Raw genomic sequence first — 72,089 nt, 5'->3', positions numbered from 1 at the left:
TAATTCTGAATCCAAGTAACTAATTTTTAAAGTTCTTCAGTTGACAGGGAAGGCCTGTCAAGGAAACTATATTTAGGCCTGTGTTAGGTTTTAATCTCTTTTAGTTCTTAGAAATACTTACAGTTCTAGAAAAAAAAGAGTAGAATTCATATCTGGTTCTTTATAGAAAAGTGATACTTTTTGTGTTGTACTTTGCCTGAGATTTTAGAAATCTGCTTATTAACTGTAGTTAATAAGGTAGCAAAGGTGTGGGTGACTAGTCATGTGCTTTCAAAATATGTAAATGTTCCCACCAAAGATGATGTTCCTACTCCTGGATTCTGTTCCTCCTATATCCATCATTTGGATGCTGCCAGAAGATGAATTCTCTTTGATTTCTTTCTTTTAATCCCAGGAGATTGATAGTTAATTGAGCATAGCTCAATCTATAATAGCTCAAAATTGCCTTAAAAAGCCTGTGTCTCTGGCATCTGCAGCTGTTTTCAATAGAGGACTTACTGAGCACTAATCAGAGCTTTTCAGGATGTATATTCTACATCCAAACTTTCAACGTGCACACTGCAGTTACCATTCAGCCTTTTTATCCAGTGATAAAAAGGTTAAATGGATAAAAAGGATAAATGCAGATGATGTACAGGTCTCTAGGTCAGAGCATGACTCTGTCTTTAGTTCTTCTCCATCAACCCAGAGAAAAAGACTAGTAAGAACAAGACAAGTCTTTCAGGTAAAAACCTTTTGCCTAAACATGAAACCTGTATCCATACCAAGAGATAATGATCCAAAATGCCAGATATTCCAAATCTTTGTAAGTTGTGAGAAAGCCTTCCAGAGCAGGAGGATTTAGGGTGCTGTTATACCCTGCAAAGCCCAGGTTCTGAGGTCAGTCCTTGGCTGACCTATATGCATTGTATTATTTATTTATATAGCATGACATTTCTTTATAGAGTCAGGCTTGTATACACATTTCACTTACAGCTTAAATGGCCCCATGTCTTGTGCTTATGAGCACTACATATAAGCTTTAAGAAGGATTTCAACTCTGTTTAATCTAAAGAAAATTCAGTTACTCCTAGAACGCCTTCTTTTTTAAACCTTTGTTACCTGAATAATACCTCCATTTATGTAAATGCTAAACTAAAAACAACATGATAATTGTATAATCATCAATAGTATTTTGAATCTTACAGGACAAAGAGTCATATAACTCTGTGTTATTTTTGGACAGCTAAATTATTTTGCTTATCTTGCTCATCTTTTTGACACAGCTGTCTCTTTTTCATTCCCTCTTGTTTAAAAGTAAACTGAATGTCCTTGCGAGCCACTGTTTGGTTTGCTGTCAGGCAGACTAAAAATAAAATTAACAACAAATTGACCAAAGCAGTACGTAAATAGCTGTGTGTTTTAATGACATTAGAATTCTATGTTTGTCTCTTTTGGATTGATTCAACACTCCCTCAAACAATGAGATCTCACAAAAATCTGTTGCAGAAATTCCCCTTTCCTCAGCCACTTCTACTGAGTGGCTCTTCAAGATTCAGCTATAGCTATACTCAAATCACTAACTGGAGGTCAGCGAAGGAAAATGCTTTGCCTACTTTTTCCAGATCACCTCAGCTGAATTCAGCAATTTCTATTATTTATGACACTTCAATAAAACAAAATTATTTATTGCATAGTTAGTTCTTCAACTTTTTTTATTATTATTATTATTTTTTATTATTTTTATTGGCACCTGTGGTAATGTGACCTTGAGAAAACAAGTTTCTCCTCTTCATCCTTCACATTGCAGTACTAGGGTGCCTATTACAGCCCTGTCAGAGACCACGTTCCTCCTGAAAACCAGTATCTCAATTTACATCAGTTCTGGGTCATTTTCTTCCAAAATGCAAATTTTGGTATCCTTGTGTCTAAAGGTGGAAGTAAAGCAATGCAAACCTATCTGCTCTCTTATCTCAGAAGAACTGACTGAAGCCAGCTAAAAGCTCCAAGTCTAAATGGAGTCACTTGGGAAGGAGATTGAGCTCTATCCCACAAGAGATGTGAGGATTCCTGTGGTATACTTAAATAGAAAAGTTAATAGAACTCTCTGCCTATAACCACAGTTCTGTGGTCTCAAACCTTCCTCCAGGATTTCTATTTTGATTTACTGTCTTTCTGGAAATAGTGGGTTTCCCACTAAATTTTCCACAAACCTACTCCAACACTCAGAGACCAGGATCAACTCATTTTTTCTTGCCCTCCCCCCCTTTTTTTTTCTTATACATAGGACTTCTGTGAGGATGCTAACTATGCAGTAGCTGCTTGCCTAAGCAGGGTTACTCTGATATTGGTTGTAAGGGTCTACAGACGTTTTCCTTCTTCCCTCTCCTTGTGTGTCTCAGAGTCTGCTAGAGTAGAGTAAGGCCAGTCTGGAACTGGAACAATATGTTTAAATCTGCCATTACCAAGAGATAATCTTAATTATTTTTAATAGGAACCTAGAAATTAATGCTATTTCCTCATGATTTCACTCACTTTCAGTAACTTTCAGATAGTTAAATTATTTTAAGCAAAATAAAAGTTGAAAATATAAAAGCAGCATTGTTTCATAGAACTGCAGCCCTCACAGGCTAGAATGCTTAGTCTGAGCTTCACTCCACTAGATTTAGCCCAGTTACTTCTCTACTGAAACCACGGATTTATTTCTTTTGACTGAAATCAGGAGGAGACGAAATAATTGTGTGACACAGGGTACAGAGTAGAAGCAAAAGAAATGTTGCCAATGCCTCCAAGGGCAAGTGATTGCTAGGTCAAAGGCATCAAGATGTCCTATGCTGCAGGATAGGAAGAGAAATGCCCTTGAAAACTTTTATCTGCTGAGCTGCAGCCTCAAGCCTGACAATCACTTTAAAGCTGATTTCATGAACAAGGTACAGCTGGCTAATTCCTGCTATTCCTTCAGACTACAGGTGCATTCCAAAAACTAAATCCCAGTGGCAAATTTATATTGCCTCAAAGGAATTCAGAGAAAAAGGAAAAAATAGAATACAGCTGACTAATATGTGCATCAGGGAGAAGTTCTTTTATGACCTCTAAAGGACACAATTTGATTACAGTCATCTTAAAACAGAACTATCCATATTAGTTGTAAGAAAATATTCTTTTAAGTTGAAATGAATTGAAAAATTGTTAAGCTAACAAATTTCAAAGTGGAATTGAACAGCTTAAGCCTTATTTGCTTTGAATGTGAATTAAAGTCCCAGACCAGTGGTATTTCCTTTTGTGTTAAGCTGTTCCAAAACTTATTTACAATAAATTGCATTTTACAGCAGTCACATGGGCTTTTTAATTTTCTCTTCAGAAAATTCATAATTTTAATTCCTTAATCCTGGATAAATCTCGTTGTTACTACCTCAAAACATTTTTGTGGCTCCCCCATAAAATATCAGAACTCCAAAATGTTTCTTGAACAAAATGCAGAATATTCTGAGGAGACCTGATGGGATGCCTGATACCTGATACCATGCTCATGTCCCTGCTTCCACTCACTGCTTCCCATTCTGTTCATTGCAGGATCACATCAACCTTCTTTCCCAGACCATTTACTTTAAGTCCATTTTTGTCTTTTGAATGTTTTATTTATTTATTTATTCATTCCATTTGAAAATGAAATTTTCTATTCTGCTTTCTGAAGTCCCAATTGTTGTATCTTACACTTGGCTAAACACAAACGTAGTGGTTAACTTAAATTGTTAAAGCAGACTACCCAGCTTGCTCTGAAATAGCAACCTGGTTGACCTTGTTCTTTTTTCATGTCATCTATAAACTTTACCACCAAAAACATTACAGCATTGTTTATATAACTGACAAAAGTACTAAATAAACCAAATCAAGAACTTATTCATAGGGGGATCCTTCCTAGAAATACCACTTAATTACATCTTCTCATTACTAATATTTAAAATTTATCAGTCCAGGCTTAGCACACATAATATATTCTCTATTATTTTCAAATAAAGTAAGTGCTTAACAAGGTAATACTTAGAGCCTTAAAACAACAACAACAACTATCCTTCTACATTTTCCTGTTTAAACACATCTATGATCTAGTCAAAAAATAATAATTTGACAAGATTTATCTTTATGTTGATTACTGTAGTTACAGCTTTAGCCTCTAAACATTTTTTCTTGCTCAAGTCCAAAATTCTTCAGTATTTTACCTAGAATTGATGTGCATGTAACTAATCAATAGTTCTTTCAAATGTAATTTTTAAAATGTATAAATTTGGAGTAAGATTGGTGATCCTGCATTGGTAGTTCCAAATTTCACAGTTACTGGGGCTTGCTATAATTAATGAATAATAATATTGTTCTTCAAGCCTTCAGTGCTTAATCTTCTTTATTTCAGCTTTTGATATACAGTCATAAAATGGAGTCCATACCTGATATGTCAACATTCAGCGTCCAGAATACCAAAGATAAAATTATTTAATATTGCTCTCCTTTTCTTCTCATTTGTGTTAAGGATGTGTTGCTTAACTGCATTCTGCTATTCCGGTAAAATGTAATCTGCCCGTAACATTCACAAGGATTACTGTTAGTGTACACTTACTTTTGAACCACACTGAAAATGCTCACAAATGTCTTTGGGAATCACAGACTTTATTTTTGGTATCATTTGGGCACATATCTATAGAGGAAACCTTCTGTGAGTCACAGGAGTGCTCACTGAATGCCACCCCATTTGGAATAGCATAATTGCCTTTAGTGAAACATGTCAGTTTCTTAAAATGTCAATAGTAGGAAAGCATTTTCTGTATTTTTAGCAATCTTTTAATTGAGATCTGAAAATGAAAACAAGGAGAAGCAGCAGGCCTACGCAAGTCAGACACGACTGAGATGTGACTCCTGACTTTGGAGCTGAAGGATCCTCTACTCTCCAAATTGTATTAATGATTCTGTTAAAGTTTCAAATCTTTTAAAATTTTAATTGCAAAGATTTTTTTTTTTTTTGAATTGAAAAGTTCTCTTCTGGTTTTACTTTCATAAAAACTATGCAAATATATTTTTCTGGTCCTATTATAAACCCTTGAAAGCTAATGTTCTGGACATTGCCATCATAAGCAGCAGATGAAGTGTCTGAAAGAAAATTCATTTTTGTGATTTGCTTTTCAATGCAATAAAATTATAAATGAAATGAGGGGTGGGTTGGTTGGTTTTGGTGCCTCCCAGGAGATGCAGAACAGCAGCATTTTTTGAATCTCTTCACATCCAAAACACAACCAGAGGGCGCCACAAAGATGCCTGAAACTCATGAAACAACTCAAGAGCGGTATGAAAAATGGTCTTTCCTAAATGGCATCACACTGAAAAGTACAGTTCCAGCTATTTAGGATGCATTGGTAATGCTTACATTAATTCAAATGCTTGTCTATCTTGCTTTTCATACTTTATATCCAACAGAATCCTGAAGTCTTAGAATCACGATTTTCTTTGACTAGGAATAGTCACTAGAATACATTAAACTTAAGGAACATTTCCAAGATTCCATCATCATTTTCCCCAGAATATAACCTTCCTATTTCCATATATCTTTGCAGTCTACCTGCTATGAATATATCAGTATTAGGGAAAGATTAATCACAGAATCTCAGGATAAATGGAGAATAAAGCATTTTCTGCATTTTTTGTGGTGATAAGAATTCATTGTTTATATAGGTTGAGATTTCTTGCCTGCAGAGCTATTGCAGGCCAAGAGCTATTGATCTTAGCTTCTTATTGAAAAGAAACAAGAGGGAATTGAAATAAATATAGACATATAATGTGACAGTCTCCCAAGGGATCTTAAGCTTGTAATAACAACAAGAAAAATAATTACTAAAGCTGACTCAGATAATTTTGACCAAAATCCTGCAAGTATATTGTTAAACAAATGATTAATTTTGTGAAAGAAAACTAATGATTTTTTTAAAAAAGATAATAAAACCTTTCATCTAGAACATTATCTTGCTCATTGAAACACTTTCAGATGGGGGGAATTAGTTTTCCTCCCTAAATAATAATAATAATAAATAAAATAGAATAGTTTAATAAAATGCAATATATAATACAGTACGAAAACATGATTTTGTTTTTATTGATATACAAACCTTAGAATTTTATTGGTTTTGGTAAACTAAGATTCCCAAGCTTACTATTGAAAAAAAAAATGCATAATACTATGTACGAATTTTTCCTCTATTGCTGTGGCTCAGTTTTCATCTGTGGTTCAAAGTTTTTGCTACTGAAATGTTAACTGCTTCTTAAGGTATTCATAGTATGCACCCATGTGAAGCTGTCTACTTCACTGCTTTTACTGCTGAAATTAGATTGCATTTACATCCTAAAATATAAAGTGATTGCAATCACAATTTTTTAAAATTATTTTTTTTCAATTTGGCAGAGAAAGCAAAATGAAATATGCTTCTTTGCTTACATTAACAATTTTTTTTAACCAGTAGAGATGGACACCTACCACAAGCAGAAATTTCAAACTGGACAAATTATACTGGAAAACAAAACAAAACAAAACAAACAAACAAAACAAACAAACAAACAAAACAAAAACAGGCATTTCTCTGTTGTATGCTTACATGCTGTAGTTCAACCTTGCAAGGCCTGGCTTCCCTGCAGATGCTGTAGGGTAGCAACACAAGAACAGTAAAAGCATTTCTACCAGCTTATCCCTTGCTGCTTGTACCCAAATGATATGGAGATAAAACCAGTCTAAGCCATATCTGGATAAGCCAGCATAGCAGATATGCTGGGAATGGCAACTTGTTTGATCACGAGAAATAAGAACTGATCAGAGACAGAAATTTTGTGCATGTATAGAGACTCTTCTGTATAGAAGAGTCTCTAATGGAAAGTATATATGCATGATATGCTGTTTTGTAATAATAACCTCTTATTTTTTCAAATGTGCCTAGTATCTAATATTTCTATTTTCAGGAAGATTGAAGCATTGTATATCCCTGTAATATGAATATCCAAACAAATGAAGTTTCAGAAGATTTTAGACTATTGTTACTTAAAATCTCAGTCAGCAAATACAAAGTAATTTGTTGGTAGAGCATCATGCCCAAAGTTATTTTCTCCAACCATTTTGCAACATAAATATCTGTGGAAATTAAAAAACAAAACAAAACAAAAAACATTTTTGTTTGTTGGAACTAAGCCTGGGCCTAATTTTACATATTGTCACCTTCTAAAGAATTCAAAACTTTTTTTTTTGGCCAGCATTCTTTAGCTGTTGATTGCCTTTCAGTGCTCTGTCTAAATGTTTAGAACTAAAGATTAATTCCCCTTGCTCTCCATTTATTGTGCTCAGATGCTATCCAGAATACTTAATTTCAGAATTGACCACGTAGTCAAGAGCTTCAAACACAAAGAATACTTTCAATTATCTCTGTTTGTGTCATTACATTGAAGCTGTCTTTAGTGTCTAAGTTAGTTTTGCTTGAATTTACTGATAAGTGTCTGAAATATTGATCCTCAACCTGTTATTTGCTTCTGTGGCCTGTTCTAATGCACTTTCAGAGTTCAGTTGGCCTTTTTCATCTGTTGATCACCTCCCATTATCCACATTTTGAGAGAAGCTATACAAGATCAGCTTGGTAGTCTTCTCAGCCTGTTGTTTAAAACAAATATGAGTTTGTCAAGATCCCTTTGGGCCACACTTATTGCAAAGTATATGTTGATATTTGTGATGGTTTTAGATTATTTAGAATAGACTACTGATATTGAATACTGACGTGAATACCTCTATTTAAAAGGTTCTTGATTTTATGGATGGGTTGTAATGTTAATAAGGAGTGTCTGGTTGTATCCTAACCTAAAAAGTGATAGCGAGCTATCCCACCAATTTTTCTGAATTCTTATTACTTTTTTTCCAGTTAAGACTGGCACCTACAGATCCTCTAGTTGGAAATTTCATGAGTGGACGATGACCAGACTGTCATCAAATCAGATGACTCTGATTTAACAGAAACAATCAGGTACCAACAGGGAAAATATTCAGAACAGTCTATATAGAGTATCTGTTTAGCTAACACTTACTAACTGAAGATGCCCTAGGTTTCTATATATTGAACAGGAAATTGAATAGCTGCAAACACCTACCACCCCTCTTAAAAGACGGTCTACCACTGCAGGCAGTGCTCCTGTAGTCCTAACGAGTTCCAGGCACTAGCTTTGGTGGGACAGCTTTAAACAGCTGAGCCAGGAGTCCACTCACTCATCTGTTCTGACCTGGTACCTTAACAGTCCTCCAGTCCGAAGCCCACAGAATAACTGCTTTCAATTCCCACTTTTTTTTTCCCCCCATTATAACTGCTTGTCCAATTAAAGCAACCAACTCATTCATAGACCAGTGCAATAAAAGTAGAGCACATAGAATACAGAAAATATTACAGAGATGCTTTATGTTTGTCATGATTGAATCACATTTTTTCTTCTACCTCTCTTTTTTTTCCTGAATATTTTTATTAATCTCTTTTATGCATGCTTCAGGTCACCCTTTTCCTACCTCCTGTAATTTGTTCCCATTTAGTCCTTTCATTTCAGTTACAAAATTCCCTCTCATCGGTCCACACATTAACATTTAGCACTTTGTTACTAGTTGTGAAGCCTTCCAAAAATTGGTCACTAATTTTGTGACTCTGAAATAAATGGGACTGAGCAAACATAACTGTAGGCACAAAATACCAAATATGTCTTGTACCCTTAATACAGAGAAGAATTTATAAAAATAAAATCATATGCATTCTAGTTTCAAAATACAGCATATATAGGGCAGCGTACATACTTCTGTTTTTTCAAGTAAATGCCACCTTTGCTTAACCTATTAATTCCTTTTTATTTATTTATTTATTTTTATTCCCAGGAAAATCACAAAACCTTTTCCCTTACGGAGAAGGGAACACACACAAGTCAGAGACTTACAGATAGTATCATGCCTCTTCCGCTATTCAGTATCTGATGACTCTGGCTTGTCTTCCCATCCAGAGATTTGTTCTTTCTCTTAACATGTAATTTGAGTTTAACATGTAATTTGATAGCTTTCAAAAATGGTTTGAAACCTTGAATAAGAAATGAGAGTAGCTGGGACTAATTGTAAAGAACAGTGAAACCTGTCACAATGCACATAGCCAAGTATGGTCTGATAGTTTTGTTTTGTTTTTTCTCTGAGCTGGTAATCTGAAAGTCAGTAAAGCAATGTTATATAACCTGCTTTGAAGCCCATATTATCAAAGTTTTAGAGAATTTCAACAAAACAGAAAGAAAACAGTATTTGTTGCACAGAAGAAGAATGAGTTGGTTTTGCTCATCTTCTAAAGTAAGCTGCTCAGGGTAAGACTGTATATTTCTACTTTTCACAGTATCAAGTGTGGTCGAAGCACTTAACAATTAATAATAAATCGTAAGTAAATTCAAAGCTTGTGAGAAGTGCCAGACTGACATCTCTGGAGAATTTTCCTGTCTATTTATACAAAGAACACGCAGAGTGGCTACACAGGCTTGTTTACGTTGCATTTCACGTAGGGTGCTGAACAGCCATCAAATGGTAACTGCTCACAGTCACTAAAATCCTAGAGAGATCTAGACTGCTGTCTTCATATCGTAAAGCAGAAACAGGGCTTGTATCTTATTATCAACCACCAGAATTAAGTGTTTTTTGTTTTGTTTTGTTTTGTTTTTTCCCCATTGGAATGACACTACTCCAATAAACACAGGTTGTTTTTTTTAGTGGATAATTTTGGTGGTTAATAATAAAACCCAAAATACTGCAAAATTAAATTTTAACATTAGAGGAAGCACTATTTGCCAGACATCTGTTTATGTACCATAATGTTTTCTTAATATATGAGTTAAAAGTAAGTTATTTGCATTTTAGCCCCACAATTTTTAGTTAGGATGTCTTGCCATTTTCTGAAATGCTGAGACACAGTGTTATACTATAAGTGGTAGAGAATTGGCAACATTTTTAGGTAATATCTAATTATTCTTCTTGAACTTCACATTAAAAATACTGGTACTTGATGCTTTATAAAGACATCCTGAACAAAGCAGAAGGCAATTTCATTCAGTATTGTACTTACCAGTAATTCTTTGCTGGACCTAGGGAACGTTAGGAGTTTCTTCATGATGTGTAGAAGAAAACAAAAAGAAATTTCATGAACAACAGGTTTTCCTCTGCATCAGTTACTTTGCAATTAGTTCAGCAGCAGCAAATCAGGCTCATCTCCATTACACCTGCCAAAATCAAAGTCTTTCTCTGTATCCAAATAATGGAGAAGAAAACAAAACAAAACACCACACACACCAAAAAAAAAAAAAAAAACAAACCAAACAGAATGAAACAAAAACCAGGGGTAGGAGGATACCAGTCTGTGAAGGCACTCATCTGCTTTTGCTTTGAGAACAAATGGCACAGGGCTGATATTGAGGCAGTAAATAACATCAATCTGACTACAACAAACTCCTGCAGACCTACATGTGTGTATTCTGAAGGCTCTGGGTTCAGGCATGGTATAGCACAAACGCTTTTAGGTCTAACTACACCACCAGATGTTTAAGGTGCTTGTCTAGACACCAAGGCTTTTAGGAAAAATCTTGCACTGCTTGCTACCTTTCAGTAGCTGCCCCGTCCAAAGAACGGGTCCTTTTCTCTACCACAGTCTTCGGCTTTTAGGCTTCCTGAACCCTGCCTGCCTCTCTCACCATATGGCATATAGAAATGAACTCAGCTAGAGTTGAGTTCTAGAAATCAACTAGAGTTGATTTGCTTTTTTAATTGTTGATAAAAAAAAAAAAAGATCAAAGTACCTTCTGACTGATTTGTTTATAGGCTGAGAGGTTAGCAGCTGGCTTAAAAGTCATGCACAAACACCGCTGTAGTACTGACTTCACATGTGTCACTGGCCATCAGCTTGCAGCTTTTTCCTACCATTCTTGGCTGTTCCTCAGGTCACAATACATTAGCAATTCATTCGATCACACTTCCGTCCATCAATTTTAACCTAAAAAAATTAATCAAAATGCAATAAACACATATCAAAAATTCAACGTGAAATAAATTCACAGACACTAAAAACAGTTTCTGTTTTGCTCCCCTCAGTTCCCCAAAATATTGTCACAGTGAACAAAATTAGCATTTTTTTTTAAAGTTGAAATTCATTATTAGATCAGTTTACATTTTGCACTTGGAACAAAACTCACAAAAGCTAAAAAGTTAATACCATTCTCTGTTCCTACAAACATACACAGTAACACTAGCAGGTTTTTTATTATTTATTACAATAACAGACACTTTTCTGAATCTGTATAGTGCAGAAGAAAGACATCTTTTTAGCCAGTCCATGCCTCTCGATTTCATACTGTTCATTTATGCTCATAAGCCTCTAAGGAACCAGGATTTTATTGAATTTCTCAATATTCCCTTAAAAGGCGTCAGCAAAATCACTGGGTTTCTGAGAGCTCCAACCGCAAAAGGCTGCTGTCCTAACTACACCTGCAAACTACTGCAGAGTATGCTGGCTGTCTGCTTCAGAAATTTAACCCCTGCTTGGCAGACATGCTGCAGAATTAATCCACTCACTCTCCATTTTAGCTTGCAAAGCCTTGATACATTTACTGATTATACCATTGAAAAAGAGGTGGTTTTCTTTTTTTCTTTTTTTATTTAATTAGCATTTGTGGAGAGACAGGTGAGATCTAATTTTAAAGCCTTCAGTCTAATTCTTTGTCATACTCAGAAATCTTGGCAGAGAGCTGAAAGATGAGGGAGGATGATTCTATTTATTTGTAGGGGAGTATTGCTTTGATTAAATTTTTTAAAGCTTAGAATATATATTTTTATATTTTATATTACGTTTATTTTAATGTTTTTATATTTATATTTTAATATTTAAAATATATTTTTATATTTTATATTATTTACATTATTTTTATATTTTTATTCTCTTACTGCTTTAAGGGGCATATGTAATTATTAGATTCATATCATTAGATTCATATTAGACTCATGCATACATTCAGATGCATGGCTAAGATATGAATACCAGAAATTATGATTATTCAAAGTAGACTTCTGCATGTTCTTTATCAAAAGGTTTATTGCTACAAAAAGCTGAATTTGTTAAATTTAATGATTGAGGGGAATTTTGAAGGAGGAACAATTTCTGCCTTGCTAATAAATGTAAGATAGTTATATGTTACTTTTCTAGTTGGATTTAGATGGTAGTGGCCACTATATAGATCTGCCTACAGACTGCCATTTTAATTCTTCAGTTAAAGGAAGAAACCAAATGACTCCTCATCATAGAGCAAAAGAACAAAGTGAAACAAAATACATCTCTATTGAGTTGACTCACTATCTGGGCATCTATGCATTTAGCTTAGGTACAATCTACTTCCTAGTGGTACTTCCCAGCTTGGTAAATTGAGGCAGTGAAAAGCAATAAAAACTCCCGCCATTAGAGGTGGGGTGGCAAGATGGTAAAAAAATTAATAATAATAAAAAAATAACCCTCATTGGACATTGTCTTAATAATATTGTACAACCTGGCAGGCATTAAGATGTGATTAATCACATTTTTGATTATATATACCTTAAGAACAATTAGTGGAGAAATATAAAAACAAACTGCATCGTAACAAATGTGTTTACAACATCTTTTGTTTAAAAAAGAAAAAACAAAACAACAACAACAAAAAACATGGAGACATTTAGCTCTATATAAGATTTCGAGAATCCAAAGTCTTTATCTTTAATTGAATAAAAACTCTTTAAAAAAAAATCTCTTCTGATCCCTAGAAAACCTGGCTGTGATATATACTTATGCATGATGCACTTCCAAATTATGTAAATCCTGAAGAGGAAAGAGGAAATCGTATTAATTTCCTGATTCTATGCAGTCTTCACTAATCATTTCTCATGCATGCCTAAAATGCAGAAAGAAAACCTAAGGCTTTGTTTATTTGTTTGTTTGTTTGTTTTTAAATAACTAAACATTCACAGAATGTCAGGAGATAACACAGTAAGATGCAACCAAAAGATGAAAGTTGACATGAAAGTAAATTAAATTCACTGAATGGATGACCTCTTATAACATCCTAAATTTTGTACAACTACCACATACCAAACATATCAAATTGACTGTCTATTATAAATGCTTCCAGATAAGATGAAGCTGAACTTGAATGTTTATGAGACTCAGTTAGTTATGGACCTCACTGCAGTCATACATCTGTCTAATTGTTTGTGGCAAGATTGGGTAAGGAGAGGTCATTTCCAAGAAGGGCCATAAAGGATCCAGGTTCAAAAATACATCTCTCAGAAGTCAATGAAGTTGATAGACTATGCAATTTTTATTTCTCTTATGGGCAGACAAATTACTTGCTGATAAATCTGCAGCTACATATGCAGTAGTCCATTTTGGAAGTGACAAATGTATGGATTATTGGGATTAAGATGCTGAAAGATCAAGAGAAGTTTCCTGTCTAGACAAAACTTTGAAGAAAATACTTTAAATATTTTGCATCATGCAGTTGATGCCATAAAATGAGTTACCACAGGAGGCATGCAAAATAAAGCTATGTAAGCTAAAGCTACTTCTGAATATATTTTAAATATTTTGACTGAATTTAGAGAACATTGCTTTGCAGCACCTTCTGCATCCTACTTTCTACTAGTGCATTTGATTAGTGACTGAATACTATCTTAAATAAATGAACTGAAAATAAATTAATTATATCCTAATTTCAAAACATATTGTATTTTGAGAATTCTGATGAATATCAGGCTGTTGATATGGAAAAATTTCTGTTTTGGGAAAATGAATTTTATGCAGCAAATGATGTTCAATGGAATGACAAACAGATTTTTCATCTATATTACAAAAGTGAAAAGATACCAATTTTAATTAATGATTTCCAGTCTTTAGGAACAGACTATGTAGCATTGTAAACTGAACATACACAGCACTTTGGGTTTGCCTTAGATTGGCATTTCTATTTTAGTATAGGGTACTATAAGCTCCAATTTGTCATTTTTAATTTTCTTAATAGAGAATTCATAGATATTTTTTCCCCTCTTGACTCTGTCCTTTCCTTTCTTTTCTACCAGGGAAGCAAAACACCAAGGCTTAAACTTGAGGGACCACCAGGAGATATCCAGAACTATAGTTTGCAATAATTTGGTATTTGTGAAAACAGCACTGCCTGCTACAGCTCACCTCCCTTTTGCCTGTCAAAAGCATTTCTACGGCCATATGATGAACTACGTAGGAAAATTATCTAGGTTAAATATCAACTTCTGTTCTCACAGAGTTTTCAGTTCTTCAAGCTAGTTTGTTGCAGAGCAACACAAATGGTAGTGCTAACCTAGGGGAAAGGGAAGAGCATGGCTTCTTTCACTTACATCATGGCAGTTAAATATGTTTGTGAAACTACGGCCTAATTTAGGCCTTCTACTTGACAATTAGTTAGGATGAGATACTTCCAGAGATATCAGCTGTCAAAAGTGCTACTGAAGCAAAAATCACAATGAGTCACCAGAACCAGATCTTACTCACTAAACAGGTCTCAAGAATGTAAAGAAGGAATGTAAAGGAAACCCCAGGTACATAAAATATACCCACTTAAATGAAACAGTGATTGTAGGAAAACTAGTTTTATAAAAGTTATGGCTATCAGTATTGTTCATACTGTATTCATACAATCTGGAGATTCAAGATAAATGTATGAAGCTTCAAGGAAGGAAGCTGGAATACTTGAAAATAATTTGATGCAAGTCTATAAAATAAGAGCATAATTTTGTATTGATAGGGGTGAGCATTGCTAAAATCAGTGAGGTGACCCAACACCTCTCCCAGGTAAGAACAACCAAGATTAGGAAAAGGTAGTGATATGAAAGATTAATGGAAATACACTGAACTATCTGTGATGGTAGCAATTAATCATGTCTATGGTATGTGTCAGTATTATTGCCAATCTAGATTATTTTAAGGGAATTTACAGTAATCCCTTAATACATACAGAATCTGATCAGATGCATCCAGAAACTCTTAAGTATATGTGCTTTATAAATACAAAGGGAGAGACATGCAATGGCTCAATAGGCCTTGTCCTACAGAATCCCCTTACTTAAAATGAAGCTGAAAATTTTTCATCTTTCTGGTGGACTCATGATTTTATTGCTTCTTTTTTTCTTAATGCTAAATTAAACAGTGGGCTGCCTATAATGCTAGTCATAAACCAGTTCAGCTAATTCAGTCTTTGACAGTCTGGAACAGAAGTTACTGCCCCGCTTCATTTTGTTCCTTTGTGTCTATGCCTACTCCACCCACCTCCTTGTAAGCTTTCTGAACTGAGGAGCTGCTTCTCCTCCTTTTCATGTCTTACCTTTTTTTTCTCCCTTCACCTCATACCCTGGTAAATGGTAAAGATAGGAAAACCACGATGGAGAAACCTGCCTTATCCAACAGAGCTGACCAGTTCTGCACCCAAGATTTCCACCACAGTGGGCAGAATGGAGGAATGAGTTGTTAACCGTTGTGTTAATAATGTTGTGTAACAAACAGATGTAATGAAGGATTAAGATGCTGTGCTCTTTGTGGTATGCTGAAAGACAGAATTCTCTGCCTGCTTGGTAGCTGCCATAACTTACCCTGTGCAACTTCAATGAACAGGCTGGGAATAGTAAGGAAGTAATCAGCTGGACTCTCATCCAGGGAATCAGCTAAGCTTCAGTTTAGCTTGGTAATATATATATGGCAGCTTTTTGGCATTACAGGTGCCTCAGGGTTCCTCATCATGGGAATGGCCAGCAACCAGTAGTCTCCAAAGAAAGGCTTTCCTGACCAGCATCCCAGCTGTACTCAGACAAGCCAGAAATTCAGAGCATGCTCTTAGTGATCAGCAAGATTTTAGAAAAGTTATTTGGCACCACAAGAGAATTTTTGAAGTGTTAGAGAAGATCATAGCTGAAATTATCCTGAAATTTAACTACACTCTAGAAACTGCTAGCAAAATGCAGCCAAACATAAACAAACTCTCACAGGGGTTATGAATGAGCTAGATACTGTCTAAAACCCTTTATCACTTTTGTCAGATGGTATATGTTTTAGAAGAATAGAACTAACTTCTTTACAAAAAATAAAAACAAAACAAAACAAAAAAAACAGTATTAGTGCAAGTAGGAATTAAGTTGTTTATTGGTCTCTAAGAATGAACTATTACCTGCTTCTGCTTACAGGTAAACAGGACATTTTTAGACAGTACTTTTATCATGTTTCAGAATTGTTCTAAATCACTTTGAGAGTGTCTTCTACCCCTTTGGGGGAGGGCTGAGTGCTGTGTATTTGTTTTTTTTTTTTGAATAATACATACATAGGTCTACAGCTTTATGTGGAACAAACACAATATTCTTTGTGACCAACTATCTAATTAATCCTAAAAGACTTAACTTTTCTCTAATGTCTTCACTAAAGAACAATGTTTTATTTTTTCATTCTTTAACATTTATTCTAACTGCTGCTGAAGTTTACTTGATAATGAGGTTACCTACCACCGTTTGCTGGTGCTGTCACATGAAATAACTGCTACAGCTGATCCAATTACTCTTCAGCTCCACTGTTTGAACCATCTGCTGCAATAAATTGATTTTGGGTCTTCCTACTTGAAAGGCATGTCCTTTCACTTCTAGACTGTGGAAAGAGCAGGAAGAAGAAGGAAAAGAAATGGAGACTATATTATATTTCACTAGAGCTGCCTTAAATTTTGAAAGAAAAAGAACCTGTGTTTAGAGGAACAAGTGTACACTCTTCAGTATGGTATTATAGATAAAAGTAGTAAACCCTTTGTATCAAAACAGTGTTACATGAATTTTGAGATGGTTAAAAAATTTTCAGCTGTTAGACATGCATCTCAAAAATTCACTAATTCTTTACCTCTGGAGATTAGTATCAGAACTGTGGAAGATAGAGAACTTATTTATTTGACTCACATATGGTTGTTGGCCTTCTTATGTATCTTTTCACTGGACTTGATATCCTAAAACCAAGACCTGGGGGCTATCAAAGAATTTGGGCATTTGGAAAAGATTTTGAAATACAGCGCGCTATAATATTACCAATTCCCACTTTCTCCAAAAACAGATTATTCACTGAACATTTGAACAAAAAGTGCTATACCTTGTTCAACTAAATGGACACATCATATATTATTTATGAGATCATAACCATATGTGTATTTTAAATGCATCTCACATACACAAATAGAAACTTTGAGTGGAAGCTTATGAGAAACTTCATACTGAGAATAACACAATTTAGATTATATATTTATACATGACCCCAATGACGGCTGCTTTTGTTATTGTTGTTTTGGGTTATTGTGGGTTTTAAAATACTTCAAACTATTTGCTGTAGTAGTATTCTTATACTTATGCCACCTATGCCCAGCTGTTGTCCTCATCTTTATAAATACAGCACTTCCATGAAAGTGAGTAGAAATTTATGATTTCTTAACTCTTAAACTTTGGTTATATGAGCAGACATGACCCTCATGATGAGTTTAAATACTTACTTGTGTTCAAGTAACTCTCTCTCTCCTGGGCTTTAACCAGTTGGTTGTCCTCTGAAAAATTTGACTACTTCGAGATGGAGGAAGGAAATAAGAAATCATCAGATTGTCTTTTAACATATTTCCTGTTTTATTTTTTTCCCTTTTTGGCATTTTTTTTTTTTTACTTATTCTTTCTCTAGGTTTGTCATGAGTACAAAGACAGCAGGTCCTTAAAAATATCTCAATATACACAAATGTGCTCCCTAGCTAATAAAAACTCAGACTTAGCTTCCCAAGTTCATACATTCATACATTTCCAGCACATATAAGATAACTGTCAATGTTAAAAGGTAAAAGCCTGGAAAATAGTCAAGACAGTAGAACCAGGCATTCTACATAATCTGGTATCAAACTAATGTGATGACAATACAGAGATCATCTTAGACTTGACCATCATGGACAGCACAGTGTCAAAATCAGCTGTTGGGAAAAGCTGACATTCTTTAATAGTACATGAACATTAGCAAAACAAATATTAACAAAATTATAATAATATCTAAAATCAATAAACCTCTTTCTAGTACATGGTACATAATTCAATCCCCTAAAAAGGTGCTGGTAATACCTTGAAAAGAGCCATTTGTTTATTAAAAAAAAATAATTTTAAAAGCTTTTAAATCCCTTAACTAAGAAATCTTACTTTTAAAGGAGTCATTGGTTGCTGTAATGGTAGTGACTTACATTTTTCCTTAAGAGCAGAAAAAATGCCACAAAAGGCTTTTTCAGATTACCTTTTTGTAATAGGGAGTCATTTACATCCATTATTAGACTACACAATCATTCTTTTCCATTCCTTTCATTGTGCCTTCCTTTCTGTGCCTTGAATCCCAGGGATAATACAGTAATACAGTATTACATTATTATTAAACTTATATATAAAAACAACATTTCAGAGATGTAGCTCTTGGATACAGATCTAGTGATATCTTTAAACTTATTTTTGAAAGTTTCCTCCGTGCATGATTTGCCTTGAGATTATATATTTTAATTATCTTTACCCAAAAAATGTGTTAATTCTGTAACCTTTTCTTATGTTTTACGTCAGCAGCAATGGCATACATGTATGTTGTTATCATTTGACAAAGTCAATTTGAGAAAATTAATGTTCTTCCCCAGTATTATACATGTGAAGGCATGACTTGTACTCTTCTTCACACAATGCAACAATGAAGTGACTCATCTGTCATAAGGTAAAGACAGAGTCATTTATTTAGACTCCAGAGGTAGAGGAAGAAAAGAAGAAATATTTTTCTTTTAGGAAATCCGTAACTGGAAAAGAGTAAGTCGAGGGCTTGAATTTAATTCTACTGAATGTAGTTGTACAAGACACGCTAATTTCTGAAGTGGATATACTGGGAAATTAGTTTCCGTTTTTAGTTTTAATCAAAACCGTTTCTCCACTGCTGCATACGTGGCATACCCTGGGCATGTGACTGGGAAAATGAAGCTGGAGAGCAAGTAGGTACCAAATAATACAGAAAAGTTGAGCCTACATGTCCCTCCATTATGACTTTTTTTTTTTTTTTAAAGGAAATTGGGAAAAGTTTTACTCTCTGAACTGATTCAAAATGTTTATATAATAAGAGACTTGAATAGATAGGGTGCATACACATACATATATACACATAAAATTTGGATGTTAACAAACGTGTAGAATATTGTTTGACCTTAGGATTTCAAATATGTTTTTCTCTCTCATCACATAAAAAGAGATTCCTTTGTACTGAGACAACCATTTCTAATCATACTCTGCTACAGATTTTTCCCACTGTCATGTTCTTTAGCACTTTCTTTTAGTTTTAGAATGCACCAATTTCCAATTAGCTTCGCAAAAGATTTTACATTAATAACCTCTCAGCGGTATCAGCACTGTAATTTCCTTTGCTGTCATCAGTTCTTTCTTGTACCTTCTGAAATTTCCTATGTATGAAGCTGTCCTCATATGGGAAAAAATCAAATGTGAAAAAGGTTTTATTCCTAAAATACAAGTAGAAAAATCATGTTCACATTTTATTATCTGTCTTCTCCACATTTGAATTGGTTACTATCTTTTTTTCACATTCTCACTATTATTTATTATTTATTTTTTATTTTCATACAATAACAACAAAAACCTAAAAGATTGTTGCAAGATGTCATATAAAAAGTTTTTTTTGTTTTGTTTTTTTTTTTTTTTTTTTTTTTTTAAATTTTTATTTTTAAAGCAAGAGTGGTAAAGCTGGCAAGTTCACAATGCTCTTCAGTACTACTCCCAAAATTCTTATTTCTTGACTGTGCATGCAGCTCCGGACAGAGGCTGTAAGAGGCCTGAATTGATCTAACCACCTATCCAGCACTATATAAAGCACATCCAATTCCCTATTTTCTATGATTAAAATATATATACATAAATATACTATTTTTATTTGCAGAAATTCTGCATGAACCTCTACTCATTAACATCACATTGAGAGACATCATGAAGATAAAGTTATAGGGATTCATAGTGCTTATCATTAAATAAAGTCTTTTTCTTGTTTTTTTTTTTTTTTTTTTTTTTTGCCAGCAATTATCATGTTTGTGGTATCAGGCAGGCAATAGTCCAATTTGCCATATTCAGTGGGTGAAGATGCAGTACTTACATTATATACAGATATTTCTACAGATAGATATTAGTGCAAGTATTGCTGCAGAATATGAGCATAAAGCTATTATATACTTTGGTAATTGAAAAGTACCACATGACAGGGGTTGCTATGGTATCTGCAAGCGTGACATATTTATAAAGCAATACTACAAAGGGGTAAGCAATTCCCTGGCCATTTATGAACATACATGCTACAGATATTTACTGCTTTGAAAATTAAAACAGTTTATTACATTGTTTCAGATATATTTTCTGAAAAAAATAGTTTTATTTTTAATTGGCTGTCTCATTCCACAAAGATAATCACCAAGATTGCTGTAAAAGAGAAAGCAACATGATTTTAAGGCAACAGAAAATGCAAGTGCATAATATATCCAGCACTGCTGTTTTTGTGTGTTATAAATTGTTGATGAAGTGCCATTCCTTCATTCCTTGTTTTCATCAAACATTATTCTTGCAGTAGAGCTCCTGTGTGCTTCAGCATGCAATTTCCCCTCTCCAGAGGGATGAGAATGTGCCGCAGTTTACTTTGCTTGGGTTACACTGCAGTATGATTTTTTTTTTATTTTTTTTTTAGGCAAGCACTAAGATACACGTGTTTCTCCGTGTCTCTGTGCACCCACTGATCAGCAAGGAAATATAAAATATGCAAAGTAACGGAGACTGCATGCTGGATCACACAGAAAACCTATCTGTGCTTAGAGAATGATGTGTACCATCCTCCACTGAAAACGATGTTGCTAATGCAGGGGTTTGTGAGCCATTATATATTCCTACACTGCAGACATTTCAGGATATTTCTTCTAATGCATTATAAAGCTAGATAAGCCTTTCTGAATATATACTATACTACTGAATGAGTATTGTAAGAATTTTCTAGGTCCAAAGAAAACCAAAGCATTTTTAATAAAACTTCATGTTTAGGATTGTTTGACATGCAAATGAGACACATCAATATTAGACTCTTTTAGAAGGTGGAAGCTCTTTTATATGTGCACAGTGGAACTGAATAATGCATATTAATAAAAGCAACTTTATCTGTGGAATTCCCCAGTGCGTTTAATAGACACCCTTACGTTGTATTTTAGTAAGCTGGACAAGTGTGACAGTTCTTAACATCATGTCAGCTCTAGACAGATATAGGGCCACATATTATTGTGGAGAACCTAAATGCAAAAGCTGCTAGCCAGGTCACAGATCATTACCAACGAGGCTATCTTTACAAAACAAGATGAATTATCATGTCCACTAGAAAAAATAATAATAATAAAAAATATATATATATAAATTTATAAATTATGTGCAAAGCTATAGGATATTCCCTGCATCAGTGACTGTAATTTTTATTTCTTTATTCCGTGGCAGAAGACACCATGAGTACCACGATCATCTGGTAGGTGTTTGTGCCCTCTACTGGATGCTGTGAGGTTTAAATTTCTATTTCAAGTCTTAATGCAGCTAAGCAGCTAAAGGAGAGATGCTCTTTTAATGAATTTGATGTATTTATAATATCAGGAACATACATTTCTGCTTAAAAATAATGTGTGTGTGTGTGTGTGTGTGTATGTGTGTAAGAAAGAGTAAAGAAGGCTCTTTCCTCAGAAAATTTTAAGGGAACCTTTCTTACTCATCTTTCATTTTCTGTGAACCATGATAGTAAGAGAGTGCAGAGACCTCCTGCTGTGAGAGTTTTGCTTAATGTTTTACATGCTTATATATGACTGAACCACTATGCTGAAACATCTCTCATGTATCAACATTAAAACGTGAATATTCTTTATACCTGCACATTAAGGAGGAAGACTGCAAGTCAACTGTCTGCCATTATGGCAAATAACTTCCAGGTATACTGGAATAACTTCAAAGAAATATAAAAGGATCAAAGTTTGTTCAGATATTATAATATTCAAATCTGCAAATACATTACTCTTTCTGCAAAGAACCAAAAAGTTTACAATTGGACTCAACAAAAATGGTGAATGACTTCACTTAACATTTTGTTTATTGAAACCATAATCAAACTGATATTATAAATGATCTCACATACACTTCTGCACATTACCATATTCATAGTAAAAATTTTTACATAAGCATTCCATGCTTATTCCACATAAAATTTATCTACCTACCTATCTAGCACTGACTTAAAATAGTTTTGTCCTTCAATCAGCAATTCAATGACCAAGAATTTTTACAGAACATTTACGCTACTGTTTTGTATAAGTATTCTCAGCAATTAAGATATTAGAACAATAACTACTCTGGACACGGACACAAGCACAGAAAAGAAATTAACTGAAATTAGGTATAACTACAATACTACAATAAACATACATGTTGTCCTAGAAAATATAACATACTTGAGGTTGTCTTTTTTTTTTTTTCCTCCTGTTAGCCCTGTTAACCGAAGTATACAGTAGCCTTCACAAGAGATATGAAAAAAAATCATTAATTACTCCATGCACATGTCCACTTGCCCCACATCCTGCTGCCTGTTTGCAACCTCCTGCGTGCCTGTAATGGCATCAGCTGAAGTGGTTCACCCTTAGTTTTAACAATTACTTGTTAGACTGTATTAACTTCATACAATAAAAACACAAAGACTAAAATGAGTATATAAAAATGTTATCTTTATTCTTTTGGGTTGTTAGTAATGTTGTTACTTTTGGTAAAACAACTTCCTGCATGCAGTTCACCAGTACACTGCAAGTAAACAGTTTCTGTAAAAGCAGAAGCCCATCTATATTTTATTTTGTAAGAAATGCAAGGTATTCCACTGTCCATTATAGAAGGTCACTATTTATTCTCACAAAGAAAGATTTTGAATAGCAAATTATATTTAAAATACTAGTACCGCAGCATGAATTAATGGGACCAGCAGACAGCATGAGACTAACATGGCAAAAATAAGGTTTCTGTGACTAAGAACAACCTGAAAATCGACAGACATCAGTATGATTTCAAAAGAAAGCCTTCTATCTTGTGTCACATACAAAGAACTACTTTTTTCTTTACTACTATTTCTTTTAAAACTATTCCTTATTAAAGTCTATTTTGCAAAAAATTGCAACTGCCAATTCACATTGTATCTTAGGTTTCCCAGCAATAAATTGTCACAGATAGAAAGCAATAAAAATGACTAACAGTGTGAACATATTTGTAGTATCCTCTCATATGTACAAAATGTTTAAAATGAAATTATTTGCAAAACAACATGAATAGATCAATATTGAGAGATATATACTATAAAAGTTATTTTCAATAACCCCACATTTTTATCAAGTTAAGCAATATATTTATCCTGTGTGGTCTGGTTATTCATTGCATGTTATTGATTACTAAACTCAAAATAAACTCTATAATAACAGCAAACTATTGCTTACTGGTATGAGGAATGATGGTCTCGAACGTTTTTTTTTTTTTTTTTTTTTACTTTCTACCATTCACATGTCTTTCCATCTTAGACTTGAATAGCTGTAGGATAATAGCAGCAAGCATGCTAAAAGCAAGCAATGCTAAAGCTTCCCAATTATTTGGAGTATTACAGAATATATCAAGCTATCTATTGAAAGGTTATAAGCTACACTTTGTAGGGTACATATTTGATGCAATAAATACAGTACTTAGGTCACTGTCTCTTTTCAAACAGATACCACTGTGTAAAACAACTGATTAAGTAACAGAGGACATTTTACTTGCATATGAAGTATAAGCCCTGATGAGGAAAAAAAGTGATGTAAACCACAGTGCAGGACAAAGCTGATTCAAGCACATCCTTTTGGTCACCTCAGCCTTGTATGGAAGATTGCATTTCATACAGTGGAAACCTGACTAGAATGCCATAGGGGTTGAAACCACCTCCAATGTACAGGTCTCTGTCATGGTCCATTTCTACAAAGTACAGAAATTTCAGCCTTAGGTATACACTAAAGCAATATTTGTCCCAGTAGGTATTTTGCTATCAGTTTATACATATAGCTTTTATTATTGTCTTAAATGGGTTTTATTTATACAAAATAAATAAAACCTGTAGAGATTGACTTTAGAATAGAGTATCAAAGCTACTTATTAGTGGGTCTAAAGATTTCCTAAAAATAAATTAAAAAAAAAAAAAAAAAGAAAAAAGAAAAGATTACCACTTTATTTCAGTAATTCCCTATAGGCAAAAATTGGTGTTTACAGCTTTTCTGTGATAGAATTGTTTAAAACCCTCAGGAACTAAGTGCTATCTTGGACCCTGAAAGATTTTAGATTGTAGTTTCATATTTTTCAAAACAGGAATTGCATATAGCATGATTTATTTAATTATTACCTGAATAGGACTGTGTAATAAATGAAGATTCAATAAAGAGATCAAACTACCAACCTTCTTTCTGTGAAAGTGATTTCTTCCCTTGTTTTATTTCCTGATAAGTTATTTTTTTAAGCTCTGTTCTGTATCATTTGCTGTTGATTTGATCTAGAGAGGCCCAAGAATCTGGAATCTTGTCTTTCTGCTTTTAGAAGTGGTCACTTGAAGATAACTATGTTCACATTATGATGACATAAGTATGTATTCCTAACATTTGTGTTCCTCTGAAAGAGTATTTACCTTTTTCCTCAACACAGTAGAATTACAAATAATTGTATGTGAATTAAAGCAAATGAGATCACCAAAAGAAATTACACAAATGGAACTTAGCAGATGAAATGTACACAGTGGATACATTTATTCCACAAAATACAGACTTATGACTGGTAATTTTGCATCCCATTCAAGGTCAATACAGTCCAAGAGGAAATTTAGAGTCTTCTCTCCATTAGTGTCAGCTGGTAATGAAAGCTACTTTTCTGGCAAGGCTGTTTCCCTCTTACATACAGGGTTTACTAATGACAAAAGTCATTATTTGGTACAGGCACTGACTGTAGTAAATATGGGTAAATATGTAAAAATTTGTCATTTTGGCATAATCCTCCAATAAAAGTATTATTGATAAAAACATCATCTTCTCAGGCTGTAAACAGCTATCACGGACCATATATTTATGTCCTCTTTTACTTTTTATTTCCTTTTCTGTCTTTCCCCTTGTCTTCTTTTTCTGACTTGTCATCTTCATATTTTTCCTTTTCTGGTTTTGTTACACTATCATAAGAAGGTGGAGATGTGGTGGATGTAGTCATATCCATTTTCTCTGGAGGGGAGTTTTCATTTAGCTTACCAAAAGTCATACATTTTTTGCTAAGGAGATCAGCCCCATCTTTGCGATACATATATAAAAGTTTCTTTATTGACTGCCTTAAAAGATAGCATCTATAAGCACGCTGAATAATAGTAGCAGACACTTCCTCCTGTTTGCGTTTTAATGTGGTTGTGATTGGTTCATAGGAGACTTTAGAAGGATTGGCTGCCATAAAACGATCTTCCATCTGGATTCTGAGGGCATCCATCTCATCACTTTCCCCCAGGACACGCTTTGTGAAAGCAAACAAGATGTCAAGGCAGTGAATTCTGTCACCGCTTACCATGGGCAGATCCATTGCAATAAGCTGAATTGTGTTTGGTTTTGGTATATTAAGAGGAGGGTCCAGAGAAGCTGCAAAATCAGACAGTTTGCTATATTCTATGAATTGTGTGGCATCTGGATCATATTTTTCCCAAACCTCATAGAACATCTCAAAGTCATCCTCACCCAAAGGTTCAGCACTTTCTTCAGTAGCAACGCCAAAATTCTCCAAAATCACAGCAATGTACATGTTCACCACTACCAGAAAGGATATGATGATGTAGCTGACAAAGAAGAAAATCCCAACGGAAGGGTTGCCACAATCTCCTTTAACTGAGCTCCCAGGATGAGGTTTCTCAGGGTCACAGTCTGGCTTCCCACTGTTCAGAATTGGGGCTAACAAACCGTCCCAGCCAGCAGATGTGGTGATTTGAAATAGGCAGATCATGCTGTTGCCAAATGTTTCAAAGTTGAACATGTCATCAATCCCAGCTTCCCTCTTAACATAGGCAAAGTTGGACATGCCAAATATCGCATAGATAAACATGACCAGGAACAGCAGCAGGCCAATGTTGAACAAAGCAGGAAGAGACATCATCAAAGCAAAGAGCAGAGTGCGGATTCCCTTAGCGCCTTTAATGAGACGCAGGATTCGACCTATTCTGGCAAGTCGTACAACTCGGAATAATGTGGGGGACACAAAATATTTCTCAATCACCTCAGCTAAAAACATACCTGTGAAAGATAAAAATAAAATTAAAAGGGTAACATAATCCACAACAAAGAGTAAGAATAAAGAACAACTCTATTTGTGGACTTTCTGGAAATTTTAATTGGAGGATGAGTCAATAGTTTTTAATCTGCTATGGGTAATTTGAGATTTTTTTCCAGCACTCTTCGAAAATATGACTATTAAATTTGATATAGAATTACTGAGCAGGTACTATTCTCAAATATGCTTCGTACTTCCTAAATTATCAGGAGAAATGAAAATTAAGTATTCCTCTAATCAATAAAATTTTGCAAAGATAAAACGTTTAAAATATAACTTACTGTATTTCATTTGAAATATAAGAGTTTCTTACCTACTATTGAGAGAATAACAACCACAAAATCAAATATATTCCAGCCAATGGTGAAGTAATAATATCGTAGTGAGAACAGTTTGAAGACACATTCTCCAGTGAAAAGGACAACAAATACCAAGTTAATCCAGTATAAAATATTTTGCATCATTACACCCTGGTCATCTGTTTCTATCATCATGGTGACCATGTTAAGACAGATGAGGACCATAATGCTGATGTCAAATGCTTGCTTTGTTACAATATCAAATACCAAGCCTTGCAATTTATTCTGAAGGGAGAAAAAAGAAAACGTATGTTGCAGTATGCTGCATGTAATTAACATTTTTTTCTATCCTACTTCTTTGTTCCTTCCTCCCCTGAAACGTACAACCAAGCAAAAAGCTGAAAAATCTAGAAGCACTCTCTAGTAACTTTTCTATTTGCCAGGTTTTTTGTTTTCCCCTCAAAACACAACAGACATTTACTTTACCATATCCTTCGATTCTGTATTTCCCCAGGCATAACAACTATGAGAGACTTTTCCTGCAGAATATATACGTTTCCTCTTTGAATTCAGAGAATTTCAATCAACTCTAGGGGAGACTTTTGGTAGTAAAGATACTTCTGCTACTAAACTTAGATGACACCAGAGTAGCACATATTCTTACCGTTGGTCTAGGTATAGGTTTTTGTGGTTTTTTGGAACCCAACTTCTTCATTGCATTATAGTATTTCTTCTGTTCTTCTGTCATAAAGATATCTTGACCTCCAAGGTAAAATAATAAAAATAAAAACTGATTACAGCCAAGTATTTAAATCAATTAATTTACATTTGTATGAACCATGCATTTGTTCTTACATGTTGATATTAAAAAAAATACAGTAATTATATCAAAGATCATTAAAGTATTTTGCAAGCCTTGCTGGAAGAATGAAACAAATTAAGGAAATGAAATATAAAACAACTTTTATCTGTTATGTAAAACAAACAAAAAAACAGAACTGGTTAAATATAAACCATTTAAATAAGTATGGAAAAACTTGTAAAAATACACATTGTATGTAAAACAATGTAAAAAACAACTTTTAAAAATACATCCATTGTATGGATGTGTACATCATGAACTCCACACTGTAAATCAATCAGTCAGAAATAAAAGAGCTTCAAAGATAGAAAGGTTCGTTTAGAGCTGACAGGTCTTCAGAGAGCAACTAAGAAGAGCAAGAAATCACTGACGTCAGTCAGCTATCAGAATCCTCATTTTATCATATGGGTACAGGTATCTCTGATCAGCTGCTTGCTGCCACAGTAGTACTACTGTGCATGTCTGGGGTATGATCATCCCTCTCCATCAATAAGGGCATCAAAAAGCATTGGAATACTCTTTGTGTTTTCTGGCCTGAATAATGGGACAGCAATCTGAAGAGAATGCTATTAAAACTGTCGTATGTAATACTTCTTAAAATATTATTTTTGACAAGTAACTACTTTTCTTCCATGCACTTGATTTCAAACACATTCCAGGTATGCATGATGCCAAAGCAATAGCATTTGAAAATGAATTTCAGTCACAGTTGAATATGACTTTGTCAAATACTGTGTCAGCCTTCTCAGTCAAGTAATAATGAATCTGAACATGTGTAGCCTTTCAGCTATAGCTACACACAGATATGAAGATTTAGAAATCAAAAGGGATTTTGTACAGTCTGCTCTCCTCATAAACCACATATTGAAGTAAAATTCAGGTATTAGAGACCTAGGGTTCTGGAAAAAAAAAAAAAAAAAAAAAAAAAGAAATTAATTCGCTGATTATGGTCGAAGTGTGAATCTATCAGATTTTACCCAGAAGAAATTTCAAAATGACAAAAACAAAACTAACACACACAAAATAAAAATAAAAATGAAACAAAATAAAACAAACAACCACAACACTTTAAAGGAACTGGCATTGAACTGGGCATTTCTTTTGCTGCCTCACTGATGACTATAAATTGCTATAAATTGTGAACATCACTGTGTCTGTGATTCATTGGAAGAACGGCTGTCTCAAGGTGTCATACACCTTATACGCCTTTGAGGATTGAAACAGCAATTTGACAGCTAGTGAAATATATTTTCCCCAAGGCAACTAATGTGCTGAATGTGGGTTGCACTCAGGGACCACAGAAATGCACGTAGTTTAACTACACAGGGAGAGTATATTGCAACATGTCTTTCCCATTCATATCCCAGCAACATTGCCCAAAACAGGTAGCTTTCCATGATGTGAAGGTAGAACAAAGACAAGAATATTGCTGGGTAACTACACCCTACATGTCCTATTCATTTCTATGAGCACAGGTGCCTCTATATGTTCAAAACACAGGCCAGTAATGATTGCTAATTAGCTGTGTGAAAGTGAATAATAGCACACAAATAGAATGTTTCCCAGCCCATTTAACTTTTTTGGTGACAGTTACAATAGCTACAAAAGTACAAGGATACCACAATGCCAGAAAGACACCTTCCTATATACAGACCAACAAAAATGCCAATAGCATGTACATAGCTTCCTTAGTCTTTCTCTTGCAGGATCAGATGAAACTGAAGCAACTGTAAGTACCCTGTAAGTCTTAGAAGCCTCTGATGTTAGTCAATGTGTGTGTGTGTGGGGACATCTTACTGGAGGATAAAGACGACCTCAGTTTTGTAAGCATAAACTCTCTTTCTCTTATTTGGGTGTGCAGATGAGACTCAGAAGATCTGGAGCAGCAAAATACAAAGCTACACACTCCAATCTCAAGTGGTAGGCTTTTTTCCATGTTTCTTTCATGTTTATGACCAAAAACCTTGTAGTCAGATATACTGAACTGGCAGATTTATAAATAAATAAATAAATAAGAATCTTAACTCCAAGGGTTGGATTTCAAAAGCCATGCTGGGAAACCTCTATGATATAGGCCAAGATCTCTCCTTCTGAGGGCTAAAGAGAGAAATGGACAGAAAAATTGAAGCAAGATGGAGGAAAAATCAGAAGAAATGAAACACTGCAAAGCTATGAGGAAAAAGAGGACTAAAAGAATTGCAAGACCAAAGTTCCTATCCAAGAGACAAATATTTCCATACACCTCAGTAAGAGAATAAATTTTTATGACAATTTATGCTCTCTCTACAGAGCACAGCGAGAGGAAAAGTACTGTCAAAGAGACAAAAAGTTAAAATCTCTCAGAATTCAAATGAGAATATAAAGACAGTTGTCAAAAGTGTAACACATTTATTTGTGTCTTAGATTTCTTAAAATATTTAATCTTTTTCTGTAGACCATGACTGAGTACATTTCACTGGACTTATTCAGGCAAGATTATCCAGAAAACTTACTGTCAGGATTAGATTACTTTAACAGACCATCTGAAGAGTTTAAGAGGTAAAAAAAATTGTTTTTGTTTTTTAAAGATTTTTTACAAGAACTCATTCCAGCATGGTATCTTCCATGCAGATTTCTATACATGGCATATGCAAAGATTCACTGGAATTTTCCATCACAGTAAGTCTATCAATATCTTTCTTTGAGTACAATGAATCAAATTTGACAAGCCATCCAGAATCATGAGTATGAGCCTAGGCAATAAGTCTATGTTTCTACAAAATTATGTTCTGCCACTTAGTGGCACCCTTTTTATTAAACAAAATTCCAGTATGATTCTGTTTCAAACAGAACGCACAGAAAAATAAGACTACTGTATACAACATTTAAAGTTTATAGACAGCAAATAGAATTTAACTTGCCATCATACGCCAAATAGAACTTAACTTGCCATCATAGTTTGCATTTTGATCTACTTTAATCCTCCTGGAGTTCTTGACACAAACCTGTGCTTGTCTGAATAACATAAACCTTTTCAGTTGGAAAAAAAAAAAGGCAAGAGAACACATTTTCACACATCAATAATTTTTTCTCTTACAAACTCACTACCAACTTATGACACAGTTTTCTAACTCTCTCTCATCTTGCAGTACTGATCAATAGTTTCAGGATCCTTGATATAATATATAACTTTGCTGGATGCTCAGTGACAATGAGGTATCATGAAAATGAAACATGGTGATACTTATCTTCTTTTTTTGTTGGTTGAAGTTATCTATGATGACACCAATGAATAAATTTAGGGTGAAAAACGATCCAAAGATGATAAAGGCAACAAAGTAAAGATACATGTATAGGTTATCCTCATACTTGGGCTGTTTCCCTTCCTATATAACACAGAAAAACAGCAATACATCACTGATAACAGTGAAGACAAATTACAAAAGACTGAGCAGAAACAGAAGCTGCAACCAGATGGAAAGCAACAAGGAAAGAGAGGGGGGATGCAGATTAGCTATTTTGGAGCATATCCTACACTTAATCTTTTATCTTGCAAATTTATTTTATACAGGCATCTGTGAATGCACCCACAGACCCACCTTTCCTCCCCTTTAAGTCTGCCAGCTTGTCTCTAATAGCACTTGATGTTTCATGTATAACCTACTAAATTTGACAGAAGTATGCAAGTATCAAAAGTAATTCAGCTCCTATGGATTGTATGCAGATCAGTAGTTGGATAGAGGAGAGATGCAAACAAATACCTGCATTTAAATGGGAAAAATTCTGCCATTTTATTTTTTGAGATTGTCAGAGTGCAGCATATAGCTCTGGATTAGCTGCTGCAGGTGCTGTCACTTGCTTTATTTATTTATTTATTTTGGAGACGAGAAAAACATGATCTATACAATTGTACACTCTCAGTGACAGAAATCCATAGGAAACTAAATTTCAAATTTCACTAGTTATGTTACTCAATGTTAGGCATAGATTACTTATTAACTTATTAAAGCAGCAAAACTTTATGTAGGTCTACTTCCATATATTTTTTTTTTAACTTATTAAAATGTATGCACTTAATTACTTTATAATTTAAGATCTATATAGAAAAATACCAGTATTTGATATTTATTCTTTGTTTCTTTATTTCAAATGCCATTCAAGAAGCATCACATTAACCTTGTATTTGTTTAAACTCAGTGAATTTTACACTGCACTTACTTCTCTAGAGTCAACAGCAGCATACATTATCTCCATCCATCCTTTAAATGTTGCCTAAAAACAAAGTTTGTTAACATTTTCCATCAAATCTTTAAATAAAAAGACACCTCAAATATTGTAAACATTCTGAACTATATAACACTTTCTTGCAACATACTTGCACACAGAAAAAGAAGGGAATATTAAGAGATGGTGGTAAGAAATGAGTGATTTATTGACAAAAAATAATTTACTGTGGTATATTATTAGTTACTAATACTTAAACAATAAACAAATTCTAGCCTTCAGGCAAATTCATATGAATTCTATGTGGAATGAGTTAAAATAAATATCTGAGTAAAACAGCCTTGTTGTAAACTGCAGTCTTTCTCTCAGCTCCAACTTTTTGACAACCAAAAACTAGAGAATGCCACCACTGGTTGGCATTTTCCAGACAGAATATGCAAATAGTCCTGAAAGAAAGTCCTTAAGATAAGTAGTCTCAAGAAATCTTAAGAAAATATAAAGTTTTAAATTGTCTAGACAGACGGTTTCTACCTAGAAAAAGTAAGTTACTATTGCATTTACTATGTGAAGAGAAGTTTTAATTTAACCATTTTATATGACTCAGAGAAATAAATTATTATTTAAAATTGCTGCAACTCTACTTTTAGCTACAATTTTACCTACACAGTCTCAAAAGTTTATATATATATATCTTCGAATATGAAATACCTTCCTACCCTATATATATATACACATATATATAAATAATATATATATAATATAATATTTTATATAATATGTATAAGATAACAGCACTGGATTTGTTAGCATGTGTAATCTCTTTGCTGTCCAGTTTACGCACAGATTTTGTACCTCCTGTGTCTGGTAAGAATGACTGTGAGATTACTGAAAATAACCTCTCTGTGGTTCAGGATGGTGGTAAGGGAATGAAAGTTCTGCCTGTGTGAAATGTCTACATATTTTACTTTTTTAACTAGTAACATTCATAGTATATACAAAGTACAGATGAAGGGATTAAAAACAGACACCATCAATGTAATAGATCTGTCTCAATACGGGCACCATTTTCTGATTGCCCTCACTGATTTTTGTGAACAAAGCTTAAAAATTGCAGAACATGGTGTAAGCTATTACAGGTGTGGGGTGCAGAGATTATATAGCTCTACTATATAAACAGGTAAATAGTATCTACTACCATACTCTTTGAGATAACACATTTTAATATTTTCTACCAATATGAACATAATCCTTATGTTTACCTGTGGACTGTGGAAAATGAAGGAGAAGTTAATTATTAGCCTGAGGTGCCTAGTAGGTATAGAAAAAGTGTTGGCTACAGCATGACACTGTATCTTATTCACAACATAGGAAGAAAAAACAATGTTTCTTCCCTGTTCAACGTATCAAGTCTTCATTAACTAAGCAATTTTCTTTTGGTTGTGACAGAGAAAAGAGGTGTGACAGTGGGCCCAGACATCTTTTACTGAATGAAGTTATTGAATGAGTGGTATAAATTCAACTTCATTGTGTATAACTGAGTCCTTCACGGAACTATAATGCAGAATCCAGCATTTAAGTTACTACCTCCCTTTAATTCTCGCAAAGAAAACTGAGAATTCCCACAGAAGATGAACTGCTTGAGTAGGAGAAGAAAAAAAGTTATAAACAGGTTTAAATTTACAGTACTGCAGTTAATTGACTGTTCAGAAGTATAATGGCTAACCAGGCCCAACTGAGCTTTTGGACTTTTGGATGAGCGGAAAACTACCACCAATATTAAATATTTCAGATTCTCCATCTGCTTTTGCTATTCCTGTGCTGAAAGGCGATGAGCAAAAACCATGCCTGTGGGAGTCTGAGAAAAAACACATTTTTATCAAGACCTTGTCTCAAGAGAAGCTGACCAGCACCTTTGTCCTTCTACCAGTTTTGTTGATTTCTGAACAATTTAGCCTGAAATGGTGTTCCAGAAAGTCACTTTTTGTTACAAGAAATAAAATAAAAAGACTAACTATTGAAACCCAAATAGGAAGTGACTACATGTGGCAACAATAATGTTAATACTTGTTGTCATGAAAAATTTACAGGAATTCAAATATTTCTACTGTTTATCAGATATAGTGAAATAAATCCAGGTGTGCCTAATACTCCAGGAAAATACTCCTGTCCACCATGATATTAAGGTATAAATGTTTAGTTTATTGGAAACATTACATAGCTGAACAATTCTATGCAAGATGAGTAACAAAGGCGAAGACACTGCTGTCCTCCAGATCAGTGAATTATGCAATAGCCTAGTGCCATTTAGAAATAGCTACTACTTCTCCCTTGAGCTTACCATCCTTGAGATGGTAACTTTCTAGGACAATACAAGCTACTCACTACCAGCTGGAGAGTTTAAGAGACAGAATAATGGCCAAGTGCTTATGAACACAAATGTTTTCCCAGAAGCAGTGTGTCAAGTGAACCTGATTACGAATACATGTTTCTGTCCTACTGGCTCCAATCTACACATGCTGCTTCTGAAAGAGGTTTCTACTTTGGCAACTGCCCATCTAGAAAAAAGCTACAAATTATCTACTAAAAAATAATAATAAAAAACCACAAACAACACTTGACAGACAATAACTAGACTAGACTAATAGGAATTATAAGAAGGGAAAGAACAGAAATGAAAAAGTGAATTTAAAAACTTTTTCCTTCATCTCCTTATCCCCATACCAGTAGTGTACTCTTTCTAATTTGAATGAGCTGTAGAATGTATCTATTTGACTACCATGGCAGAAAATTAATCCTAGTTGCATTTATTTATTTATTCATTTTTAACTAGATTTTAACTAGTTCTGTAGAACTTGGAAATATAGTAATGGTTGGGTGCAAAGGAACTTTATACTCATATGACATATATTAGATATTTTTCTTCTTCCAAAATTGCCATAGAATCTATCAGATTTTCACCACAGTCCATAAATAGCTTAATAGAACACATTTATAAAAAACAATCATTTATCCATCCATATATTGTAAAATAACATTGGAAATTATGGAACTGAATATTGCTGCTACAAAATTTAAAGCTGGAAAACAAATTTATCAAAACTGATACACTCACGACTTGAAGCAGAGAAAGATAACCAGCTCCAACATTATCAAAGTTTACTTTCACATTTTTCCATCGAACGTCTTGATGAGCGCTCATAAGATTTTCACACGCAGTTACATTATCAACTTCTTCGGGTTTTAACTGAACACCAGTTGTGGTGTTAACACAGTTAAAAAACTTGCCAGCAAACAAATTTACTCCCATGATGCTGAAAATTAGCCAGAATGTAAGACAAACCAGAAGTACATTCATAATGGATGGGATTGCTCCAGTAAGAGCATTCACAACCACCTGTTAAACAAAAGAAAAAAAGCTTTTTAAAATCTGCATGCGTGTGCCTATATATAAATATCAGCAACCATTTATTTTTCCAAATTAAGCTGAAAATTTAGATTAAATCATTAAAATACACAGAAAAAAATGCCAATAAAAATAGAAATATACATAATAGAATAAAACATGTTACTATGTGCCTTGTTAACTCACATGCCGATTGGACTTCCTCTGTGGTTTAATAATTTATTAAGCATATTTTTATGAATTTGTTTTACACATTAATTCATGATTTCCTTTTTTCTTACCCTCATGCCTTCAAAGCGTGACAAAGCTCTTAGAGGTCTTAAAGCTCTTAGTGTTCGGAGGGATTTAATTGCACTGAGTTCTGAGAAACCAAGGGCATGAGCTACCAAGCTAACCAAGGAGACCTAGATGAAAGAATATAAAATTAACATTTTTAAATTTTAGAATAGCCTCACAATACAAGTATAATGCCTACTGGAAATAAAACATCAATTTGGGTATCAGAAAAAAAATAAAGTTGCCTGTAAATTTCAGAACAATTTAAACTAAAAGAGACTTTAAAATCTCTGAAACTTTCATAACAGACGTGTTGTTATGCATATATAAAAAAGCACATAATAATTTTACAAAAGGCAGGGCATAGGCTGTGTTGAATTACATGCAACATTTTTCTCAGGTATCTGGGACAACATACTAAATAGTATATTTGCATTTCTCATCAGTTCTTAATGGTTAGGAATTCATCCAACATTTTAGTACAAACCACTGCAATAGGTTAGGGGGACTACTAGAAATTAAAACAATGATGTGCATCATTATATACAATATTAACAAAGACACACAACACAAAGGAATAAATAGATTCAGAATTAGTGAAAGAACAGCTGGAAAAAACAAAAAATACTAAATATGGTAAATCCATTGCATTTGTTGGTGAATACAATGCTTTATTCTTCCGCTTCAGATGTCACAAAAATATTCTCAGTCAAGCAGAAAGTGAAAACCACATGCAGTTCCAACACTGGTTACAAAGGATACATGATTAGGTATGTCCACAGATGTGTGTTACACTAAAATTTTGCAGTGAGTTCAAATGAAAGTAGTAGCCAATTAGATTCAGCACTTAAAAAATTCCAAGCATTCTTTCACTTCTTTCATCAGCCCCCCTGAAGTTTGTGAGGGCATGACAATCTGAATAATAATAATAATAATAATAATAATAATAATAATAATAATAATAATAATAATAATAATAATAAGTTGAATAAACTCAGTCAAAGCCTGTAAAGTACTAAAAAGCCATCCCATTCTGCGTGCAACATTCAAGCACTAAACAATACTCTAAGACTGATGATTACAGACATGATAAAATGTGACCCAGCAGCATTTGCTTCTACTAATTTGCACTTAGAACTAATTCACATAATAGACGAAATATGAATAACTAGCAATTAATATTTCCTGCAGATGGTAAGTCGTCATGTTGGTATATGGTGAATCAGACAGGACACTGATAAGCATGAATACTAACTGTATGATGACATAAATACGAATGTTAGTACAATTACCTAAAAGCAATGCACTCAAATGCATGTAACAGCAGACAGCAGTTTCCTGGAAAACAATAGCTGTGACAGTAACAAGAGTTCTAACAAGAGTAACAAGACCTTTCACCTAACATCCAAGTTCTTTTTCTCTTAGAATAACTCAGAGAAGCTAAAAGGGACATTCTCTATGATCTGAGACATCACCAAACAAAACCAAAGTAATTTCAGCTTCCAAAACAGTAATCTAAAAAGGTAAATCAAAGAAAAATGGAAGAATTGCACTGAAATTATCCTTTCAATCCAGTAATAGTCAAAATGAGCATTGCAAAAAGTTAGGAATCATTCATTAGCAGTTACCATTAGGAATCATTCATTAGTAGCTATCACTACTTTGTTTTCCTCAAACCTTATCCTTACTTCAATATCTGCCTCCTTGCCCTCCCTTTCTTTTTCTGTCTTCATGACAACCTGATATTCTCTCCCCACAGTTCTTCACCGATGACTCATTAAGCTCAGGATCAACTGTCCTACGCTAACCCTATATGCTCACTTAAATCTCCCTCCCTCTCCCTTCCTCTTTGCTTTGTCACCAAATCCAGAAGACATAAGACCTTCCAGATGACACACCTCAATCCCTGATTGGGACCCAGAGCAACAAAACAAAGACAGAAGAGATGAAGTTAATAACATATACAGACAAAGTCAGATTTAGTTACTTATGGAACAATTACAGTGGAAACATTCACCAGCACGTCATTTTCTCTTATATTTAACTCAATTTGTATTCTTCACTGCATATGCATGTGTCACATATAATACAAGCTGCCTAAACAAAAGCAACGTGCTACTTAGAGACCATAATACCTACATCAACAATCAGGAAGTCCAGCCAGCACCAAGCATTAGTGAAGTAAGTTTGGAAACCATAGGCCACCCATTTTAGCACCATTTCCAGAATAAAGATGTAAGTGAATATTTTATCAGCATATTCTAGTATGGTCTTGATAGTCTTACGCTGCTCAATATATATATCTTCAAAAGCCTGTTGGAAATATAGGTTGTATATAAGTAAGATATTCACAGGTCTTTACAAACTAGAATTTAAGCCACAAGAACTGAAGAAAAAAAAGGCAAGGTAAAATTGCTGTCATCTTTATATGTTTTACATTGAAAAGCCAGGATATACTTGTAGTCTCTGCTTATGCTAAATTTTAGACTTTATTGTCTCCTGACAATGGGATTACAATATAATGATTGAAGTTGCCAAAAAGCGTTTTGGAAATTTGAGTAATAGTCGCACAGAATGCCAATAACAGAAGTGAATAATGAGAGAACACGAGGAAATCAGTATCTGTACTACTTCTGGAGATTATTCTAATTTACAGCAGAATAACTGTTCCAGTTACTGCATAAAACTTCTGCATGATTTTGTACGATTTTTATAATTTCTTAAACAAGAATTTAAACAAAATCATCTCAATAAGCACTCACACGTATCACGTTATATTCATCAAAAACTAACCTGCAGAAGGTTATTTGGCAGCAGAATTTTAATAATTTATTTTATATACACTGGGAAAATATTTTAGGAACTTCACTCCAAGCTCTCTTTCAAACCATTTCTTTTTCTTTATGACCACAGATGATGTGTTATAACCATGATTTTGATAAAACATTCTTCATAGACACAGTTTTTATGGGTGTACTTACCAAAGCACCACTACTGAGAAGAATCATGAAGACAATGAATGTTTCAAACCAGTTGTGTTCTACTATCCTGTAGCATGTTTTTCTAAGGTTCCACCAGATTCTTCCTTTTGTGCTTTCTATATTGCCTTTACAGCATTTAAACTTCTGTATACAGCCTAACAATATAAACAATGACAAGCCACTTTAAAGGTGGAATTCTCATTATTCTGAAACAGCAGTATCACTTTCATCTAGCTCCTGTTTCATGAGGTACATGTAGTCAGCCTTTCAAATTGCTGGATTCTGCTTAAAGCATACTTGCCTTCTTGATTTAATACGTTGGATATAAGAAGGCTTGCATTGAAGTGATTATTTTTTTCCTACTACCCTTATACTCCATTAAGCTTAGAAACAATACTGGTCATCTAATTGAGCTAATTCTCATTTATAAATATATTTTCTGTCTATATACAGATAACTACAGACCACATAGAATTGCCAGGGAGTAGAAACAACATGACAATGTAAAAACTTTCATATGAACTAGTTCAAGAGTACAGAAGCTTTTTTTAAAAAGGACTTTTGCCTCTCAGCTGTTTAAATAAACCACACAGATGTAAACACCCTTTAAGTTATATTGAGGGTTGATATCTACTTCAAGAGTTGACTAATGATACTTCCTTTCAAGACAAACACCTGATTTAAACGGAGATTGCAATATAATCTAGAAGCTATAAAATAACTTCCAGATTCCCATCCAAGGTAACCTAGTAAGAGTTGACTTTTATATCCATAGATTGGACTTTTCTCTTCAAAAGTGAAAATCCCTGCTTGAGCAGGAACATGGAAGTTATGTAAACCGTATGAAAATGTATAAATAAATGTCCAAAGAAAAAAAAAAAAAGATGTATAGGTATTTTAACAAGATATATTATAGGTACATTTTCAATTCCAATAACTATTTAAACCGTATATTGAAATATTATTTTCCATTAATAATACTTTAAATAATTTATATTTTCACTAATTCAAGGTAATTCGAAGAACACATCATAATTTCTCAGAAAAACATGAGTAGATGAGAGCAATATATTCTAAGTATAGTGGAGAAGCTTTTCCACATGGTAGATTCATGATAGCCATTCGCAAAATAAGCCTCACCTTGGAGGGCTCTCTACCACATCATGGGACCACAAGAGTTTATTTGCGCTGCCTACAGTCTAAGAAATACGTGAACCTCACTACCTGGCTTTTCTTTCTTTAAAAATGATTGATCATATAGAAAAGTAACCATGTTTAAATTATTTTAATGGGTCCCAAAGGCAGTATTCTAGTTTTCCGATGAGTGTTGTTAGGTTTGTGTCCTACAGGTTACACTGAATTTCATCAGCTCACATAAAACTACCACCATGATGAAGAGCATGATGTTTTTGTTATTTATAATAAATAATAAATAAATTCACCTTCAACTCCTCAAAATGCCTACATATTGAAAAAAATAACTCTACACCGAAAATAACAGATAGCATGTAATATAACAAAGAATTGTAATACAACATAGAAGTATTTGAGAAGTATAAATATTTTTAATCAAGAGCCTGCACATCGCCCCATGTTCCAAAACATTATTTTAAAATAAATACTCCTAAGGACAAAAGCTCTAGCCTAAGTCAAAAATGTCTTTATAACACTACATCAAAAGGCATAGCCAATAAATGATAAGAGCATTATAAGATAAGATGCATTACAAGATAAGAGCATTAATGTAGAACATATTTTATTTTGAATGACTTTCTTTTAATCATGACTTAAACGGAAGGTAAAACGTGTAATATCACAAAAAAAAAAAAAAAAAAAAAAAAAAAAAGGTAAAAGCTCCTGTATAGTAAAGTTCAGTAGTCTATAAAAGGATATTGCTATGCAGAACTGAAACAAACAATCTTCTAAGGACATTTAAGTATGCCATTAGACTTCTTTACTTGGATGAAAATGTAGGATCTCATTCAACCCATTTAATTTGATTCACCTGTTGCGTCCCTCATTATGTTTATGCACATACATGTGTATTATATTATGCACATAGCTTCCTGCCCCCAGTCATTAGTGGAACGTCAAGATAAAAAGTCTGTTGTCTGAGTCAGCCTTTCCAAGATGTGAATCGTCCACTGGATTACTTTCTAGCACTACGGAGGGAACACAGGTAATCACATGACTCTGATTTAAGCTTCTCAGTGAAGTAGCTCAAATTAAGTGGAGCGAACCTGGTTTACAGTTTGGTCTCACAGATTTCACTAACGAGACTGACATTTAAATCAGCAGGAATACTGATTGCTAAGAATCAGTTTTTAAAATTACATCACGATAAATAATCAAACGCATATTTAATTTTGCATCACAAAAATGGCTCTATTGTCTTCAGTACAACCATCTAAAAAGGGCAAAATTAATCATATCCTAAGACTTAAACAAAGATATGGGACTGCATTACAGAATAGTTTCCTTGGACTGTGAATGCTTGTTGCAAACAACTCAAATGTAATTGCTAACCCCACATTTTATTTCCATACCTTCTGTAAAACATGCCTGTAGCTCTGATGCTTTTTCTGGTTCAGTCTCAGCTTTTTCTTCTCCAAAGAGAGCTAAATTAACTGTACTGCCTTCAGATGAGCTGGAAAAATTTAGCTTCTGAAAATAAAATTCCACAGTAGCAGTTATACTCTAATAATGTTGACATTTTGGAACTGTAATTAACATTAAGCATGCAACACAGTGTACAAGTAACAGTAAGAACAATATTTGTCACATACAAGCATCCACATATAGCAGTCAATGCTGTTGAAATGTGCATAAATCATCCAACTTTCTACCTATAGTTTGCAAGGTGTATCATGTAATCTTTCACTGAATTTCAGAATTCCTGGTCCAATTACACTATTATGTTAGCATTCCTTGAAGCTAACTACTACCAAGTAGATTTTTTGATACATTTATTTTGCGTTCTACTGTTTTCCTAAAATACATCTCCATTGTTACATTTTAAACCAATATGAGTTATACAGTATGTTTTAAGTTCGTTTATCTTGGTAACTACTTTCATCATATCAGTCTTCTCAATCTTAAGACAGTAAATCCTTCACAGTAGTATGTTACACTGTGACCAAGCAGGATAAACTGTTCAAGGAAGAAAATGAAGCAGAATTTTATGGACTGATTTTAATAAAGTGACATTTTTTCATAATGTAAAAGTAAGGGAAAAAAATCAGTTCTTTTTCACTGGCATCTTAAACGTCAGAATGATGCAAGCCAACTACTTTTTGCATATGACAAAAATTGACAATAAAATTCGGTTACCATTGAACACAGATAATACATTTATTTACTTTTGGTTTTAAGATCATTATCATCATCTAGATTACAAAGTGCTAAAGTAAAAAAAACAGGATTGATACAGAATCCTGTTATGGAAATGTTCAAACTCATATTCAAATCTGAACACATTTATGAAATTAATTATGCTAATATATTAATATGCCAATTTTATTAATATGCTAATTGTATTATCACATTATTATTCATTGATAATAAATATGCCAATGTATTAGCATATAATTATCACCACCGTATGAATATTTATGTTTTTCTCGTATCTATTAAAATTTTCAAAAAAGAAAAAAGTATGATAAATACATTTCAACTGGCATTAATTCGCATTCTCTTTTGTCAATGCACATATGTATTACATTGTGCATTCAGAAACTACCTGTTACTCTGGTACACATACCTGTACAGTTAACACCCAGAGAATAAGGATATGTATTTTAAAATAGTTAAAATGATATTAATTTAAATTACTGCTAAACAAATGCTAATAAAAGAAAATTCCTTAATTTATTTTTTATCTTGTCATCTTAATGTGTCTTGCACTAAATCCATACTCTGGAGATTTTAAAGGAAGACCATGGTGTCCCGTACACTTGATCTGAGTATGAGTACCAAACTAAGTCAAAGTAGTTTAGGTCACAGCATTCTCTGTCAATTTATGATCTTATTATTAGAAAAGTACATAATGTCAGTAATGGATTAACTGAAACACAACTAAATGTCTGTAGGGATGTAGGGAATGATGTAAGCACACTTTGTAAAACAGCCTCAATTTTGTAGAATTAACCGTGTTTTTTCATGAATTTTCATGAATTTAGCTAGACTTGCATGATTAAAAGATACTTAAAGAGATATTTAAAATGAAACAAGACAAGTTGCAGGCACTATCCAATGAAACTATTCACAATATTTACACCTCATTTTTGAAATGATGGAGGATAAATCTATTTGAAGTATGAAATAAAAATCTACTTTTTTCTTTGCTACGTTTGTGAAAGAGGGCGGAGACTACTGAATAAGAAAAAGTAATTCAGTGTTCTGCATTAACTTTTATTAAAAGGCAACTTGATATTGCCCAATTTGCAGCTACTTTAGAAGCATAATAGGAAATAAAACCTCAAAGTTATTCATATTTAATGTAAACATGTCATTATCATTTTTAGAAGTGCTGATTTTAAAATACCAATATTCACAATAACACTTTTCCCAAGCACAAATTCTACTGAATCTGAGAATAGCTCTACATATACACATAATTTATTAATATGTTGCTTTCATCATTCCACGACTTAGCATATATTTTGAAAAATGCCGCAGCAGTGGTGGATAAACTGAAACAATGAATTGAATTACAAAACATAACTAAATAATTATATATGTATAAATATATATAATTAGTAGTTAGAACATTTTGTGTCATGGTGTTAATGAAAATTAAGAACAACATCAAGTGCCCTGGATTGTCTAAATTGTAAGCTGATTAGTGTACCATTTGAGCGGAGACATGAATTGAACTAAAAAATATATATTTAAGTACTAACAACAGTAAAAGAAGAACTGTAAATACAGAAGAAACTGCAAAGAATCAATGAGTTTAAAACATGAAGTTACATATCTCATTTATTCCATGGTAGAATAATCAGAGATTAATCAGAGATTATTGAGATTTTTATTTTTTTTAGTTTAAGAATACAATTTTCTTGACTCTATAGAGTCTAGAGACTCTTACTCTAGAGACTTCAAACTGGAAGTTCTGAACTGTTTTGATATCAAGAACAGCTGGTCTGGTTCCCTCTTTCTTCTAGGGGCACTGTAGGATATAATCCTGGGCTTGAAGGATAAACAACAGTTGTCTTTTTCATATTTTATGCCAACATTTTTCACTCACATTAAGATAAAAAGTATCAAACAACAACAACAAAAAACTCTGACACTAAAAATCAGTATGTATAGAAAAGTTTCTTGTTCTGACCAATTTAAACATTCAGGTAGTTTCTCAGCCACACACAATGTTTGCAGAGATTCAACTGTTTTTGTGAACCACTCCAGTAGCAGGAGTTTTAGGAAAAATTTCCTTCATGTTCCAGAGCATTTGGTTGCTCTTCAAAGTTTACCAAACTAAGGTAAGAAGGCCTCGTTTTATATGCACTAAGCACTGGATTGAATGGATCAACTCACATATTCAAAAGCTGATTAGGTTTTCAAATCAGCACCTAAAATATTTTTGCTCTTTAATATATATCCCTCATTAATATATTTTTTAAAGATGAAAGTATTAGCACTGGCAGTGAAAATAACTCAGATTTTGAATATGTTAACTTTTTCAACACAAATATCTCTAGTACTGGTATAAGGTCAAAATTTGGAGCTCATGTTTTCTTTTTCTGAAGGAACAATGGCACAAATACTTAAAAGAATAATTTTACTACAGCAAATAGTTCCACTGAAGCCACTTAGGATTGCTTGAGGTAATTAAAGTGTCAAACTGTAGTGAGCATCATCTTCCATACAATAAATGAAAGCGTGCAAAATTGCAGATGATGAATTTACAGAAAACTCCATAACAAGAGTGAATAAAGAGTAGTTCACTGATCATTCACATGCTGCTGACTATTGTGCATCAACTTATAGTTCACATTTTGATATTCAAATAGTAAAAAAAATCTGATACAGTTCCCAATTTCCAAATCAAAGAGAATATATACTACCAACACAACTGTAAATATTTGATATAAAAGGGAAAAATTATCATGTTTAAAAAAAAAAAAAAAGTAGAAAGAAGCTAGGAAATAAATTATCAGTGTTGCTTAAAATAAGGAGGACAAAACAATGAGCATAATTCTCTAAGAGTGCAAAGCAAAAGGCAACTATTAGTAACAGTCCTTTGGTAGAATATGTTTCAGGAGTCTCCTAGATAAGAGAACCCAACTACTAGGTAGAAATGCAATAGAAACTCTTAGCACATCTCTGTTACACATCACTTACATTCCATCAGTTGAGTATTTCCCTGCTTAATGGGTTCTATTTTCAGCATGAAATATGTCTTCAAATCTTATTTTTCCATTTAGTCTCAGCCTGACTGCCCCCCGAGTATAGAACTTTAGTGTAAGCACAACCAGTAAAATTAGGTTTATTGGGGTCTTTTCATTTATATTAATAATAAAAATAGAATATATAATCATTATAATATAATGATCACACAATATATTAACACAGTAAAGTATAACAACAATAAACAATCATTTTTATTTATATTGGAGTATTTTTAATGAAGAAAATAAATATTTCTAAATAAGGCTTGCAAATTATTATTCGAAGAGTAATCCCCATATACTTTTTTTTTTTTCGCCAACATAAAATCAAAACCACTCTCCCCACCTCTATGTAATAGGGAAAAAAAACCTGACACGCACAGAATCATCTAGGTTGGAAAAGACATTCAAGATCATCTAGTCCAACATCAATTTTTTTTTAAATAAATTATCATAGTATTACCCAAGTAAAGCAGTAGTAAGATGATGCAAGAGCCAAATGAAAATTCAAGTATTTGTGAGTTAAAACATTCTGAATCTTTGGATTGCTATTTTACACATTGTTCTGAACCTGTCCAGATTCATGGCAGTAGGAGATTGAAACAGAAGCAGAGTCACATGAATAATATCCATCAAAACAAAATCATTGTCCCATACTTAGCACCTGTAAGATAGAATACTACCATGGTCTACTCTCTCCCACTTTTCTAAAATGGTTTGAAATATCAGTAGGAAGACTGATCATCTTTCTGAACAGCTTACAGGTTCCTTGGTCACAAAATTGAGACCTGAAATACTTGTAGTAAATAATATAGTACAAAAGAGTACATGAGAGATAATGCAGGATACCACAACAAAAACACATGAAAAAATGTATTTGGAAAAGGAATACCTCAATGATTCCTAAATGGCAAGTGGAACTGCCTGCCTATACAGGAGAGAAAATGAGGAACAGGAAATACATAAGTTGGTAGTTTTAGAGTTCCTTAGTTTAGAGATTTGGGAAGGTACTAGTTGTTATTTTGTCTTTTTAATAAATGCCTTCATTTTAGCCTTATTCTTAATTTTCCTTTCATTTTTTTTTGCTTATCTTCCTCATTTTAAATTATTTTAAAATACACAGATTTGTTTAGACACCTAAATGCTACACAGATTTTCTGCTTAAAATGTTTTGTCTTTCAAAAAAAAAAAAAAACCAACAAAAAACACCCAAACAAATGGACTAAATTCACAAAAAACAACTATTATTGACAAAGAGCTAAACTGATGTGTTATTAACTTCCAATTTTAGACACATGCAAACTTCATGAGTAAAACTAAATTAGTATATCTAAATTCAAAAGGACTATACATATGCATAAAAAAGCTTGTTTGATTGTTCCCGGGAGTGTCTTTCATCCTATTATTTTAGCTTCTCTTACATGAGAAAACTGCAGTGTAAATGATAAAAACATTGTGAATAGACATGAAACGATTTATGTTAAAAGATATAAGCATTTCAGCATACACAAAACTGTAATAATAAAGATCAATAGGCAATGGGCAAATGAATATGATCAGAAAAGGTTTGTAATTACATGACAGCTAAAAACATGGTTCAACAGATGAACAGAAAAAAGGGAAAATTACCTTTGCACTTTCATAAAGTTATAGGCTGTTAATCTCTTTAAACCTTGAACAGTCTTGACATTTAATTCAGTTAACAGTAACTAAAGCCTACAAAGCATGCAGCGTATGCCACAGTAGTATAGAAAATACCAAAGATGTAACAAGGACAGAGGAACACGTTGGGGTTGCCCCCAACCATGCTGTGATATGAGTCATGGGACTCAGTGGCTGTGCATGTTTCCACTACATTGCAATGGATGGGGAAAAATATATTGTAGCTGAGTAGCATGCAGGCCAGTCAATCTCAAAAGTGATCATATATGCATGACTTGTTTAGGTAACCTGTTTAAACATGCTGACACGTTGCTCTGCTTGGTTAAAAAGCACCAGAGCTGCGTTCTTGAATGATCCAGCTTGATTTTACTCCTGTGAGAAGTAAGAATGGTACGCAATGAAGTTAAAACATGGTACCTTTTTTTTTTTTTTTTTTTTTTTTTTTGAGTACTGGATACAGAAGAAGTATGGATTCCTACTTATTTAAATATGTGTTTTCAAGATATGTTACACATTGGCAAAACATAGCATTTATTGTTATTGATTAGTGCTTCAAGCTTATCTAAGGACATATTAAAAGAGATAAAACTAGAATAATATCTGAAGATCACAGATGTGTATTGGACTTGGGCCTGAAATTTAAAGGAAAAAAAAAAGAAAAGAAAGAAAGAGAAAGAAAGCTACACCTACAGCATATATATTTGAGCTTTAAGTGTCCTTTAAATACTAGTAATTAACAGAGATATATTTTTCCTTGCAATTTATTTTCAAGGTTATTTCTAGTCTTCCCTACATTCTGAACGTGTATCTAGGATGTGCTTTCAGAAAGAAGCCATATGGCAAAACAAAATCAATTTACTGGGTCAAACATGAAAACTTCTGGGTAAGCAATATCAATAATTTAAGGTACATTATGGATTGTAACAGACGTTGTTACCCAATTCTTAAATATAGAATAGTGCAGAACCAGGTGTCTTCAATTTCTACATAATTTCCAGGCAAGGTGTAGATTTAACAGTTATCCAACCAGGAAAAAATTACCATCAATATCATCAGATATTCCGCAAAACCAAGATTTAAACACACTAAGGCCAGTATCCTTTATTCACATTAATAGTAAGCAAAAGATATAGCTGCTGTTCAGCAGCTTTAAATATTTTCTGTTTCACTCTGAGGAGGTCTTTTGTTAATCTAAGATCTTCTCAGCTGAAAGGTTAACGTAACACACAAAGAAGTACAACCTCCAAAAAGCAGATGGAGGACATCAAGTGTCAGGAAACGAGTTGTTCAGACAGCAAACAAGTCTAATATTATTAAATACTTCATTGTACAATAAAAGAAACACTTAAAGAGTCAACTTATTACACCTTTCAAATTTAATGTAATTACACTTTGCTACAACAAGCTTATTTCTAAAATTTGGAAAGAAAGAATAAGGCAAAATCATCTTGTTCAAAACCCCCATAAACAAGAAGTAAACATTGTATTTTTTCTCATCCTGTTTATTTGGTAAATTCACCTTATAATACTGCCATTGTTTCCTTGGCTTTTCCTAATCATTCTAACTTTAGAACTGGAAAATTTACTGCTCTGATTAGCCTGAGTTAGTACCTTGTTAGCTTATCCTACACTAATAATTCTGAACTCAGCAAGCTTTAAAAATCAGATACGAAGGGCATTATTATTTTAAGATATCCTTTTTTTTTTTTTTTTTAATAGCAGTTTACTTTCATCCTCACTTCATGTAAATATTATGATGATAATGTACTAAGGCAATACGCCTTTTGTCTATTTAATTAAGCATATGTATCAGTTTATCTATCCACCTGAAAAATTTAGAAAACCTTGCTTTTCAAAACACTTTTATAAATTGTTTTATATGTCTTTATATAATTCTGCTTGGATTTCCTACTCTCTTTAGCTACGCTTTTCCCAATTCATCACAATTGACTAGACTTTCAGTCTAGTCTAACAATTTCAAATTGTAATCACTTTCTATTTCTAAGCAGGAAGAGCCATACTATGAAAGAATACAAGTGTTATATGTCAGAAGATCAAAACAATTCATTCATACAAAACGTAAACAATTTAAATCTTACCTCCTTACTTTCCTCCAAATCTGAGTCACTGCTAAACTCTTCTGTATTTAGATGTTCAAAATCAGATTCTCCAACAGCTATTGGTACCGTAACAGTAAGGCTTGGGTTGTTTATGAATGGTGGATAATCACTGCTACCTACAACACCGGCTGTTCCATTCTCATTTCTGTGGTAAGTTGTATCTATCCTTATTTCAGCAATGGTACAGTTGGAAATGCAATGGTGTCTCTCATCATTCAACTGATCTGTTGCTGTTCTTTCATTTACAACTCTTTGTTTTCCCCAACAAGATTTTTGGACACATTCACCTGCTTTTTTCTTCACATAATCTATTCCCTTCTGAATTCTTGCAACAGCAATCTGTAAATTATTCATTTCGTTATCATCCTCTGTAGGAGAAAGGCTGTCTGAACTAAATGAACTCAGCAGCAAGGCCAGAAAAAGGTTCAACACCTAAAAACAAAGATAATAGAGCTGGGTTTTCTCAATTTTTCATTGACATGTTTCTTCTATCACCTATTATGAACAGCTTAGAAATGCTCTCCTCTGCTGTATATGATTCTGGAAATTAAACAGTAAATAACATGTAAATGCAACGTAAACACAACAATACCCAATGCAGTTGCTTTTTGTGGTTTTACGTTGCTGTATGACTACAAAGACACTTGTAAATTCCACTTCTGCTCATGTTTGTGGAAGGGTATTAAGGCTAGAAATTAGTATCTTTGGTACCAACTGCACAGATCCAAAATGTTTAACTTCTCTTGCACAGAGAAGCCCTCTGCAGTAAGGCATAGCTGATCTGTCCAGAAAGAGCTTTCTTAAAGGCTGGTCCAAACCCACACAAGTATTTTGCTGTATGTGACTTAAAACACATGAAGCAACCCCTTCCCCAAATCTTACTTAGCTCTCATCCTCTTCCCACTGCAAGACAAAACACAGAATAAATTTCAGTTATATAAACCCAGAGTTTACCAATGGCTCAAAAGTTACTAAGATTGAAGTAGCCAAGGAACTTGTAGAGTAGCAGCTCAAATTCTTTAGACCAGGCTCTTCTAGGCACCTCTGAAGAAAACAGGGTAAAAACTACATATTGGGAATACAGAAAGACAACTGGATAATAGAGCCCTGAAAATGGAGTAGAGACTGTCTACTCTAAATAAATAAATGAAAAAAATCTGCTAGAGCTAAGGTATAAAAAAAGAATACAGTGAATACTGTAAAAAAATCAGAGTTCAATACTACTTTCCACAGATTTCTCTCTTGTGGTTTACAAAGCTATTTGAGGAGGATATGTTGCTTTTTTTTTTTTTTTTTTTTTTTTTTTTTTATTATAAGACAATAGATTTGCAGAAAATCCTGGAGAAAGTGGCTGTGCTAGTAGTAGCATGTCTGGTTTGATAATCAGCTTATTCCTATTAGAAATGTTATTACTAAAGAATGAGACCAGGATGGCTAATTCAAGAGCTCTTTTGCTGCCAACAGTTCCCTAAAGAAAAGATCTAGAACTGCATGGAAAGACTCTGTGTGTAATGAGAAAAGCAGAGAAAAACGCTGAGCAGTGAAAGCCTCAAATGCTGTTCAGTTAATAAATATAAAACATTTTAAAATAAATTTTTGCATGTTAATGTACAAACTGGTCTGATACTTTCAGAGAAAAAGAAGATGCAATAAAGACTGCTTTTAAAATCATAGAATTATAGAATATCCAAAGTTGGAAGGGACCCAAAAGGATCATTGAGTCCAACTCCTGATGTTTATAAAAAGCACCTAAGAAGTGGCAAGAAAAAAGTTGAAGAGATGAAAATGTGAAGTATTTCCATCTGTTTTAATGCAAAACTAGTGCCTTCCGATTCCAGTTTCCTTACCCTATCTGTGTAATATGTTAGGAGCAAGCAAGGTTTAAAATGGCTTTATCTTCAGTCTAAGAATTTTAAAGCAGTCATTTGGACAGAAAAGAGTAGGTTAAAAAAAAAAAAAAAAAAAGAAAAGAAAAATGGTTATGTGTGATTGGAAGTGTGCTTAGGAAGAAAGTCCTCTTCTGCAAAAAGCAAACTCCCATTTTGGGAGCGTAATATTTGTGGGGCCCATCCTACTCTAAGCAACAAGTACTAGTCCATAAAAATCTGAACACATGAAGCTTCTCCCTCTCACCCATATTCTCTGAATTGTACTCCATATCGTGACAGGCCATTTGTTAATTTTGAGGATTCTACATAGGACCAGAAATCTAACGAGCAGAAAACTCTATTTCAGAATCCATATTCATAACATTGAAAGTCATACAAAACATTTAAATAACTCATTTAACGCTATAAACCACTTAATTTCTGGTTCTGTTACCATTCTTTCTCTACATGAATTCTCAAATTATTCTGACTACATACCACTAGGTTTCCAATCACCATGACCATCATGAAGACAGTAAGGCACATAGGTTGGCCTGCAACCTGCATGCAGTCCCACATTGTTTCTATCCATTCTCCACACAGCACTCGGAACACAATCAAGAAAGAGTGGAAAAAGTCATTCATGTGCCAGCGTGGAAGTACACAGTCGGTGGAGATCTTGCAGACACATTCTTTGTAGTTTTTCCCAAACAGCTGCATCCCAACCACAGCAAAAATGAACACAATGATGGCCAGCACCAGGGTCAAATTCCCCAAAGCCCCCACTGAGTTGCCAATAATTTTTATCAGCATATTCAGAGTTGGCCAAGATTTTGCCAATTTAAAAACTCGAAGCTGAAAAATGAAAATACAGAGACATTATTTATAAGTAGTTATAAAAATGCTATAGAAATAAACAGATTACAGACCTGTGTCTCTTAATAATAAGGAAAAAATAAATAAAAAACTAAATAACCTTCAACAGGTTTCCAACATCCATAGCTTATACAGAAACAGGAGTTTCATAAAATCCACTCTTTTTAGGCTTATAAATTTTAGACCTTTTTATCCTTATCTTTTGTATAGCGTATCTGTATTCTCTTCTACACGAGTGAAACAGCACACTAGTGGAATTTATTTAGCTAGTGAATTCTGAACACATCTCAACCATTTTGTACAGAAATGCGTTAAAAAAAAAAAAAAAAAAAAAAGGTGCAACAGAATTCTGCTGAAATAAAAAAAATAAAAAAATAAAAAAAAATTCTGAAACCTTGAAGGATGCATCTTAAAAAGTATGTTGTCTCCAGCAAACAGAAAAAGGACCAGACCTACAGTCTGGAAATAAAAACCAAACATAAGCCCCAAGTCAAACCTTTCAACTTATGAAGGAAAAACGTATAATTCTCACTCTTTCCACCCAAAATAAAAACTATATAAAAACATATTTTGTTTTTGAATACATGCAAAACATGGGAAATATGTTTCTAATTTAATTTCTCTTTTTACTTTTCTATTAAAATAAAGCATTTTTTTGCCAAGAGGAAAAACGATCTGTTAAAATTAATTTATGAAATTTATAAATCCTGCATTTTAAAAGAACAATTTTTTAAAAAAGAATAAACTTTTGACAACTTCCACATTGGAGGAGACAGAAGACTACAAATGTTTTATTTATTTACATCTTCTCTCAGTATGCACTAAGTAAATTGTACACTCACTGTGCTGTTACCCATTCGTGTTAATACAATTAGAACAGTATCACAGTTCTTTCCCTTGACAAGCACTTAGCTTCTTCTGAACCATAAAATGGAACACATTATTCCATGATAACACAAATAATTTTGTAAAACCTGTTTGCAGAGATATCCTGTGACAGTTCAGAAAAAAATATAGTATTAATGTAATATTAAATATATGAGTATAAAAATACTGTGTCTATTTACATGGGTACAATTAAAATTCCGAATTCCATACATAATTATAATCATTAATTTATTTACCAATCTGAATGATCGTAGAACAGATAATCCATCCACATTTGACAGAAAAAGCTCCACCAAACTAAGGGTCACTATAAAGCTATCAAAAATATTCCAGCCAACTTGGAAATAATAAAAAGGATCCATGGCAATTATCTTGAGAACCATTTCTGCTGCAAAAATTCCAGTAAAAACCTAAAACAAGAATGTTTATTGTTACTTAATAGATGAGTATGAGTTAAACCAGAAGACCAAAAATGACTTAATAGCAACAACCTTCTTACAGCAGGATGTCAATAAGGAAAATCATCACAAGTTGAACATCACAGAGAAGTGGCAAAATCAAAAGGAGCTGTAGAGTAACTCTATTAACGTTTAGTTAAACCCATGATGCATTTAGTGACTCATGAAGAACAATCTATACCTAACGGGCCTCATGTTTGCTTCCCACATCTGCCATATTTAATTAAAAGAACATTCCCCAGCAAGATAATAAAGTCTCTCTTGCCACAATGGAAGCTGCTTTAGCTAACGTGTGGAAAAAATATGAATTGGTCATAAGGTGGAGAGTGATGTGCTATTTACCCTTCAGGAGAGCTCACAGTAAAATTAGCACGTCTTTTCTCGCTAGCTGCAAAAAAAAGGCCAATTCTGTCAAGGCTCATGTTTGAAGCAAAACCTTTCAGCCTCTGACAGAAGCAGAAGGCAAACAACACTTCTGAAAAGGGAGTAAATTCATTGTATTTACTGTAAATGTATGCCCACCAGCACCTACAGAACTGCAAAACCATGTTTAACTAGAAATATAAGCAAGCTTATTACAAAAATCAAGAATATCTGTCAATCTTTCAAAGAGTTCAAAAAGCAAGAAATCAACTGCTGAAACTACACAAATACTGTTCTCCTAAAATACACCCTGAATCTTTTTTAAGATGGCAGTATGACATGATTATCTTCCACAATGATCTCTTACGCCATGTAAACAATTGAACTATCTCTGTATTGGCTAAAAATATCAAGATACAATTCCAATGTTGACACATTAACATCTCTGCACTTAAGCCAAATGTATTCCCAATATATACTGGAATTTCATTTATTGTAATAACTGAATTACACCACAATCACCAGAAATTCCACTTAAAATGAGCATAAGTGAGAAGTATAGCAGATGATCTGTAGTATTGCCATTATAAAAACAAGCAAAGAAATAAACCAAACCACCTACAGGCAGGATACAAAACTATCTCACAGGGAAAACAACTGTATCAACACTCTTGGTATAAGTCACAAGTTCTTTGCTTTCCAAATTATTATGGACCAGTTGAAGCAACACTCTGAACAAAATTACAACTAAACAAAACAAAAAAGCAAAACAAAAACAAACAAACAAGCAACAACAACAAAAACAGTGCAAAATATTAATCCATAACAATATCCAACATCTGGTGCTTTGGTGCTTTTAGTGATACTTACAGTAGAAAGTATCTAATTTGGCGCCTACTTTTCTTGCAATACTAAACAAAATCAAGTCAGATTTCTCTTTTGATTTTCTGTCATCCAAACTCTGGTCATTGAAAACTCTATTTGCAGAAATGTCAATGTGGAAAATCATACGCTTCAATACAACATACCTCAAATGTTATTTTTAGACTATGTTTAGTAAAAATAAACCTTTAACATGTTGGATGGAACCTTGAACATTATGGGATGATGATAAAAATAATAAAAACAAAAGTAATTATATTTCAAAGAGAAACAATGTTCAGACTGCATCAAATTAAATCATTTGGTGGACTTACCTGATTTCCTATTTTAAGTGTATTGTTAAAAGCGTCAGTCATTGGATAATGTTCCATGGCCATAAACAATGTGTTTAAAATTATGCAAACAGTGATAGCAAGATCAACAAGTGGATCCATTACAATAAATGAAACTATACTCTTCACTTTTAACCAAGGCTCCCAACAATTCCAAATCAAGAAAGTGTGGGCAAACTTATACCAGCAGGGTGGACATTTTTGCCTGGATTCTTCAAGTTCTGAGGGGAAAAAAAAAAGAAATGCAGAGTAAGCAAGTTGTGAAGAAAGCGACATTTTTGTTTAGTCTGCTTTTTCACGTTTATATTCCTGGAACCATTAAGGATGTTTGGAGGAACCTTCTTAGAAATTACAGTTGCTGAATGAAATAGTTTCAGAAGACTAGAAGAAAATCAATACAGGTTTTCAGCTAATAACTGAAAAAAGTTGTCTACTTATCACACAACCTTGTTTTCAAAAACACCTTATTTAAATTTAAGGACACTTTCCACAGAAAAACTTCCAACTTCACAGACCCCTCAAATTTCTAACTATTGATTTGCAATAAAAATATGATTAATTTCAGCAAAAACAGTTAAAAAAAAAAAAAACAAAACTATTCAAGCTTTTTCATGAATTTCAATAATAGTTTCACTACTACAAAAGAAATTACCACTACAAATTTCCTTCTTCCTATTAACTAAGGCCTGGCTTTTAATTTTATGTTACATTCTTACAGTATAGGCTACTGGAAGACTTACCGCAAGGCACTTCTTCCAATATGAATAAGTAATATAGAACACATACATTTTATCTGTTTTATTATGAATTTGTGTGTTTTTTTTTTTTATTATTATTTTAGTTTAGCCTGTTTATCAGACTCCTTCTTTTCTGTTTTCATTTCGTCCTACCATTCATTTTATGCATTTGCAGTAGCTACTTATTTTTAGTCTTCTGTATTTTCATGTGATACAATACCTATGACTATCTCAAGAAAGTTCATTAATCTGTAGTTGTAACACACCTTCCATTGTATTTGTGATAATGCCAGCTATACTCATAGCTCTCTCTCTTAAATTGGGATCCTCCAGCAAATCCATTGGTATTTGATATGAACTTGGACGTCTCTTTTTTATATCAATTTCTGTAGTAGTGCTCTATAAAAAAAAAGGGGGGGGGGGAAGGGAGGGAGATAAATATAATTCACCTTTAGAAACACTGACAGAACAGGCATCAAAAAGACTCTTCACTTTCAATGAATTCATAACATACACAGGTTCATATTCGTGCTATGACATTATAAATTTTTCCACCTTTTTTGTTTGTTTGTTTAAAGAAAATGTGTATTTTCAGGTATTTTCAGGTTATACTTTTGAATACTGTTAAGCACCTTATAAAATACCTTATAAAGTACTAAGTCTTGATATTTAATTTCCAGAATATCTTTGCATTATAGTTTACTATTAACTTCTTACTAGATGTAAGGAAATTTTGGAGGAGGCCGTGGCCAAAGAAACAAATTGATACTTCTCAGTGGAAGCATGAATTTTTCTCTGGATTCACTGTGAATTTATTGGAAGCATGATTTTTTCTCATTCCTAGTCCCATGCTTTCTTTACCAACACTTAAATTCCAAACAAGTTCAATCATAATATAAGATGTGATTTATGCTATGAAGTTTCTGCAATAGCAATTATTTTCTGAAAGTAACTTTTACAGATCAGCCTTGATCTCTAATCCTGAAATCTGGAGTAATTAAAAACTTTCTTACATTGTCATCAGTTGTTGGTTTGTCTATTATCACCTCTGGCAGAAGCTGACCTGTAGGTGACAAGAGACACGGGGGTCCATCCACTAAGGAAACCACTCCATTGCAATCCACAGTGCTATGCATCTTTCCATTCAATGGAAAAAGTGTCGGCCTTCTTGATGATCTGCTGGCCTGGCTAATGTTACTACTGCGTCGTTCACTGTGTCTGAGCGGCACAAAAAGAGAACCTCTTCTGCTTCCATTATCCTCAAATGTGCTGTGCTCATCATCAGCAAAGTCATTTTCAGATCCTATCTCTCTTCCATGATCTCTAAAACTGAAAAGACTTGTTCTGCTACTACGTCTGGGAGAAAACAGGGAGCCACGAACACTTAGTAAAGACTGTAAAGGAAATAAAAAAAAGTCACCAGCTGAAGATATTAAATATACAGCATCCATATCTATTTTATATATGTATCTATTATATATATATATATTTATTTATTTATTTATTTATATATTTATTATATATATATTCCCCCAAAATCTTTCAGCTTTACTCTTAATACAGTGCCTTAGATAGACTTCAGGCACATGAGAGATGAGGATCATCTGAATGGGTAAATTTACAGTACACTTAAAACAATTATCAGAGAACAAAATCTGAACATGCATGAGGCTGTAGCAGTTTCCATCCCTGTATTATAGAGGAAATAAAGGCTTAATGCATAGTCTACATGGATCATTAGAATTCATAATGTCAAATTACATTGTTTCATACTTAGTCTTCTATGCTGATGCATCACACTTAAATTTTCCTTTTATGAATTAAAAATGAATTTCTACTTCAGTTGAACTATGCAAATGCACTACTGCTGTGCACCATGTCGAGACTCACCAGATCCCAAACAAGAAAGTAACACCCAAACTCTTGTTTGATATAGTTGGTAATTAAAGTAATGCAAATTATTTTTCCTATGTTGTATTACTTTACAAAGTTACAGCAAAGTTTGCTGCATATTACAGTCATCATAAATCCCAACAACATAAACTGCACTAATCACAGTACCTGGTGGGGTGATGTGAGCTGTGTCCCATAAGCAAGTTTGTTCCCATCAAAAGAAAAACGGAAACCTTTTCTTCTGATACTGCCATCTGATTCAGATTTTGAAAGCTTTCCCTCTTTTGTGTTATCCTCTTCTCCAGAGAGTTCCCTTTGCCTCCTTTTCTTCCTTCTATTTCTCCTTTCTTTGGCACTTTTTGAACTAAGCTTGGATGCTTCTGAAGAACTATCTGAAGGTCCACCAATCCCACTTTCACCACTTAATTCTGTCATCTCTGCTGCAGCTGCTGCTATTGCCTGTCAAAGCAATTATTTAATTTATTTTATATTTTATTATTAATATTATTATATTTATATTTAATGCAACGTCTAAAACATATGTGAATGATCAAATGCTTTAAAATTCCACAATCTTTTAAGAATGCTATAGTGCCTGTTTCTGAGGTTTATACCACATGACTTGTAAATGTGACAAAAGCCTAGGTGGATTTGAGTTTAAAAAAGAAAAATAGCAGTAAATTTATTTATTTTTTTAATTTCAGTGATTGCAATTGCATGCAAAAGAGCTGAATGCAGTTCATCACCTCCAGGGATGGTGACTCCACCACTTCCCTGGGCAGCCCATTCCAATGCCTCACAACCCTCTCAGTAAAGAAGTTCTTCCTAATATCCAACCTAAAACACCCCTGGCGCAATTTTAGCCCATTCCCCCTTGTCCTATCACCAGGTACGTGGGAGAATAGACCAACCCCCACCTCTCTACAGCCTCCTTTAATGTACTTATAAAGAGTGATAAGGTCGCCCCTGAGCCTCCTCTTCTCCAGGCTGAAGAATCCCAGCTCCCTCAGCCACTCCTCGTAGGACTTGTTCTCCAGGCCCCTCACCAGCTTCATCGCCCTTCTCTGGACGCTTTCAAGCACCTCCATGTCCTTCTTGTAGCAAGGGGCCAAAAACTGAACACAGTACTCGAGGTGCAGCCTCACCAGAGCCGAGTACAGGGGGACAATCACTTCCCTAGACCTGCTGGCCACACTGCTTCTTATGCAAGCCAGGATGCCGTTGGCCTTCTTGGGCACCTGAGCTCATATTCAGCTGACTATCCACCAATGCTCCCAGGTCCTTCTCTGCCTTGCAGCTTTCCAACCACTCATCCCCTAGCCTGTAGCTCTACTTGGGGTTATTGCGCCCCAGGTGCAGGACCCGGCACTTGGCCTTGTTGAACTTCATACAGTTGACCTCAGCCCATCCGTCCAGCCTATCCAGATCCTCCTGCAGAGTCTTCCTACCCTCGAGCAGGTCGACACACACACCTAACTTGGTGTCATCTGTGAACTCACTGAGGGTGCACTCGATCCCCTCATCCAGATCATTGGTAAAGATATTAAAGAGGACCAGCCCCAGTACCGAGCCCTGGGGAACGCCACTAGTGACCGGCCTCCAGCTGGATTTGACTCCATTCACCACGGCTCTTTGGGTCTGGTTATCCAGCCAGTTTTTAACCCAATCAAGCATACGCCAGTCCAAGCCACGAGCAGACAGTTTCTTGAGGAGAACACTGTGGGAAACGGTGTCAAAAGCCTTGTTGAAGTCAAGGTAGACCACAACCACAGCCTTTCCCTCATCCACCAAGCGCGTCACTTTGTCACAGAAGGAGATCAGGTTCATCAAGCAGGACTTGCCTTTCATAAACCCATGCTGACTGGGCCTGATCACCTGGTTGCCCTGTAAGTGCCACGTGATGACACTCAAGATAATCTGCTCCATGAGTTTCCCTGGCACTGAGGTCAAACTGACAGGCCTATAGTTTCGCTGGTCTGCCCTCCAGCCCTTCTTGTAGAAGGGCATCACGTTTGCTAGCCGCCAGTCAACTGGGACCTCCCCCAATAGCCAGGACTGTTGATAAATGATGGTAAGCGGCTTGGCCAGCTCCTCTGCCAGTTCTCTTAGTATCCTCGGGTGGATCCCATCTGGCCCCATTGACTTCCGTACATCCAAGTGCCATAGGAGGTCGCCAACCATTTCTTCATGGATAGTGAGGGCCACATTCTGCTCCTCATCCCCTTCCACTGGTTCAGGGTACTGGGTATCCAGAGAGCAACTGGTTTTGCCACTAAAGACTGAGGCAAAGAAGGCATTAAGCACCTCTGCCTTTTCCTCATCTTTTGTAACTAAGTTCCCCCCCACATCCAGCAAAGGCTGGAGATTCTCCTCAGTCCTCTGTTTTGCATTAATGTATTTGTAAAGACATTTTTTGTTCTCTTTGACGGCAGTAGCCAGACTGAGCTCCAGATGAGCTTTGGCCTTTCTAATTTTGTCCCTGCACTGCCTCGCAACGTCCTTATAGTCCTCCTGAGTGGCCTGCCCTCTTTTCCAAAGATTGTAAACTCTCTTTTTCCTGCTAAGCTCAAGCCACAGTTCTCTGTTCAGCCAGACCGGTCTTCTTCCCTGCCGGCTCGTCTTTGGGCACGTGGGGACAGACCGCTCCTGAGCCATTAAGATTTCCTTCTTGAAGAGCGCCCAGCCTTCCTGGACTCCTCTGCCCTTCAGAACCACCTCCCAAGGGACTCTACCAACCAGTGTCCTGAACAGTTCAAAGTCAGCCCTCCGGAAGTCCAATACAGTGGTTTTACTGGTCCCCATCCTGGCTTCTCCAAGAATGGAGAACTCCACCATTTCATGGTCACTCTGCCCAAGACAGTTTCCAACCACCACATCTCCCACCAGTCCTTCTCTGTTTGTGAAGAGAAGGTCTAGCAGGGCACCTCCCCTGGTAGGCTCACTAACCAGCTGTGTCAGGAAGCTATCTTCCACGCTCTCCAGGAAACCCCTAGACTTCTTTCTCTGGGCTGTGTTGTGCTTCCAGGATATGTCTGGGAAGTTGAAGTCTCCCACGAGAAAAAGCGCTGACGATTTCGCACCTTTTGTCAGCTGCCTGTAGAACTCCTCATCAGTCTCCTCATCCTGGTTCGGCGGTCTATAACAGACCCCCACCAGGATGCGTCCCTTGCTGGCCTTCCTGCTGATCCTAACCCATAGGGACTCAACCTTATTCCCAGCCTCAAGTTCTGCGACATCAAAACTCTCTCTGCTATACAGAGCCACACCCCTTCCTTGCTGCCTGTCCCTTCTGAAGAGCCTATAGCCAGACATTGCAGCACTCCAGTCACGAGAGTGATCCCACCATGTTTCCGTGATGGCAACCAAGTCATAGCCTGCCTGCTGCATGATGGCTTCCAGCTCCTCCTGTTTGTTACCCACGCTGCGTGCATTAGTGTAGATGCACTTCAGTTGGGTCATTGCCTTCTCTCCCAGCCTTGCCATTGTTCCCCCTGGCACAGCTCTAACAAGCTTTGTTTCAGTCCGGTCCCCCTTCTCACCTAGTTTAAAGCCCTCTCAATGAGTCCTGCCAGCTCCTGGCCCAGGATCCGTTTTCCCCTTAGAGATAGGGACCCATCTGCGGCCATCAGGCCGGGTGCTGAGTAAAGCGCCCCATGGTCAAAAAACCCAAAGTTTCTGTGTTGGCACCAGCCTCTAAGCCACGTGTTTATCAGGTGGGCTTTCCATGTCCTCTCTGTACCCCTCCCTGCCACCGTAGGGATGGACAAAAACACCACCTGTACTCCTGCTCCATCCACTAACCGTCCCAGTCCCCTAAAGTCCTGTTTGATGGTCTTCAGGCTTCTCTCTTTAATGTCATCACTGCCAGCCTGGACTATTAAAAGAGGATAATAGTCAGAGGGGCAAACCAGGTTGTGAAGCTTTCTGGCAATTTCCCTGACCCTGGCCCCAGGGAGGCAGCAGACTTCCCTACGGGTAGGGTCAGGCCGACAAATAGGTCCCACTGTTCCCCTGAGAAGGGAGTCGCCCACAACAATCACCCTTCTTTCTGTCCTGGTGGAGGCAGTCCTGAGGTGTGGAGTTGACTTCCTCGCCCTAGGCATCCTCCTGGGTAGACTTACTACCTCTTCCTCAGCTACCGGTCTCTCAAGCTCCAGGGCTTCAAACCTGTTGCATAATATCATGCAAACATCATGCAAAGAGATATGCTAAGGCTCAAGTTCTTTTTAGAAAATACCTGAGCTTCTTCTTGCTGCTTCTTCAGCTGTTCAAGCATATGCTGCAAGTCTGCCTCCCTCTGTTCTGCCTCAACCATAGTTGCTTGGTTCTGTTCTTCATAGGCCATGGCAACCACAGCCAAAATTAAGTTAATCAAGTAGAAGGAACCCAGAAAAATGACCAGAACAAAAAATATCATGTATGTTTTGCCAACAGCTCGTAATGTCTAGAGGAGAAGAAGAAAAATGATCCATGTGGTGAAGACACGCATCAGTTCTGCAATTCATAAACAGACTGATTTTTAAAAAGACAAAACTTTTAAATTACTAAAGATAGCACTTGTTAAAACCAATTTTCACACACATGAAAAAACTATGGTGAGAGAACTAATTTATACAAAGACAAATTAAGATTCATATTTTGCTGTGAGAGAATATACATTGTACAAATGACAGAAAGGATCAGAAAATGTACGTACCTCTTCAGAAATCATGTGAGATTCTGTACTAAGAACCCTTGTCTGCTTAATTCTGCAACTGAATTTGCTTTCTTTCATAAATACTGCACTTTTTCAACTGCTATCAATAGCTGTGGTATGTAATATAAACAAAGGCCCTTTCTGTGTTTGGTTTGGGGACAGTTGGACACAATGATTTTATCATATACTCACCAGCTGATAAAGATTTTCCCAGTAGTCTTGTGTCATAAGTCTAAACAGGGACAAAAAAGCCCAACTGAATGTGTCAAAACTAGTATATCCATAGTTAGGGTTTCTTCCAGCTTTCACACAGATAAACTCTTCTGGACATTTACTAGGGAAAAAAAATATTGTAATGTGTATAAAAAAAAATTATCATTAAAATGGTTTTAAATTACTGTATCTTGAGTTTCCAATAAAGATTAATTAGACCTTATCTGTCAAGGTAGCTGCTGCTATTTGTGGCTTACGTTTTAAAAATTTTTGAGGAGAGGAAAACAGTGCTCTTTTTTTCTAAGCCAGCAAATGGCAAACAAGTAAACAAAAATCTTTCTTTCAAACTTTTCACCATTCTACACAAAATAAAACTTATTCCTAACAGATCAATATTATATCTGCAGGTGCCTCTTCAATGGAGATAATATTTTTGCTTAATACAGAGGTTCCATAAATTGAACACTTCCATGCAAGAGAAAGAGTTGGTATAGATATTTTTTTTGTTGACTTTTTCATGCCTGCAGTGTTGGTATACCAGGTTTCTTGATTTCTTCGGGTTTGTGAAATAGTCAAGTCAAGTTAACAACTCCGCAACAGGAAATAACTGCCAGTGATATTATTTTAAGCTCCTGAAACTCTATGTATCAGTTTTGATAGTAGGTGATCCAATTCTGTGGGCACAGTATCTCTGTTATGATTCTATTCCTGGGGGTTAGAGGAGGTTTTGCCAACAATAAACTTCATGGAAAGACACTATAAAGATTTCTTTCCATACATGTGTGTGCGCGTATATATGCATATATATATATATATATATATAACATTACTTGATATTTACACACAAAATGTTTACAAAAAAAAGCTCAAGTATATCTGTTTTAGACATAATTACCCAAAATAAGGGATGGACTGATATATCAGTACCGTCTAGTAATGTTATTTTATTACAAAGAATTTTTGTAAAGATAGACCAAGATAGTGCCATGCATGAAATCCACAGACAGAAGAATACTGAATATGTCCTCCCAAAAGTCAGTCTTAAAACCCAGTTCCCCATGCCTTTTTTAGAGATGTGGAATGACTTGAAGTCTTTGAAACAGAAGTACGCTCTCAAGTTATTGACAATGCAGTATCTACCTGCTGAAATAGTATTTGTCTAGTTAGAGTTTTTAATTTTACAGCGAAGTATTTTCTCACTTAGTATTTTTACTCATTCAAGTATTTAGTTACTATGAACCATGACCATACATTTTTCATTATGGATTTAGGTAGCTAAATTAGCTTTTTAACTTTATAGTGGTATTGTTTATGTTTTGTTTAAACAGGTGGTATGTAGTTTTCATTGCATCTTACCCTGCATCTGAGCTATTGCCACAAAGCAGATAATCCTTTTGTCCTTCTAGACGATAAAAATGACCTAAAAGAAAAGAAATGCTAAATTATTACAATTAAGGCAAGGAAGTACTACACCGAACTACAGTAATGTGTCAGAAGATGCAATCTTGATTTGTTACACTCCCCACCCCCAAATAAAACCAAAAAACATTTCTTCCAAGGCCAGAGAGACTTTGGTGTCTCCATCCTTGGAGACATTCAGCACTTTCCTAGACACGATGCTGAGAAGCCTGCTCTAACAACACCTTGCAGCTGGACCTCAGCAGGACTGGATGACCCTGGAGGTCTCTTTCAACCTGCATGATTCTGTGATTTCCAACATAACCCTAAGGTTTCAAAGCGCAGTTAAAGGAAAAAAACATCATGTCAGTGTGAGTTTGGGAGGCAAGATATAAAATATGTACTCATTGTCATCCTATTTCATTGATACTTATCTTCATCCTATAACATGACATGGTAATCTAATGTGTTTGTGCATGTATGTGTGCTTATACACTAATACTTCAACACATCATTTCAGCAGTGTTTCTTACTTTCATTCTCAATGTATGCTGTCCAGTCAAACTCTGTACCATTAAAGTACGGAGCTACGTATTTTTCAAAAGTTGTTGAATTTTTTGATGGCCATAACAAGCATTTATTCTTCAAGTTGCCCATGAACAGCTGCAGTCCTATTAGTGCAAACACACTCAGGCAAAATACAGTCAAAATCATTACATCTGAGAGCTTCTTCACAGACTGAATTAAGGCTCCCACAATAGTCTTCAAGCCTGCAAACAGAGGCACATTTTTTATTAAATATTTACCTAAGCTAAAATACAATGTGGATCGCTCCAACACACTATTAAACATCATGCACAGCTGCACAAGAATAGTCTTAAAATATTTTTCAAAGGAAAAAGATATCACTAAGTCCCATAGCTCCTGATAAACTAATCAGAAGCTATGAATGGTATGCATTCCAAAATACCTGTTCTATAAATAAACAAGTAGCATTTTTTACTCATGCTCCCTGTACATGTTAACTACATGTGAAGGGAGCTGTTCCGGTTTTATTTTCTGCTTGATGCCTCTTCCTCCAAACCTGTGCCAGTGTCCTTACCCAATTCACAATATATTGGTTCTATAAAAGCAAACAAAAAACAAAACACAATTGCATCACAGCGGAGATTTTAATGGTATCATTATAATGTGTCCTATTCAGCTGGAGGTGATTTGGTGAAGATAGGCATCTCAAGATAATAAATAAAGCATGCAATCCCGATGCTACTCCTTAATTTCTTATTCCTTTATCAAGGTTTTAGCTTTTAAAATACATTGAAATTTTCAATCTGAAATGTCATTGATAAATGGTAGCATTCAGATTAATAATAGAAAAATGAGAAGATAATTAATTTTGATCTTTATTGTGGGAGAGAAAATTTGACATCATGAAATAGAAATTATAGTCTACGTAATACATGGGCTATATAATTCAATTTCTCATGCATGAATTTATTAAACTCTGAGGCTGAGTGTTTTAGAGAATCAGAAAAATAATCAAGTTTAGTTTAGTTTAAGTTAAGACCGGCGCCTAAATCCTGTTAAAAACATGAATTCAGCTTCTGTGAAAATTTCAATCAGCCTCAGTGTTTAACCTCGCTCTCACCTGGAATGACTGATATTGTTTTCAAAGCTCGGAGAACTCTGAATGTTCTCAACGCTGAGACATTGCCCAGGTCCACAAACTCTGTCACATATCTGTAGTGAGGGATTCCACACACAAACACAATGACAGCACACACAGAATTAAACAGAGGTGATGTAGAGAGCTTACTATGTTACACAGTTACTTCTTACCTGGAATTACAGAAATAGTTTTCAAAGCTCTCAATACTCTGAAAGTTCGAAGAGCTGAAACATTGCCTAGGTTTACAAACTCTGTTATATACCTGTAGAATTAAATCACAGTTACTCAGAATTAAGATAGAGTGTATATTACTTACCTGGACCTGTAATCCAGACTATTTTTTAGGAAGGGTGAACATTAAATGAAAGACTTACATTCATATTTTCCTGTTTCAATGGAGTTTTCCCTAGGAAGCATACCCTTAAGTATTTCCATTGAATGTAAATTAATATGAAACTGATTACCATGATTTTATTGTTTAAATGTACTTTATACTTTATAATAGATTGTTCAATTGTAACTTCTCTTTTGTACTGTGCAATAGTACACTAATTATGCTGTGTTCTAGATCACGGTAAACATTAAAATGGGAGAAGTTGAAACACATTTAGACTATAATTCATTTTAAATGAGCTAACATAACCCAAACAAATTATTACCATTTCAGGAAAAAAAAAAAAGTTATGGCTGGTATTTTACTTAAAGTAAATAAATGTATACTTACGCAAAGGAAATGACAATAAAATCAAGCCAGTTCCAGGGGTCACGAAGGCAAGTAAAATCATCTATACAGAAGCCTCTTGCAAGGATTTTTACCAAAAATTCAAAAGTATAAATACCAGTAAAAGTGTACCTATGAGAAAACATCAAAGTAAAAGTTTAAGATCGTCATTTAATGATATAACAATATAGAAATAACAGAAAACCACTCAAAAGCAGTGATTATTAAACAGACTGTAATGGTAATTACAAACTTACATCAAACATGACTGTTTTCCCACAATTCTTCTGAATAGTTATGGGATCTTTACTTTTTAATCTGAAACATATTTGTGCAGTTTCTGGCACACATGGGTTTGAAATTTGAATACAAAGTAGTAATCAGTACAAATACAAATAACATATTTTTTTGTAAGTGAAAATTTCAGTATGGTTGGCATTTCAGAAATAAAATCCACATGTAAATGAAACTTAGTGTTTACTACCATTACCAAAGTCAGACTTTAATGACAGTAATCCTCATATTTTGATATGAAAAGCTTGGGTGTTAATTTTCTACATTTTATTAAGCATTAAGGTGATTCAGTAGTGGCTATTCAAAGCATCTTACTGAAAAGCAATAGTGTCAGTTTGATAGGATTTTTCTTCTTCTTCTTGTAATAAAAATGCTAACAGAACAGCTGAAAAGGGAGAGAGCACAAAAACATTACAAGTACAAAAATTATGATCAAAAGGATTAAATCAGTTTTATTCAGGGAAAAAGGGTAACAATATCACAGCTTTTTTTCTTACAGCCTGCAGGCCTGTATTGGGTTGAGTTGCAGCTAGTATTAATCAACAGGCTAGAGAAAGAATACCAGTTTGCACATGATATTAAGTAAAACCACACAGCTTAGCTCCTAATTTAGCTTTTCATTTTAAAACCATTAAAAAAAATAAAAAATAAATATATATGTATACACTTTTACTTACTCCACATTCTTTGTCCAATCTGGTGGTTTATTCCATGTCATGAATACACAGTTTGTCAAAATAGTGAGCATAATAAGCATGCTGAACAATGTTGACTGCAGTTAAGGAACTTACACTTTCCTCATGCTGAATATGCATCACACAAAACATGAGTAGTTGACCGGGCTTTAGAACACTGACAACACATTCAATACAAATCAGTTTAAAATGACTAAAAATGCCATATTTAAATCAAAGATGTTTCATATTAATTATACTATTAATTCTGTAAACTAGGTATCCTTCATTCATTTTGAGAGAAAGAATTAAGGGGATGAATACATTTAAATACTAAAACAAACATTATAACATATTTCAAAAGACCAGTAACTATTATGTTTTCATTTTAAGCAAACTAGATAAAAAGGATATGAATGAACTAAAATCTTAATAGCTATTCTTCTAATAATATTGAAAGGAGATAAAAGGTACAAGGCAGAGGTGGCACTGAACCTGAAGATTGTCTTCCCTTTATTCAATACTATAAATGTCTTTAAAAAAAAAAAAAAAAAAAGAGAGAGAGAATAGGAAATTAAGGATATGTTCGCAACCTCACCATAAATAGAGGCTGCACTTACACAGATGTAAGTAGCCAAATTTATTTTCAATAAAATTATTCAAGCAAGTATCTGATTGTGCATTTTCTCATAAGCAAGGAAAACTGAAAACCATACATTTTTTTTCTCTGTGCTCTTAATGTCTGCATTTCAACATTTTCCTGGATTATGTAAGTGAAGAATATAATTAAAAAATTGTCCTTTTAAAACAGTAAAAATGTGTGCAGCTGTATTGTATGCACTTCAGATGAAACCTGGCAGTGCAAAACACAGCACCTAATCAACCTTTTTTGGAGACTCATCAGCAACTACTTAATCATTTTTGCACTTAGAAACTGCTTCTGAAATTAGATATCCTGGTTCTTAAAGACTTTGCTGCCTTTATTGTCTGAGCAGTTATTTCTGGTACCTTTTACACAAACATTTTTGATTTAGACTAAAACTGTTATCTAATGAAAACTTAAGTCAGTATACATTTTATGATAATTTTCCCAAATGACAAATATCTGAAAATAAGTAGGTTTTAATATTGATTCTTCCTGTTTTATGCCAATATTCTATTGTAACAGAAATGGATCATTTGACAGTAGAGCTCATGGTGTAGAAACAACAACTAAAGTAACTGAAAACACTATACCTAATTATTAGTCTTCAACATTCTGTACTAGAAAAATACTGCTTTAACGAAGTTGCTTCGTATGGAAGATGGTAACCTGTTTATTATCTATTCTGTGTTTCCAGAACCTATTTTGTGTTTTTAATTCAAACGTTTTATTGATTTCCACAATGAAATAAGAACTTACTTATTCTGTACTGCCTTTTTAAAGTAAACTCAATTTTGTTTTCATTTTGAACATCATTCTGCTTCTCTTTTCATCATCTAAGATCTATACTTGCTAAAGCCACCACCCTTGATCTTGCCTCCTTTTGTTAACGGTTTCTCTATAAAAGAAATTCAGTTGCATTATAATAGATGAATATGCATCAATTTATTTTTCATTTTCAGGTCTATTCTGGACCTATAACAAGGCTCAATACAGAAACAGGAAGTAGTAGACACAGTCCTATTTCAGAAGAGGCTACTCACAAATGTTTTTATACTATTTTGCAGACATTTTGTTGTTGCTGCTGTTAATGAGCCACAAAATCTCTTTTACATTAAACATAAAAAATAAATAAAAAAAACATTTAGGTAATATTTCCAAGAAAATTCTGCATACATGCAGATATAAAGTGACTCTTAAAGGAATGATGGAGAGACTTTAAATAACTTCCTTGCACTGTAACATAATATTGAGGGCACGTGACCTCAAGATGTCCTACCAATTACTGTCTTCGTGTTCCTTGTGGGGTAGCACTGGGAAGGATTACTTACTGGTAAATTGGTATTAAAATCATCAGGAAAAACGTAACTGGACAGAAAATCCAGTCAGACTCAGAAAAAAAAGTGCATTGATCCTAAAGCAAAATCGAGCAAAATGAACTCATGTCTACACATGAGCTGTTACCTATCCACAGAAATCATATAATATGAAGCTGGCAACATGTGCTAATAATCACATTTTTATTTTTTACTTACGTCCCTCCCTAGCCAAGTAGAGTTTAACAAGTAACTCCAGGTGAGTTTTGTTTGGCCTTTTTTTTTTTTTCCCCAAATATTTCAGTAAGTTTTTAAGGCATGTTTGACAGTAGATCACATTGGCGGGTGACAGACAGAACAAGCACTTCATCCAAAGTAAATCTGTTGCTAGACTGGAAGATAGTGCAAGAATTCTTATAATATCTAATAATTTAATTCTCTGAGGAAAACAAACCAAAAACTTTAGCTGCTTAATTAGTTTCCTTCTTAGCCTGCTGAACTACATCTTAGTACTATGTTTCCTCAAATACCCAGTAACAGAGTAGCCAGAGAGAGATGAAGTTTTCCAATGCTTCAGCATTTCATCAGATCTGATTTTGTATTAAATACATTAATACAAAATCCAGTAAATCAAAAACATCATAAGGAAATCTTAGACATTAAAAAAAATCATAAAAAAGTAACCTAAGTAGAAGACTCACCATCATATTTATATTGCATTCAAAATAATTAACACGGTATCATAGACTTTTAAATACTTTCAATAGGGCTTCTGACTACCTTCAACAGGTAGTAAACTACAGCATTTACCACTTTGCAGTTCAACAGGTATATTGTAATTATAATCTTAGTAAATGCTTACTTTTTTATTGGCATAATATGGATCAAGGTCCTCCAGGGGCTCAGAAACCATTTCTGGAGGAATATCACCATAAATAAATGGCAGTGTCTTTCCTGCCTCCAAGTCATTACTTGGCTTTTGATGATTTTCTTCATGACCACCATCATCTTTATGCTCATCTTTGTCACGATTAGACTTTTCATCAGCAATACGCTTCTCAATAGCTGCAAGAGACTCTTTGCTGAAAAGGAAGAAGCTATCAGATCCTGGTGGTACGAACATTGCCTGTGCCATCTTTTCATTCTGCAAATTTTAAACACTTTTGTGCTCTTGTGCAAGAAGATCCTAGGAGAACATGAGGGATGGGGAGTGGGGAGAAACAGAAAAATTAAGAGAGTGCAACAGTAAGACAATTCCCCAAATAACAATTTTCTGCATAGTATAGTAGTTATCTGCCTCTTTTTTAATTGTAAAGAACATAAAGAGAAGGATTTGAATTAATTTTCAGAGACAACAGAAAATTATCTATCTTAGCTTTTCTGAAGTACCAACATGGCAAACAGACACAGTTTAGGTTGTAAAGAAAAACATGAAAGGAAAAGAATTATAACAACATTTGCATGCAATTTATTTGTCATCTCAGGTTAATATAAATGTCACGAGATAAAGGAAAAGCATTCTCACTTTCCCTAATCTAAACAAGAAATCCAAAACACACCTTATTATGAAAAGTTAAGAAATGTGTTAACATATTACTTTATTCAGTGTTTATGAGGAAAGGGATTTATATAAAAAGTTGGGCTAGTGTCTCCAAAACACTTACAATTTATATTATAAAGGCGGAAAGAAAAATAATCATGTCCTTCCTATTCCTCCCTTCCTTCATTTGTTATGAGAACACTACTCAACCTGGTGGCTTATATTATGATAGCTGAACTAATACTGCTGTATTAGACAGCAGGTACTATATTTAAAGCCATATGCACAAGCAGAATGCAACTAGGCTAAGGTTTAGTCCTTCCATTTTTGGATTTCGTGACTAGTATTTTCTTGACTTTCAACTGTAAATTTGATTGTATTATGTTCTCTAATTAAGGAATTTATGAGGGATGAAATGTTTTAGATTTACACAAAAAACACGGCACACTCTCTCCGAAGTTACACTACTCTCTGAGGCTTGATGTATTTTCAAAAAAAAATAATATATTCATTAAAATTTCAACAAATGCTACATTTTCAATAAGTTACTTCTTTCTAGATTTCTATTTTCTACAGGGAGAACACAATTAATACCCATGGGTGCAATTAGTTCAGGATAAACAGATTTTATAAACTGAGACAAAACAGAATCAAGTCCTCCTTGGTGACATTCAGCAGTGCTATAGTTCTTAACAACACTTCAACAGAATTCAGAAATTGTGGTAGGTTGATCATTGCTGGCTACCAGATTGCCACCCACCCACTCTTGTACTTTCCCTCATCAAAATAATAAGAGGGATAAAATAAAGTAAAAAATCTCATGGGTTGGGGCCGGTTCATAATAGTGTGCTCTCCACGAGCTGCAGTTCCTTTGGAACTGCACCAGCTCCACCTGCTCCAGCACACAAATCTGTCCTGGCATGGTACCCCATGGACTGCAATGAAATACCTCCTCCACCATGGGCTATCCCACAGGCTGCAGATGAATCTAATGTCTTGCACCCAGAACACCTCTTTCTCAGACCTTGAGGTTTTCAGGGCTGTTTCATGCACTTTTTTCATCATTCCTCACACTGCCATGCAGCATTTTGACACTTCTTGAATGTCTTTTCCCAGAGGCGCCACAACATTGGGTGAGGGGTTAAAGATGAGGGAACCATTTTGCCAGCCAAAAAGTGAAATCATGTCAGAATTAATGCTATGAATGCTATCATCGAGAATCATAAAGGTTCTGAAAGACACCAAAGCTGGTGAGGAACTGGGTGCCACAGGCACCCAGTGCAGAATGGCCTGGACACCAGTCAGGGCCTTAATCCCAAATGAACAACCTGAAGCTGGTCTAGAACGGCTCCATTTGCCCCAGGCTTCTACCACCAATGTCATGGACCAGGCCTGTGCTACACAGCGGGTGAGAGTTCCTTAAAGACATAGCTTTTCCTCTGGTCACAGTGTCAGCTTAACAGTAGAGATGTGCGGAAAAGAAAAAAAAAAATTGATGCCAAATACTTACATATGAGGTGCAATAGCCCCACTGAATTACCACACCATGCTATCAATCCCAGGAACGTTAATGCAGCTTCCTCTTCTAGAATCACTTTTAGGTCTCCTCCAAATTAGTTAATAACATTTTCTACATTTTAACAGTTTCCCAGCACAAACTGAATTCTCAAAGCCACTAAAACCTAGCCTTATGCCAGCCTTTTTTTTCCCTCAAAATTTGCCAAACAAGGGTATGCATATATCCAAGTCCTAGCATTGTCAGCTGAGCTATGACAGCTTCTGCATCCCTAGCAAGTACTCTCTACTGTGACAAAAGACAGAAAAAAGGGGTCTTTGCACAGGCCGGTAAGGATATGAGAAATCTCCTGATTAAAGGGGTACAGAAATTGGCCTTATTTTGTGT

The 72,089-nt window shown here is 34.6% G+C and overlaps 1 protein-coding gene across 5 annotated transcripts; it reads right to left on the bottom strand.

Annotated features, from left to right (window-relative positions):
* Window positions 1-25,306: 25,306 nt before the first annotated feature.
* On the bottom strand, window positions 25,307-69,789 carry LOC311210832 (sodium channel protein type 2 subunit alpha-like; the record flags this gene model as incomplete). 5 transcript variants are annotated; one of them, XM_084289039.1, is made up of 26 exons in its annotated part: window positions 25,307-26,490; window positions 26,841-27,111; window positions 27,491-27,588; window positions 30,912-31,053; window positions 31,886-31,939; window positions 35,004-35,285; window positions 35,576-35,698; window positions 37,710-37,883; window positions 38,552-38,706; window positions 41,098-41,215; window positions 48,705-49,157; window positions 51,092-51,448; window positions 52,594-52,767; window positions 54,375-54,613; window positions 55,396-55,528; window positions 56,143-56,523; window positions 57,191-57,481; window positions 61,260-61,466; window positions 61,911-62,052; window positions 63,288-63,351; window positions 63,863-64,099; window positions 65,169-65,260; window positions 65,723-65,851; window positions 66,691-66,785; window positions 67,110-67,220; window positions 69,509-69,781. In XM_084289039.1, the coding sequence occupies 26 exons, from the start codon at window positions 69,779-69,781 to the stop codon at window positions 25,307-25,309; spliced, it is 5,979 nt and encodes a 1,992-aa protein (XP_084145165.1). The 5 variants fall into 5 exon arrangements, with proteins under 5 accessions (XP_084145165.1, XP_084145167.1, XP_084145168.1 ...); XM_084289041.1 differs by lacking the exons at window positions 66,691-66,785; window positions 67,110-67,220 and having other exon boundaries at window positions 69,509-69,579; XM_084289042.1 differs by lacking the exons at window positions 67,110-67,220; window positions 69,509-69,781 and having other exon boundaries at window positions 56,176-56,523; window positions 66,691-66,773.
* Between the last annotated feature and the right edge of the window lie 2,300 nt (window positions 69,790-72,089).

This window comes from Netta rufina (genome assembly GCF_964035555.1).
Source record: "Netta rufina genome assembly, chromosome: 6".
Taxonomy (NCBI): Eukaryota; Metazoa; Chordata; class Aves; order Anseriformes; family Anatidae; genus Netta; species Netta rufina.
The sequence above is the reverse complement of the archived record's forward strand: the minus strand, read 5'-3'. Positions and strand labels throughout refer to the sequence as shown.